A 72,089-nucleotide genomic window follows, 5' to 3' on the forward strand; every position below is an offset into this window, starting at 1 on the left:
AATGCACTTTGTTTTTATGAGAGAACATTTAATTTTAAAACCTTTCTGTAGGTCTGTACATTATTATTTAATGTACACATGAGTGGGGTCAAGTTAAACATTTTAGTTTGAATTTTATTTTATACTGTGCATTGTTGCAATGTGCTAAATAAATATTGGCATAATTTGTAATTGATTTATTCTTTGAAACTTTAATATTAATTTATGCAATTGCAATGCCTTGATTTTAGTAAAGTTAGTACACAGTCATAGTCACAGATGCAATGTTACTAATAATTGGCATAATTTCTTTCTGTGTTTCGGTTTTCGGTTTTCGGCCTTTGTTTCCTCTTTTTCGGTTTTCGGTTTCGGCCAAGAATTTTCATTTCGGTGCATCCCTAGTACAGACCATATTCATCTTGATTCTTTAGGGTTTCAATAAGAGGAAATATAAAATTAAATGAAATTAAATGAAAGACAAATCCATATTTCATCTCTGGAAGCAATCACCACTCAGAGACCAAATACAAACTTTAGAAAATATAAAGGAAGAAACAATCATTGGTCCTCTTGATATAAGCAAAATCATAATAATTCAATAGGAGGATGAATATTGCTTGAGGCTTTGATTATGAATTAAGTAGGATAAATATGTATACATACATAATTATATTGAAGCGGCGGTAGATTCCAGAATCTTTCAATAGTATATGCTTATTTACTATTTCACACCAGCATGCAGAAAGACCACAACTGACTCCCCCAAATGAAGACCCAGTCATTGATTCGTCCAATCTGTTGCTCATCTACTTGCCATTTACTCTGTTAACATCCATTTGTGTAGTAGTTTGTAGTTTCTGTTTGATTATTGATAACATTTTCTTAGTAGTTTAGTCATTTTCCTTAGTAGTATTTAGTGAGTGATATTTTACTCTTGTATATCCTTTTGTAAATAAATTAATTTTATTACAAACTGTGTCATTCATGTGTTGATAACGTCTCGGGTTACGACTGTCACCCCTGTTCCCCGAGAAGGGAACCAAACACTGCGTCATCGAGTGACGACACTCTGGGAACGCCCCCAGCGTAGCGCGTCTGAAGCATGAATGAAATCAAGCCAATCTGATTCGTGCTGCGTCATGACGTAGTAGATGACGGCATACCCGGAAGATACAAAGGGACGCTGATACATACACACAACAGCTTATTTGCGATGAAGCGAACGCTTTGCCCATGATAGGTGTGGCGAAGAGGCGCAGTATCTCGTTCCCTTCTCGGGGAACAGGGGTTACAGTCTTAACCAGAGACGTTCCCCTTCAATGGAACTCGCACTGCGTCGTCGAATGACGACACTCTGGGAACGTAAATACCCACTATGCCACACCGAAATCACACCCGTTCTAGTGTGAAGCTGGGAACCAGGCACACTTAGGATGCGAGCACTCTGGCACCAGGCGTCGCCGGGAGATGCAGACTGTAAAATCTTATGAAGGTGTGCGGGGTGGCCCACCCGGCCGCCTCGCAAACCTCTTGAAGCGAGATGCCAGAAAGGAGGGCCACCGAGGCGGCCATGCCCCTGGTGGAATGAGCCCTCACGGCCATAAGTGAAGGCAAGTTGCGCACCTTATAAGCTGCAGCTATAGCCTTGTCTGTGTAGATGCAGGCAGCCCTTTCTTGGGTGAGCCAAAGTACACCAACAACTGGTCTGACTTTCTCCACTGGGAAGACCTCTCCAGAAAAATTCTTAAGGCTCTTACAGGGCAGAGCAGGTGAAGTCTTCCCTCTTCCGCCGTCAGGTGGGGAGGAGGATGAAAGGCCTGAAGAACCAAAGACCGTGCCACATGAGATGGCACCCTGGGTACATAGCCCGGTCTAGGGTGTAAGATGGCCTTAACTCCACTGGGGGCAAACTCCAGGCAGGTTGGCGTAACAGCCAAGGCCTGGAGATCCCCCACTCTCTTGAGAGAGGTAATAGCAAGGAGAAAGGCCACCTTAAGGGTCAGGTTCTTTGCCTCAGCCGACTCCAGTGGCTCGAAAGGGGCCTCGGCCAACCCCTCGATTACCACCGCCAGGTCCCAGGTTGGGACTCTGGAGCGAGCCGCAGGCCTCATCCTCCGAGCCCCACGGAGGAACTGTACAACCAGATGGTGCTTCCCCAAGGGTCCGTCACCTACAGGTGCGTGGAAAGCCCCAATGGCAGCCACATACACCTTCAGGGTGGACGGGGTAGGACCGGCGGAGAAACGATCTTGGAGGAACTCCAGCACTGAAGCCACTGGGCAGTTAACTGGGCCTACCTCACGCTCTCTTCACCAAGTGGAGAACACATTCCACTTAAGGCTGGCTGTACAGTCTCCTGGTGGAAGGAGCCCTGGAGCTGAGTAGGGTCTCGACCACATCTGCCGACAGGCCAGCCTCTAGGTACCGAGCCCCCTCAGGGGCCAGACCCAGAGATTCCATAACTCCGGCCGGGGGTGAAATATTGTATATACTCCTCAGAGGGATCTAATGCGTACAGATGCAGCCTCAGCCACGTTTGCATCATGGCATCCAGCCCTAACGGAGCTGGATGCCTGAGAGAAAACCACAGTGGACAGTGGGACGTCTCTCGAGACGCAAATAGGTCCACTTCCACTGGGCAGAATCTCTCGCACATGGCCTTCACCACCTCTGGGTGGAGTCGCCACTCCCCGGGCTTCAGCCCCTGCCTCGACAGGATGTCTGCTCCCTGGTTTTGGTCCCCGGGGACGTACATCGCTCTGAGAGACGACAGTTTCCCCTGGGACCACAGGAGGATCTGGTGTGCCAGTCTGCAAAGAGGGCGTGACCTCAGACCCCCCTGACGATTCAGATACGCGACAACTGAAGTGTTGTGACATGGTGGCCGCGGAGGTCCGGGAGAAAGCTCCTCAGAGCCTTGTAGACCGCCAGCATTTCCAGGCAGTTGATGTGCCAGGAAGAATACCGGGTCTCCCACAGACCTCTCGCAAAGCGGCTATCCATGACCACGTCCCAACCAGTGAGGGAGGCATCCATTGAAACGGTTTTCCGGCAACATGATGCTCCCAGCACTGGTCCCCGGGACAGGAACCAAGGTCTCTCCCGAGGGAACGAAGGCATCTGCGCGTTACCCTGATCATACAGAATGGTTTTCCCCTCGAGGAAAACCCCCCTGTAGAGGTCTCCTGCAGCAGGCCAAGAGATATTCTGTTGGACGCAGCTGCCATAAGTCCCAGCAGTCCTAAACTGCTACACAGTGATGCTGCGGCCTAGCTTCATTTTGGAGACCATCGCCCGTATGGACTCGATACGCGCGGGGGACAATTGTGCCCACAACGTAGAGAATCCCATACAGCTTCCAGGAACACGGTTCTCTGAGAAGGCGTCAACAGGCTACTGCGTGTAGAGTCTCAACCCCAAGCACTGAGAGCAGCCAAGGACGACATCTCAATGCCGAACTGCTGCTACTCGCGAGGGAAAAAAGCCAGGCCGAATGGAGGAACACAATAATGATACGCTTCGCCCCCGAAAGCGAACCTCAGGAATTCCCCGTGACACAGAAGGATGGATACATAGAAGTATGCGTCCTCTTTAGATCCACCGTGACAGGCCAGTCCTCAGACTGGATCTGAATCACGACAAGGAAATGCTCAAGCATCTCGAATCTGAATCTCCTCAGAGAACGATCCAAGTACCTCCGATCTAAAGTTGGACGCAACTGGCCATCCTTCTTAGGAACTATGAAGTACCGGCTGTAGAACCCGGACTCCCTGACTGGCGGAGGAATACGTTCAAAAGCCTCCTTAACCAACAGGGAGTGTACTTCCTGTTCCATAACCCGCACCTGCTCTGGGCCGACCACAGTCCAGACCACCCCGTTGAACTTCGGGGGAGGGGAACTGAACTGTGGCCTGTAACCCAGTTCTACAGTACGCAGGGTCCATGCAGATATATTCGGAGGCATAACCATGCGCCGAGATAATCTGCTAAGGAAACCAGCCTCTCGAGGCCGGCCTTGGGTGTCAACCGAGCCTCCTCCCCGACCCCCTGAAACGGCTAATCGGCAGGGCGAAATCGAGGAAGATTTTCAGTGTGCGTACGCGTTTGCTGGACCGCCGCAGGTTGCGTCTACTCAGAGGAGGCGTTATGTCACAGTTATGTTCCGTTTGTTTTTGTTTTCATGGACTATCAGTTGTTTTCATTGGTCACGTCTTCCTTTGTTCTATTTTCCCGCCACAATCCGTCACCATGGACACTGATCACATTAATCACAGCTGTTCATCATTGTAGTTAATCATCTGTGTATTTAAGGTATTTTAAGGTCTGGTATTGTCTGTGCTATGTGCACACTGTTTCGCACATTGGCTAATTCTTTACATTTCAAAATGTAATACTTAGGTTAGGAGTTTGTTCAAATTCATAACCAGTGGAAAATGTATGCCTACTTAAGTACAGATACCCAAATAAAATATTACTCTGATAAAAGTAGTGTAATTATTTTTTTTTACAAAAGCACTTAATTTAGTAACAGCGTTAAAGGCTCCATGGGGTAAAAGGTGCTTTTGATTATATTTTTCTCTAAACCACTAGATGGCACAAACTTGCCGCAGCACTTTCCAAAACATCCAATTTTCAAGATGCACGTGTAAATTTGTCAGATTTTTGACACGATCGCAGGCAGCAGCGCAAAGTTGATTCTGCGCTAATCATGTTATAATATATTTTTTAAATGTTGTAGTTGCAAATGAGAATCAATAAAATTTATATTTTTGAATGATTTTCAAAAAAGCAACAGTTTTTCAATAACAGAAGAATATGTGAAATTATGGTTTTTGGGGTAAAAGGCACCTCTGCTGTAGGGGCAAAAGGCAGAATAATTAGCATGATGATAAATAGTTGGCTGATTTTTCCATTTGTTTACATGACCTGGTTAGATTCAGATTGTAAATATCATATATTAAGTTGTCTGTCCACCTTAGAGGTAATAGCCATATTTATAATGAAACATTCATATTAATATGATGATATTAATTATATCATATAATAAACTATAATTTATTGTTACTACTGTAACTCTATATTAAATTATTATGGGATCTCCTTCAATGCTTTCAACTTTTGCAACAAATGCTACAAACTTTGCTAAAATGATTGTTTTGAACAAGTATTAACTTAGACATTATTAAAAACTTGTATCAGTACTGTGTGCCTTTTGTCCAATGCTGGTTTTGCCCTGTGTGTCTGTGGGGTAAAGGCCCCCCTCGCCACCCCATACATTTATAAGATTTTTAAACAAAATGAACCACTTTTATTATTTTTAGCCCATTTGTACCCTAAATTATTTTTAATGTACTTAAGTATTAAAAATAAAGTAAAAATTAAAAAGTAAAGTAAAAAATACTAATTGATGATCCATGCTTATTATGTCTAGCCAGCACTAGTCAGACTAGTCATTAGTCAGCACTAATAAACGATTAGTACATAAATGTAATATGTATTGATCTACAAATAAGCAAACTGTTAATTTTATTTGCCAGGTTATTTGGAAAGAACCGTCTCGTTCAAAAATGGGACGTTGCTCTTGTGTAGAGGAGGTTGTGATTTCTTTCCAACTGTATACCTATATTTCTTTCATATAAGATCTCTGAAGCTAGCTTTAGCAAACACCATACAGAATAATTCTGCATGTATTTATTTTGCATAACTGTAGGCTGTTGACGATGGTACAGTATATAATTCAACTGGTGTTATATCACAGGTGTGTGTGCTTTTTATAAATAATACATCAATGAAGGGAAGTATCTAAGGACATTTGGGAAATACTGCAGTATATAGCTGATATGTTTGTAAGAGTGATGGCTGATGGCTGTGCTGATGGCTAACTGATGCTAACTGTTGCCATAGTTACCTGTAAATGTGGGCGGAAAAGGGGAATGCTGTTTCTAATCCAGAGATCCTCTTATTTACAGACAGGCCCAACCAGCACTTTTCAGATAATGGCTGCGTGACAAATATGCTACGATCGTTGAACTGTAAAATACAGTGTTGCACATGTGTAAATGTTACAGTGTTTATTTATAGAAGCAAAGATCTTATATAATGCAGTTCAAGTTACCCCATTGTCACCGTCCCACAGGTGGGACACCTGGAGCTCTTTTTATGCCTTTTTTTCGTATCATATATTTAAGTAATTATCATAAATTAGATATCATTTGAAAGCTTATAAACTCAAAATTCATCCTGTGAAAACCGTTTTGAAATCGGACATTGTGTTCCCATGGAAACGTTATTCAAAATTATTCTAGCGGGCTCCTCCCCTAGTGGGCGGTGTCATGTTTCATATTACAACAATTATTTTAACTACTTTATAATCAAAATCTTTTCCAATCTTGACAAAACACATATCGTCGGAAAGGTTTGAGTCTCAAGGGTCCATATTTGGTGACTGATTTGTGATGGAAGTGATATTTGGACAGAAATTTACAGGAAAATGCATAACAAAAAAACAATCAATGGAATTTGAATGACACCCGGTGGCTATTTTTGGTATAGTGCCTAAACAAAATCTCATGGGGACTTCAAGTTTTGTGATATCAACTTCAAATTTGGAACACAACTTCCTTGGTTAGATATATGGCTTTGATTTTATAGTAAATTTTATAGTAAATTTTTTTTTGTAAAATATATATAAATAATATATATATTTATTTCATATTTATTTCATATTTAATAAAATATATGAAATAAAAAATATTTAGTACAGTATTTTTCATTTACAGTAAATGTAAACTTCCATAACTTATTCATACTTTCATATTTTTAATTTCTTTGCATTAATCTGGAGTGTCTTCTTTAAAACGAGACCAAACTTTGGTCTATATTCCAAAGCATTCTTGAATTGCAGCCCTTAAAGTTTGGATAGTGCATTTTCATGTGTATTCTCAAAAAGGGGGGTGACAGTTAAAGGGTTAAAACAAAACTGAAGAATTTCATATTTTCATATTTCATATTCTGAATTTCATATCAGAATATTAGATCAAATGATTGTAGCTGTGCTATTTTTAGTAATTACATTCTTGTAAATGATTTTTGCCATACAAAATGCCACCATGGATTGGTGGGTAGTTGACAGGGTGTTGCTATGTGCTTGCTTAGGCGTTCTGTATACTTTTTAGCTTGTTGCTATGGTTGCTAACATAGATATTTATACATAGATTACTCATTAGCGACCATTTCTGTGGGCCTTTATACGTCCACCATATTGCAACAGTCAAGGTGAGCACTTGATAGCAAGTTGACTGTGTGTCTGCAATAGACTTCAGCAGATGATTTTCATACAGTTTTAGTTTATTATTAATGTTCAGAGAACCCTGCAGCCAAATTGCTACTACAGCTTCTAATGAAAGCTCATCTCACTTGTGAAATGTTATCCTATTTCTTAGGGATTTTTTAAATCTTGGCCATTTTTACAAACAGAGGCTTGTTGTGGTAAATGATGGCAGCATCTGAAATGTTGACCTTTCCAAGATGGTGGATGCGTTGACGTGTCTGGAAGAGTCAAATGAGGTATCCAATGGCTGCGTCCGAAATCAAGCAGCATACAGGCCCTGTTTACACCTGGTATTAAGATGCGTTTTGGTCGATCGGATCACAAGCGCATGACGCTAAATAGGCCAACAGGTGTAATATAAACAAAAATGTTTTGAGCTTGTCCACTTTCGACCACTTCCAGAGGTAGTCGAAAATGCATTTGACCGGATTGCTTTTGTAGTGTAAACGCTCATGTGGTCGAATGTGTTCGAACAGCCATAAAAGATCGTCTACTTTCCACCTATTGACCTAATGCGTAGATATTATGGGAAGTGCGCTAGCCAGATGGGATTTAAACTTTGTCAGCAGAAGACCCAAGTTTGGTTTGAAGATGAAAAACGAACCAAGCACAATATTCTCTCACCTGATTTCTAACACACACTCAGAGCGTTCAGTGTGGTCTTGCGGCTGTCAGAGCAGAAACAAAAGCTGATGCTCTTCATATGTCTTCATATGCTGCCCATATATGAATATCTAGTTGCTAATGTGTTTTGAGTGGTTGTTAGCTCTTAGCTGGTTTTTTAAAATGGTTAATTACATTTTTTAAATTAAATGTTTCCTAAGAAATGACCTCAGTAACATGAGAACTCAATCTCAAGTTCTTTGCAGAAAGCCTCTTTAACAGACACGGGAAAGTACCCTCAAAATATCGACATCTCTTATCCTGTCTTTCAGACATTAGCTTATCTTGTCATGTGCTCCTTCAGGTACTGCTCTGCAGGGGGCATCACGACTTCAGTGTAAATCTAACCTCTTATGTGTCCTTCTGGAGCTGAGCGCTTTTCATTTGTTAGAAGTCTGACTTGAAGACCCTGTGGTCCTTCCCCTCCTACACAAGACTCATGATTCATTCTCTGAGCCGACCATCACAAAATCCCTTCCGTTGGCACCTGGCTTGATTTTAATTCACAGGCGCTTACGATTTGGTGGGGTATTACATTTCCAACAGGATGAATTTGTAAAATTCCAGCTCAGTAAAACCAGGGCTGTCGTCAAGGGGACCTTGTGTGAACGTTCACAGCATGAAATTAAATTTTGTTTCGGAAATGCTGGGAAAAGTCAAGAATCAGGAATCATCTCACTTACAGGCTTTTTATACTTTTTATTTGCACATCACACTGTCTTTTAATAAACCATGCAGCACGTTCTTTACATACCAGTATTCTCTATCACCAATTCTAGTCATGTCTGGCGCAATTCTTTGGCCAGTGCATTGAGTGGTATATGTAATGGCATATTGACACGTCACATGCTTGCACCCTCATCTTTTATTTAGCTTCCCGCACTTGGTGGTGTGAAGGGAGAATTTATAGGCAGCTGCAAAGGTCCCAAACCTCCTATAAACCTGTCACACGTTGAGCTTTGATGCAGTCACACATTTCACTATGTCCCTTATTATTCCGACGTTCTCTTTCGGTCTCTGTTTTGAACACCCATTTTCATATAAATAGTTTTTTGGTCATAGACAGGCAAATGAAGGCACAAGGTCACAGAGAATTCTTGCTGATGATAGAGGAAGGAGATCTTTTTCGTGGCAGAAAGACTTCCAACATGCGTCAACTGATAGAGATTACACAGTATTTCCAAAGCATAATTATTCAATTGTTAGTGAGTCTTATTTTTATACTGTTCTAGTTGTCAAATAAAGTAAAAATCTCTGTTACAGGTATAGTTTTGTTATATTTCACCACAAAACCAGTCATAAGTCGCACGGGTATATTTGTGGCAATAGCCAACATTACATTGTATGGGTCAAAAGTATCCATTTTTCTTTTATGCCAAAAATCATTAGAATATTAAGTAAAGATCATGTTCCATGAAGATATTTTGTTAATTTCCTAAATATATCAAAAATGTATTATTATTATTAGTAGTAGTAATATGCTTTGCTAAGGACTTCATTTGGACAAATGAAGTGCTCAGTTGGGGACACTAAATTTTTCAACTAAACATCGAAATAAATCTAAATAATAAACTAAATTAACCATTTAAACTAAATTACTGATCAAATTATTGATCTAAAGCCCACACGGTCACTGTATGATACTTGAAATTTTTCCAGAATGGCTATACAGCTGAATAAAATTATGCTGCATTATTTTCCTGTTTAACACTGTAAAGCTGCTTTGAAACAATCTACATTGTTAAAAGTGCTATATAAATAAAGTTGACTTGACTTGACTTGACAACTTTAAAGGCGATTTTCTCAATATTTAATTTTTTTTGCACCCTCTATCCTTACAATCCATACATCAATAGAAAGCTTATTTATTCAGCTTTCAGATGATGTAAAAAAAAATCTCAATTAAAACATTTTTTACCCATATGACTAATGCACCTCTGTTTGTTTATATGTGTGACAATCAATACTTGAGTCTTCCTTCAAAATTGAAGTGGTAGGGGTTGGGTTGGGTGATCTCTTTTTGTACATATTTTTCTCCTGTTTCACGTGTAGTTAGGCAGTTAGGTAAGACCACTGTATTTTTATTTAATTTCTTTTGATAGGTTTATTCAGTTGCAATTGGGGTTTAGACAGTATCAATTTTTTTTTTGTTATTTTGGCTAATCCCAACCCGAAGTTTTGTTCCCACGACTTTTTGTACACAACACCATTTTTAACTAAAACCAGAAAACTTTTTATGCATTTTGGCTGTTCATTTATACAACAACTGCGTTTTGGGGGCCTAAAAATGCAAACTTTTTTTTTAAAAAAGTGTTAAAAAGTGCTAGTTTTTTAAAACAATTCCATTATTGTAGCAGTGTAAACTACAAAAACACAAATTTGTGAAACGGTGACATCATGCTAATGCGTATGTAACAGTACTGATTGAATCAGTCATCTGGCAGGATGGCCAAAGTCTGAACTCCTCACAGCCCTCGTGACTTTTCTAATCAAATCATACTTAAACAAAGGGCCTGTGTGTTGATGTAATTATCTACGCTGATTAGATCCGAGGCTCCATCGTATCGCCGCAAGAGATTGGAGCGTTGAACTCTTTGGGCGTCGGCTATCCCATCTATAAGAACTGGAACCGACCATCAACTCTTTGCATTTCGCCAGAGAAGAGAAGAACCCCTTGGCATTTCGCCATGGAGGGGAAGACCACCCCTGGTCTTCGTAACCCTGAGAGAAGGCATCCCCGCCACGGAGAGACAGACCGGCAGCCTCCTCAAACGACTTTCCTAAGCTTCAGAGAAATTCTCTCGGAACCCGAAGATCCGTACCAAACTTCCTGACGATTCGAACTCAGACACTTACACACGAGAAGACATAGTAATGCAAGTATTTTATTCCACAATCAAACGACGTGTAAAAGGTTGTCTGATTATTCCTGTTTAGGGAATGTTAGTTTCTTGAGGTCTCTTGTGAAAGGGCTGTGTAGTTGTCTCTCTCTCTCTCTCTCTCTCTCTCTCTCTCTCTCTCTCTCTCTCTCTCCCTCCCTCGTTAATTCTCTCTTTCCATCATTCTCTCCTCCTTTATATTATTCGTTAAGTTAAATTTTTCCTTGTTTGTACCATATTGTTTGTTTTCTCCTACATATATATGCATATTTCCCACGTGTGAATCGTAGCTTTGTAAACTGTAGTTGTTTTATTAAAACCCAATAATTGCATTGAATTGAATCCGTATTGGTTTGCTCACAAATATCGAAGTCAATGAGACGTAAGATTTTAGCTACCCATTTAAGCTTGATTTTCTTGTATTACTACTTCAGTAATACAAATTGTACAAACATAAGAAATATTATTTGTCCTGATCAAGCAGATTAATGTTTCTTAAAGTTTGTAAGATTGATAATTGATGAAGAAATCAATTTGGATAAAGGTTACTTTTACATGATTAAAGGTTCCGTTATAAGTTAATATTGTCTGTACAACAAGCAAATCATATTCATAGACTCTTGAATATTTACACCATTTGAATTAATTATTCCCCGAAACTCATTGTTGTTACACGTATTACGTGTTCAGTCTATAGGCGTGTAGTGTTTCTTTACAAAGTGACATTGCCACCTACTGGCCTGTACCTAATACAGTGTTTTTAGTTATTTTTCAATGATCCGCATGTCATTTTGAGGATAACATTTTCGCCTGTGCGAGATAAACGCAAAGGAAAAACAAGTTGTTGTTGTGTTGTTGTTCCCAGTCAAGGGGGTAAGTTTTTCTTTGAGCTCCAATTAAAATCTAACTTCATCATTGCTTTAAGTTGCTTTGCATATATTTTTTAATTATTTTAAATATAGGATATTATTAGTCAATTATTCAAGTATTTTCATTAGTTTTCTTAAAAGTATATTTTATGTTTCTGCCTCAGAGATGAATCTAATACTAAAGACCATCTTTTGCCACAAAAAGGTTAAATAAGTAAAATTTTTTATTGTGACTGTATCTTCAATTGCAACTCTTTCTCGTAATTGAGACTTTCAATTTCACAATGTGACTTAATGGCCCTGTCACAACTGGCACACTTCACATGAACTTTGTGGTGTTGTGAACTTACAATGGCTGTCACGCGTGCGCGTGTCCGTAGAGTGTCCCATTTGTCATTTTAGGTTTTAGAAGGGTGCTCCATCACACTGATGCAGGTTCCGCAGTGGACTTCCCTACAGTCAAAGCAGCGTTACGTCACGAAAGTCGAAAGTGCAGACTCGTAGGAAGATCGCAAGGGTTTAGAGTGCCATCTGGGACAGGGCCAATATATCACATTTGGTGCATTAAAATATCTCAATGTGACCTTAGAGATCACCTTTTCAAACTTTTTTTTTTAATTCTGAGGCAGAAACGGGCTTCCATAAATCACATTTAGTTTGTTTTTTTTCCTCTCCCATCAGAACAATAAAAAGCCACAAGCTGACACCCCTACAGAGTTGAGGAGTCATTTTTCCATTTCTTAAAGTACAGACTACACCTGTTGTAGCGCCACATGCCACGAGAAATGGAGAAACCAATGAGGTTTTCTACTATTTAAAATGCAAGCTGAGCTTGCATCATGATTTGAATGAATTACATTTTTGACAGAATTACATTTTCAATGAATAATGACTTACATTTTGGTCTGTTACGTTATTGTATGTCTGTAGATGAAATGAGTCATAGAGTCAACCTTTGTTGCTTTTTCGGTACTTAAAAAAAAAAAAAATTGGAGCTTGACAGCCTCAGCCTCCTGTTACTAAATGTAAATATGCTTGGACATACTGCATAATATCTATTTTTGTGTTCCACACAAGGAAGCAAATTATATGGGTTTGGAACAACATAAGGATCAGAAAGTTATGACAGTTTTCAAGTACATAGTCAAACACTAAACTACCTTCTAAATTAAACCTGCGGTGGTGCAAATCTTGCATTTCCACAGCAGTTTCCTAGCCTAATTGACACACAATAGCCCAAAGGATTAAGCTCATGCTCAAGTGTGAAAATCATCGCATTCATTAGGACGGTGTCACTTTAATTACCTGTGAGGTGAAACACTGAAAGTCACGGCTGTTAATCAATCACCCCACCATCTTTCAATATTTAGTAAATGTACTCTGCTTCCAGCCCAACATGAAAACATATTATGTTACACTGCATGAAAACACTGAAATCCGGCACTATCCGGGCATGGTATACTCCTGTGTAATTTGATGTTTACCGGATGTATGTGGGAAAAAGCGGATCAGAGTAACACGGAACAGTATATTTCCAGAAAAACCCGGAAACCTCACGTATGCGGACGTATACAGGAATCCGTGAAATTTCACGGACATATACAGCTGAAACACTGCTGGGTGTGCTAGGACTGAAGACTGTTAGGTGTGAAGAAGACCTTTCATATGTTAATGACTGACACTTGTGCTGGCTGTTCTCAGAAGGAGGGGGGCAGGGGAGCACTTCAGGATTGAGAATTATCTCTGGTCTACTGTAGGCTACAGCAAACAAGCTTTTTACACAGAAAAAATAATTCTTAAGGCCCTGAAACACTAAACTGAACTAGCAATGACTAAAGCCGACTGTGGGGTTGGTTCACGTTGCCTGGGTCTGGGCCAAACCATCAGAATGGTGTGTCAGGGCCTTAAAACCACTGCATGAAAAGAGTCTCTAAATCAAATATTTTGTATAAAAACAGTACAAAATAAAAACCCTGTCTGAACTAGTGTTAATTTCGTCAGACGAGACGAGACTAAATATGTTCGTTAACGACCTTTTTTTCCGTGACGAAGACGAGACGATGACGAGACTGCACCATTGTCCAAAAACACTGACTAAGACTAAATTAACATGCATTATTGTTGACGAAAAAGGACGAGACTAAAATGTTTTGCATAAAATAAAAACTAAGATAAAATCTCTCTTCATTTTCGTCTACAATCGTGTCTACTTTTTCATTATGAGATGAATATTCAGCTGTTCAAAATATTCCGAAAGAGTTCCCGCTGTTGCTGGAGTACAGGACTCCGCCTGTCATCTCGCGGCCGCGCGCGTGTGGTCACGTGGTTCCCGGAGCGCTCAATACCTCTAGCGCTGTGTCCGTATATTTGAATGGCTTAAGCCGCGTAAGTTACACAACAGCTTCACTTTACAGGTGTTTGCAGCAATTTTTGGTAAACAGTACAGCATAGTGTGCGTCAGCCACATTTACAGTATCATTTTATTATGGAGAGTGGTAGAGATCAACATTGTTAACATTAATATTAATGTTTTTCTTGTATTTAGCCCTCAGGTATTCCTTACTAATTAAGTCACACTTGTACTCATTGATGGTCAAATGTGATCATACACCTTAACTATTTTAAAAATAAATAGCCTATATTTTAATTCAATAATATTTATTGAATATTTTGAGGAGATCTTTTGGTACTAAATACTATTTGTGCAATGCTTATGGTCCATTAATGACCACTTAAAATATTTTTCTTCTAATATTTGTATTATTTATATTACAATTAGTGTATTAATTAAGGTTAAAATAGAGAATTCCACTGCAAAGAGGCAAATTAGAGCCATTTTGTGGCTGGAAAAATAAAAAAATTCACTTGTAATGCCATTCCCCACTGGTGCCCATATGGCTCTTTAATAAATATACATGAAGTCTAGTTGCTCAAAAGATCATAACTGATCATAACTGCTTACTTATTTGGGAAATTTTGAAATGTTAATAATAGTGAATAGTAAAGAATGCAAGCAAATATAATATAACCCCAAAAAAGTGTAAAAAACTTATTTTTCCTTATATGTACAGTAGGCAATATACATATGAATTCATACTGAATCAAGATCGAAATCAATATTTGTGCCCATCGTCTCATAAGCTAATGCTGATTTTAGGCATCTATGGCAGCTGTAAATCAACCAGTTAGCTATGGTGTTGTTGCACATTATGCAGGTTATATGTACTTTATGTAACTTATTTTGCCACAAAATATATTGAGTTTTCCTTTGACTAAAGCTAGACTAAAATGACAAGACTTTTGGTCGACTAAAACTTGACTAAGATACCTTGAGTTGTCGTTTGACTAAAACTAGACTAAAATGACGAGACTTTTAGTCGACTAAAACTTGACTAACAAAAAAAGATATGTGACTGACTAAATATGACTAAAACTAACAAGGAGATTTGGCACAAGACTAAGACTAAGACTAAATTAAAAATGGGTGACAAAATTAACACTAGTCTGAACATATACGTTCACAAAAAAATCTGAATATGTAATGAAATAAACAAAGAAATGTAATGGAATTAACAAAGGATAATTAACCAAACATTTTAGACTATCCCCAAACAATTTTTGCAAAGTTTTACAAATTGTAGGCAATAATAGAATTAAATAAAAAGGAGATGAAATGTGGAAAATGAAAAAGTTTGTTTTAAAAACACCAAAAACTGATATGCTCAAAATAAAAATATGGAATAAAAAAGAGCAGGGATTCACTTGCTCAAGAAACACAGAAACACAAGCAGATCTTTCAGCTCTGCAACTATTAACAAAAAGTGTCACTCCAAGATTCTTAACTTTAACACGCTGCAAAAGAGGGGCGTTTTGAGGTTTGAAATCCACCACTCACAATAGATGTAGGTGCAACCAATAAGGTTACCAATAAAAATAAGGCAACCAATAAAAATAATCCTAATTTTACAGAAAAAAACGTCAGTTCCCTTTCGTTCAGTCACTACGACGTACGTTAGTGACTAACGAATGGGGGTTTCGCTTAGAAGCCAATCATCTTCGAGTATTCAACAGCGCCCAATGGCAGTGCCGATGCCATGGGCATGCGGAATTTGCATGCGTAACTCCGCCCCACCTCGTGGGTATATAAGGAAGTACGCTGGCAACATCCCATTATGTTTCTGCTTTGGAGCCAAGAGGATCTCTTCACTCCTACAAGCCTGAATTCTGAAGTCTTCTCTTCAGTCTTCGAGACCAGCGGTTCTCCAGGGTGTTGGTGTTACGGCGCGTTCCAGCGATCTCATGCTGCCTGCCTGCTGATCTGTGCAGTGATCTGCAACAGCTGTGTGTGTGTTTCCCTGGGCGCTTCGGCACTCTGCAGAGCTTTCCTCTCACAAAAAGAGCTTGCGCGTGGCACGTCTTTTTCAAGACGGTTCGCCCGTGCACTTCCCCAATCTACCGTCTCCAAGTGAGGTGGTACTTTGGCTGGTGGCCAGGGTGACCTGAGTGCGGTGCCGTGGTATTAAGAACCCCGACGATCATTCCTCGGGCCACGCCCCCTCTCGCACATTGCTTAAACCCGCGAGTGTTGGACTGAAACAGCGGCCCGTCTCTGACGCCTCGTTCGTTTCGTCCACGCTCCAGATAGCAGTGAGATGTCGATCGACGCATCCCAAGGTGGGCTGGAGTCCTTTGGGGATGACGATTAGGATTTGTGCTCCGCCTCCGGGTGTGTCAGCGCTGCCTGATCCGACCTAAGGTTGACAGCCATGTTATCTCGGGCAGCCGCGAGTCTCGCGCTGGTGTGGAACTCCGCCCAGTCGCGAGTGCTCGTGGTTGCGCGATTGGTTTTTGGGGACGGCACCCGACAGCTGTTGGGCCCCGCCCCCAATGCCTTTCGCTCCCGAGGTGCATGAGGAGATCACGCGGTCCTGGAAGTCCCTGTGCTTCCCGCGATCGTTTGGTGGCCTCCTCCGCCTTCTCTGCCCTTGATGGGGCCGCGGCCTAGGGTACACTGGGGCCCCCTCACCCCCACTGTTGAACTCTCTGTTGCGCACTACGGTGTCCACAGAGGGCTTGACGTGGCGTGGTGTGGCTGTCCTAAGCACCCTCCCAAAGCCTGAGGGCTCGTCTACTTCGGTGGCGTGGTCCTGCAGAGCTACGGGCAGGCCGCCGCCCCGTTGCACATGCACAAGGGTGGAGCCAACCCAGGGCTCTTCATTGAGCTGCGTGCCGCGACTGATCCCGCCCCCGGGCGGTGAAGGTGGCCACACGCTCCCTGGGTCGGGAGATGTCCACAGCTGTGGTCCGGGAGAACACCTGGCCTTACCTGGTGATTTGGAGGACGTTGAGTGGGCCCGCCCCCTCAACTCACCCATATCCCAGGCTGGCCTCTTCGGCGGCGCGGCTGGGAACTGCGCCCAACAGTTCTCGGCCGCCCCAGAGCAGACTGAGGCTGTAACACGTACTGCCCCGGCGGCCAGCTGCTGCACCAGCCGCCGGCTCAGTCGCCTCAGTCCGCTCGCCGCCGAGGGCGCCCTCCCTCTTCCCGCCCGGCCCCAGCAGCAGCCTTAACCTGGGCCGCGCCGTGGAGGTGGTTGAGGATGTCGCCCAGTCCGCTCCCCAGACTGGTTAAACGCCACGCTGGAGGTGGACAACTCAGAGATGGGTTCCAGTTCTTCCCAGGGGATGGTAGCAGGGCCTCTCCTTCCCCCGGTGGAGGGCCGGGGGAAAATCCTTCCGCTTGGGAAGAACTCATGTTCCTGTCTCTGAGGACCCAGAGACCGGTGATGACAGTGCGCGCCACCCACGGGTCCCGCCACTCGCATCCCTCTCTGTCGCCAGCCTCCTGGCAGAGCAGACCCCAGTGGAACGCGCGTCCTTCCCTGGTCTCCTCTGTCAGGACGCAGCCGTTAACCGCACCCCCACACCGGGACGCCCAACAGCCTCCCTTGTCCGGGTCGGTAACGCTGCATCGCTGCACCACTCCGGGTACACCTGTAGTTCGATTGACCCCGCTGGTGCAGTTCCTGGGAGCCTGGCTTCAGATTCCAGGGCTGTCCCGCGAAGACAGTCAGGTGCGGCTACGCGATTCAGTTCGCGCAGGTTCCTCCCTGCTTCCGGGGAGTCCGTTCCACTATGATCGGGGCTAATGCCCCCGTCATGCGAGCGGAGGTTGCCACCCTACTGGCGAAGGGTGCGATCGAACCTGTCCCTCCAGCCGAGGTGAATTCCGGGTTTTACAGCCCGTACTTCATTGTACCCAAAAAGACCGGTGGGCTTGACTTATCCTGGACCTGCGCGTCTTGAACCGTTACCTCCACCGGTTTCCGTTCAAGATGTTGACAGCGAAACGCCTTTTCGAATGCGTTCGTCCAGACGATTGGTTGCAGCGATCGACCTGAAGGACGCCTACTTCCATGTCTCCTTTCTACCTCGACACAGACCGTTCCTACGGTTTGCTTTCGAGGGGCGGGCATATCAGTACGCAGTTCTACCATTCGGGCTATCTCTGTCCCCTCGCGTCTTTACGAAGATTGCCGAGGCAGCCCTTGCGCCCCTTCGGCAGCACGGGGTTCGCATCCTGAATTACCTCGACGACTGGCTCATACTGGGTCACTCTCGAGAGCAGGTTTGCGGACACAGAGATTTGGTGCTCCATCACCTAGCCCGTCTGGGCCTTCGGGTCAACTGGGAGAAGAGCAAACTTTGCCCCGCGCAGAGGATCTCTTTTCTCGGTATGGATCGACTCGGTCGCCATGTGCGCGCAGCTTTCGAGCGAGCGCGCGCAGTCTCTGCTGACTTCCCTTCGACAAGTCGAGGGCAAGAGTGCGGTTCCACTGAAACTGTTTCAGAGGCTCCTGGGGCATATGGCATCTGCAGCCGCGGTAACGCCGCTCGGATTGCTTCATATGAGACCGCTTCAGCACGGGCTACGCGATCGAGTCCCGAGATGGGCATGGCGGTCTGGCACGCTCCGGGTACAAGTGACTCGGGCCTGCTTACAGACTCTCTCCCCGTGGTCGAACCTCAGTTTTCTACGGACCGGAGTGTCCTTAGAACGAGTTTCCAGGCATCTTGTTGTATCAACAGATGCATCATCCACGGGCTGGGGTGCCATGTGCAATGGACAAGCAGCCACGGGCTCCTGGATAGGACCCCAGCGCCTTCTGCATGTCAATTGCCTCGAGTTGCTGGCAGTACGGTTCGCCCTGCACCGCTTCCGAGCGTTGCTGAAGGGTCAACATGTACTAGTCAGGACAGACGAAACGGCCGGGCGGTCTACGCTCCCGCCGTATGTCTCAACTCGCCCGCCATCTCGTTTTTTGGAGTCAGAAGCATCTGAGGTCCCTTCATGCTGTCCACATCCCGGGAGTCCTGAACCGTGCAGCCTACGAGCTCACGGCTTCAGCCACTTCCTGGAGAATGGAGACTCCATCCCCAGACGGTCCAGCTGATATGGGAACGGTTCGGCGACGCACAGGTAGTCCTGTTGCCTCCCAGGACTCTTCCCATTGCTCCCTGTATTATTCCCTGACCTATGGTCGGCACGGATGCACTGGCGCACAGCTGGTCGTCGGGGCTACGCAATTATGCGTTTCCCCCAGTGAGCCTTCTCGCACAGGTACTGTGCAAGATCAGGGAGGACAAGGAGCAGGTCATGTTGGTCGCCCCGTTGGCACGGCCGGACCTGGTTCTCAGAACTGCTACTCCTTGCGACAGCCCCTCCCTGGCCTATTCCTCTGAGACTCCTCACTCAGAGACGGGGCACCTTTTGGCACCCGCGTCCAGCGTTCTGGAAGCTCCACGTGTGGCTTCTGGACGGGACGCGGCTGGTTTGAGTAGCCCTCCACCTGCGGTGGTCGCTACCATCACTTCCGCTAGGGCAGAGTCTACACGACACCTCTATGCGTTGAAGTGGGACCTCTTCGTCACATGGTGCTCTTCCCGCCAGGAAGACCCCTGGAAATGCCCGATCGGGTCTGTGCTTCGTTTCTCCAGGAGGGGGTGGGACGAAGGCTGTCTCCTTCCACCCTTAAGTGTACGTGGCCGCAATATCTGCCAACCACAATCTCCTGGGAGACAAAAAGGTAAGTAGCAGCACGACCTGATCATCAGGTTCCTGAGGGGGGCGAGGAGACTGAATCCTCCTCGCTCTCCTCTCGTTCCCTCTTGGGACCTCTCAGTAGTCTTAAGTGCTCTGCAGAGGCCTCCCTTTGAGCCTTTGCGGTCGGCTGAGATTAAGTTCTTGTCTATGAAGACGGCTCTGCTGACCGCATTGGCCTCGCTTAGAGGGTCGGGGACCTGCAAGCATTTTCGGTTGACGAAGCGTGCCTTGAGTTCGGGCCGGCTAACTCTCACGTGATCCTGAGACTCCGGCCCGGATATGTGCCCAAGGTTCCCACCACTCCGTTCCGAGATCAGGTGGTGAACCTGCAAGCGCTGCCTTTGGAGGAGGCAGACCCAGCCTTGGCATTGCTCTGTCCAGTACGCGCTCTCCGCGCCTACGTAGACATGACGCAGTGTTTCAGGACCTCAGACCAGCTCTTTGTCTGTTATGGTGGAGAGCGGAAGGGAAGTGCTCTCTCAAAGCAGAGGTTGTCTCACTGGATAGTGGACACCATTGTTTTGGCTTACCAGCAGCAAGGCCGACCATGTCCCCTTGGTGTGAGGGCACACTCCACCCGGAGTGTGGCCTCCTCTTGGGCTCTAGCGCATGGCGCCTCGCTAACAGACATCTGCAGAGCTGCAGGCTGGGCGACACCCAACACATTCGCCAGATTCTACAATCTCCGAGTGGAGCCAGTGTCCGACTATGTACTCGCCCCTACGGGTGGCCGGTAATGGACCAGGCTCAGGTGTCTTCGCTTGCTCGCCATTCCACTCCCAGGACTGGATACGTGCGATATTTTCCTCAGGTGAGCTCCCCGAGAGCCCTGAGCTCCTCCAGCACTGCTTACGCCGACATCAGTTCAGTCTGCCCTTTCGAGCCCAGACCCTCATGTCCGGCCAGGTGCTCCGTGTGCATGGTTCCCCTCCGGCGACCCCCACACGAGTATTTCCACCGTAAGCCTCCTCAGCGAGCAGGTGTCTTTCCCTTGGCAAGTCCCTGCCGCCCCTAGGGTTAAAAATCCACCTTCGGCTGGTACCCTAGAGATCTTCCATATGCAGCCCTTAGCGGGTCATATGTGTATTCTCTAAGTCCTCCCCACGGGTAGGCATCTTGGCATTCCCTCACTGGGATATGCTTCCCAGTGTACCTTGGTAATCCTGTGATAAGTGAGAGTCCTTCGTCCGTACTAGTCTTACGACAGGGTACTCACACTTACGCAGGGCACTGGATGACAGCTGAGTGGCGTTGTTGTATAGGATCCCCCATTCGTTAGTCACTAACGTACGTCGTAGTGACTGAACGAAAGGGAACGTCTCGGTTACGTATGTAACCCTCGTTCCCTGAGGAGGGAACGGAGACGTACGTTTCCTTGCCACGTCAGCTGTGCTGCCTGGAACGCGGAGTTCAGTCTTGGCTCCTGCAGCAGTAACATAATGCGATGTTGCCAGCGTACTTCCTTATATACCCACGAGGTGGGGCGGAGTTACGCATGCAAATTCCGCATGCCCATGGCATCGGCACTGCCATTGGGCGCTGTTGAATACTCGAAGATGATTGGCTTCTAAGCGAAACCCCCATTCGTTAGTCACTAACGTACGTCTCCGTTCCCTCCTCAGGGAACGAGGGTTACATACGTAACCGAGACGTTTTTTACAGTATTTTCTTGTAATTTTGAATTATGTTTAAAACAATGTAAAATTACAAACAATATCTAAATAAACAACTTGACTGTTATTTTAGGGATTATATCATTAATGACAAATTACAGTAATTCTCATTTTTTTATACAGGAACATCACTGTATTATTTTTCTGTTTTCATAAATAACAAATTCATGCAAAATTACAAACAATATCTGTAAATTAACAACTGTAATACAATATTTAGCTCATTATATAAAAGGTTTATGTTTATGTCCATACTAACAATTTAACATTATTCTTTGTCATTTTAAAGTAAATCTTATTAGTTTTATATTTACACTGTAAGAATAAAAACCTAAAAAAAAAACAGCAGCTACAGCTGCAAAACAAAAACCGTAAAATAAGTCAAATATCTTAAGTCAAATAAAGTTAAAAAACTTCACAGAAATTTACATTAAACATTTTAGAGAAAACACTATTAGTTTACAGATTTTTCCTTATTTAAATTAAGATATTTTACTTTAATTTTCTGTTTTACAGTGAAGGTGTATTTTTACATTCAAACTGGTTTTACATTCAATTCTGGATACAAATATAACAAAATATATAGCAAACTAAATATCAAACAATAATTGTTTTTAAAGAGTACAAATCTGCACTGCTCTCCAGGTTGAAACTTTCAAGCCTCTGCCCACACCACAAAACACCATTTGACCAATTAATTAAATATAACAGCAAATAAAAATAAATATACACATTTTCTAACTGTTGTTTAAAACAAGTTTTTTTCTATATTTGCCAGGCTATTTGCTGTCTTTCCGTGTTCTTTTGAGCGTGATTGGTCAATCTGAACGTCATCCAGAAATCTGGCCAATGACAGTGCGCGCCTTCAGTTTGAATTATACACCCGTTGTCGTTGGAGTTGCTCGTGGCTCGCGGGGACGCGACGCGATCGCGGCTTCTAATCTTCAACAGGACTGCTTCTTCTGTCCATTAATGGCATTGCATGGATCATTTTAAACCTGTTAAAATCTTATTTTGGACGAACTTTGATTGTGGGATGTCGACTGAGAACGAAAAAACATGAATACGAACAGACTAAGGTTTCAATGGCGGACAGCAGACGGCAGAAGGTAACGTAAACCCCTTTATATTTTTTCTACTGCTTATCAAGATATAACGTTAGTGCATTAAAGTCATATGCTAATCGTGATTAACTTACATATTCTGTTTCTGTGTTTTGTTGTAATACTGTTAAGCTAGGGCTGGGTGTTATGGCGATCTGATGATACTGACTATTGTTAGTGATTTTGCTGTAAACGTTAACATTACCGTTTTATATTGCGGAATGGGAATATAGCGTATATAACGCAGCACTGACTGTACTAAAACTTTTTGACATTTTGACAAGGAAACATGCATGAATGTAGAATAATGAACGGGACATGCATGTATTAAAATAAGCCTCTCTCAGACAGCAGGCGATCCCGAAATCAATTATCTTTCTGTAAAATGCACACAATTATCTCAGAAACCTTGTCATGTGAGGTATTCACTTGATTTAAACAGTCAGTTATGTCTTAAGTAAGTTAAACAGTTCAAGTTAACGTGGGGAAACCCGGATGCGTGTCATTCTGTGCATCCATTCTTAAAGGGGCTGCAGCTTTGTCATAATTTTAATAAAACAAAAGAATAGAGAAGACCTTCTGCTTCTTTTAGAATCAACTGATATTAATTAATTGAATATCATACAGTGAAGACTTTTAAAGCAGTATTATTCTGTAGCATTTTAATAAAATATCCATCAAAATATATATATTGTGATATCGTTATTGTAAAATAAAATTTCTCATGTATGTATAATTATATGGTCATAATGCCCATCCCTACTGTCAGCTAGTTTTAAGATCAAGCTTGTCATAAAATGTAACAGAGCTTTGGAATGAGTAATCTGAGAACACTGTCACACTTGTTCAACAGAGAGGACAGGAATCCACCATACTTGGACTCTGAAGAATTATAGGCAAACCAGGATTTTGGATCTACTGTGAAGTTTTTGTATGGGCCTGGTGAGTATGTTTTGCAAGTCCATGTCCGTAAGTTGATAATTAATATTAATGTTTTATCAAACAAATTAATATTCATTTGTGTGTGTGCATGTTTCTTCCCCCCTCATGATCCAGAAGTTTTGGATCCATGATCCTGAAGAACTTTTACAGATGTTGACCCTGAATGTGTAAAAGGTAATCTTAAAAATGTTGTCATTATTTTAATATTCTCTGTTTTTTTCTGTAATGTAGACGCATGCGTTTTCTGTGAAGTTGCTTTGAAACAATATCAGGGTTTTTTCTACATTGAAAATTTTTTGCCGGCCGCCAAAACAAATTTTTGTCCCGCCAAAGCCTTATTTGTTGAGTTATTGTGATTTATGATTGATGTAGTAGATGACTGCTGCGCTTGCGTTAACTGAGTGACAGAGAGAACGACCGGTGAGCTCATCCCTCGCTCGCACTCTCTCTGTCTTCAAAATAAGCATTCTTAGCTTTCTAATGTTTCACATTTTACGTTAATCAAAATCAAAAGGTCGGAAGACCGAATCCATGTTGCACGTGGCGCTATCAGACGTCTTCCTTTAATTACCGCTGGGTGTGAAATGCGCTCAAAAAACATTGACTGATTCTCTGACCAGCTGACATAAAGCATACTTTAAATAAACAGGAAACAAATCCTATCCGGTTATGAAGTGTTTTCTGTGTGTTGACAAATCTTTCGCGATGTTCTAAAGATGGATTCACACACGCGTCTGCTAATGTCCGATTCGCGACCTAATGACTCCTCTGAACCGAATCATTTTAACGACTGGTTAGAACTGATCTGTCCAACACTGAACTAATGAATTAGTTTAATAATTTACTCAGAACAACACCTGAAATGAGAACACAAGTGTGCTTACCCACTTTAGCAAGAGTGGATAGTAAGAATTATTTTTAATTATCAACAGTCTTTCAGCTTATTTATGTGGACAATGTGTAGTAAAATAAATAGCCTAAAATCATTTAGTTTAGACTGGAGTGAGGTGAACCCAGAACAAATTTGTTGTTAGCTAGCTGATTGTATATGGCAGAAAATTGTATATGGCAGAAAATTAGGCTATTTCCCAGATAGCAATGAGTCGGCGGACCACCGGCGGTGATCCGGCGGCTGTAGAAGCGTCAGAATTGCGTAATCGCAAACACGTTTGACGGCGCACCGTCGGCGGCAGCCGCTTTTTAAAAGCGGCAGCCGGCTTCCTACCGCCTTCGTTCCGCCGCCGGCGGAGGCAAACGCTTTTTTCGACCGATCTGCCTCCGCTTATTGTGTAATAAATAATATATATATTTATTTATTTATTATTCATATATTTGTAACATGCAGTTTATGATGGATACTAATTGAACAAACCAGATAAATTCCCATTTGGCATTTTTATTCCACATTTCAAAGTACAGTAACTGTCAATGATACAAGATAATATAAATGAAATACAAATAACAGACAATAAATAAGCTTAAATAGGCCTATAAATAACAAAAAAAAAATTTTTTTACTAAAGAACCTGCATGTTTCCAATTAAATTTTGTTTTAAAAAAAAAAAAAAACAGCCTTACAAGCAAATTATAACACTTACAATATTTGTTAATAACAAAGAGGTCAGCTCTGGGATGAAAAGAATTACCATTAAACGTTATATCAAATAATGAGGATATTTGGTACCAAAGAATGTGCAGGATACCAAATAAATCGAGGTATAACATCACATTTAACAAGCCATTTCTAACAATAGGATAAATGGTAATAATTTAGAGTAAAGCTCTGGAGAAGAATAGAACAGTAGTAGAACAGACCATTATGACAAGCCTGACTATGGGTTCTCCGGTTTTCCCCGACCTCCAGAATGAGGCAGCGCAAATTGGCTTATCTTCAGTGATTTCTTGTGCGCCTATATAAAGGACAAACAACCTCGCCATCCCATATCCATCCAAGGAGCTGCCTTCAAGGCAGGGTCACAGGGAATAAAAAAAAAAGTAATTTCCACAGTGAACAGTGTGGATTGGGTGAGTGTAGCCTGAAACTTCTGGCTTCTTTAGGGGTCTTGATGTTACTGACTGCAGGATAAAGAAAGGGTTCCAGGTGTCAGTAGTCAGCCTAGGTGTAAGAGGTCGGCTGTGGGTCCCTCTCAGCTGTGCGGCGTCTTTTTCCGCCTTCACGATCAGATGTTCCTTTCAGGTAACGCATAACGTTAACCTGGACCGCCTCATCAGTGGCATCCTGGGTTGCCGGGTTCGTCCGGATGGCTCCTGTAGAAAATACAGATCTGTCATTCCATTTGAATGGCATAAGGCCACACACATCTACTTAAATATATAACAAATTTATATATTTTTATATATATATATATATATATATATATATATATATATATATATATATATATATATATATATATATATTACTTTGAACAATGGTCTTCAGGAACATGTCTCTAAAACATGCTTTATCCCCTACACCCGTCCAGGTTGTATTAATGGAAAGGTGATTAGAGAAGATACTCTGAAGCATTCGCCACACGGTTGTTTTTAGGTCCCTCCCACATTTGATTGCCAAAAACCGAAGCTGAAAATACAAAAAAGTGTTACAAATTACATATCTCTGAAGCTTCTCATACATAAATATAAAAATGTGACAGGCTGTGGATTCAGACTGTAGAATATGCAGTGTACAATCTTAAATTTTACTTTTTAGATTACCCTACAGCATTATAAACAAAATCAGCACACTTACTGGAGCTCTTTATCCTGCCTCAAACTGTTGTCAAGCAACGCCAAATGGGTTGTCGAGGGGGAGTAACAGACCCCCTGGCAGGGAGAACTCTCCAAAAGACACATTGGCACTGAAATGTTGCCGCATAGTGTCCATTTTGTTGTCCATGCTACGCACAACATCGCCAAACTCTCCAAGACGTCGCAGCATTAGTGTCTGATCTGCACCTACAGGGGTTCACAGAATAAAAGAATAAAGCAGTAAGTCCTGGTCCCTCAACTACTAAACTATGACATTTACAACTAGGTCTACTTCATGTACAGGTGGCCCCAGTGGGAATTAAACCAACAACCACAGGTGTTGTTTGCAAGTTGTACCTGATTGCCCAGTACGAGCAAACGTCATCAACATTGTTTCACTTGCTTCACCTGCTCTTGAAGTGAGCCGCTGCCATCCGAAGCTACAAAATGAAAGGCATTTGGTAATTTTGGACCTACATCACAGTCAAAGAAGTAAAATTTAAGAAAGAGTGCATGTTCTCACCTGCTCGTGCATTGCTTTCCCTCAGGGCTTGGTTCTCATTCTGGAAATCTACATTAAAAAAAATATACACTGTTAGACATTTCTGTAATTTGTACAGTTATTTACTATATATCACCCAGTATAATACTGTAAATTCTCTTTACAGTAAATAACTGTAATTCCCGTTGCATCATGGGTATTTTCTATGACGTCAAACACCAAATACAGTGATTTCCTGTATTTTTTAAAAATAAAGTATAATACTGTATTTACCACCTATTTGGCCTATTTGGCACAATTGGCCTATTTGGCACAATTGGGATCGACAGGATTTGCTTTAGATTTATATTAGGAACCATCAGTGCAGCGTTGACAGTTTCACCCGAGGAGAGAGCTCACGGTTCCAGAGAACATATGAGCTGTGTCCGGACACCCTGCGAAGATTTTTCATCCCCCGTGAGAACGGCAAACAAGCAAGGTAAGTGTGATTTGTACTATCCGCGGTTGTCTGCACCCCAATTTTAGCTTGTCAGCATTGGTGCTAAAAACTGAGGTAAATCTAACGTTTTATGAATTTATTGAATTAGATTAGGAACCGGTGCAGCGTTGTAAGTTTTGCCCGAGGAGAGAGCTCACAGTCCGGACCGGACAGTCCGGTCATTTGCTTAAACTTTGCTGCTAAAAACTGAGGCAAACCTAACGTTTTATTTAAAAAAAAAGAGTTTATTGAATTAGATTAGGAACCAGTGCAGCCAGCGTTGTGTGTAACGTTACTGCCCGAGGAGAGAGCTCACGGCCCGGACAACATACTTTACATAACGTTAGGTTATCATTTGCTTAAACTTTGCTGCTAAAAACTGAGGCAAACCTAACGTTTTATTAAAAAAAAAAGAGTTTATTGAATTAGATTAGGAACCAGTGCAGCCAGCGTTGTGTGTAACGTTACTGCCCGAGGAGAGAGCTCACGGCCCGGACAACATACTTTACATAACGTTAGGTTATCATTTGCTTAAACTTTGCTGTTAAAAACTGAGGCAAACCTAACGTTTTATTTAAAAAAAAATGAGTTTATTGAATTAGATTAGGAACCAGTGCAGCCAGCGTCGTGTGTAACGTTACTGCCCGAGGAGAGAGCTCACGGCCCGGACAACATACTTTACATAACGTTAGGTTATCATTTGCTTCAGCTTTGGTACTAAAACTGAGGTAACATAAACCTAACGTTTTATTTTTAAAAAGACTTAACGTTAGTGAGTTTATTGAATTAACTTTACCAATACAATGAAGATTTTGTTTATCGACCATATTAAGCGTACATTTAGGACGACGTTAGTTAGTAAATTAACGTTGGCCACTAGTTGCAAAAATAATGTCGTTAACAAACAAAGTTTACATTTGGATTGACATTATTTATTTTACATTTTAGATAAGAATACCAGGAGCCTGCCTGTGCTGTGCGACACTGGAACTCAACGGTAAGTAACGTTAGTCCTCTTTGTTTCTCCACATATTACTGATAATTCAAAGTTTTTCTTGTATGTTTTAGTCGGGTCTGTTTAACAGAATCACAAAATTATTTAGTTTTTACACCTCTTTTTAGCTGTAACTAGCCATGTACCATGTTTTTTTTCATAAATTATATTATACTAAAATAATCCAAAACTGTGTTTGTCCAGGACTGACAGATTATAATTTTATTTTCTGGAATTGAAGCAGTCCTGGACAATTTTTGGATGATTTTGGCAGATGAAATATAATTTATGAAAAAAACATGGCAAAACTTTAGAATAATGTTGCTCAAGTGCAAACCTGAATACATTTCTGAACACAAAAGAAGATGAAGAATGTTTGTAACCTAACAGATTGAGGCACCATTCACTTCTATAGTAATTTTTTCCTACCATGGAAGTGAATGGTGCCTCAAAATTGTCTGTTTACAAAAATTCTTTAAAAGGTTTAGAACAACAGGGCGAGTAAATGACAGAATTTACTTTTTTTTTTTTTTTTGGTGAACTATCCGTTTAATGACGGACCATTATTCTAAAGTGTTACCAAAAACATTGAAAGCAAAGGCATTAAGGGTGATGAAATTTAAAATATCTTTATTCTCTTAATTTTCTCTTGCTTTAAGTTTTTTTCGTGAGGAAAAACCCAGAGGAGGGAACAAGATGCACCACCAAAACCGGAGTGAGTCGGAAGACCGGGGAAGTTGTGAACAGGAAGACAACTGTAATCAACAACAGAGTGTCATCCTTCCTTCGCCACCTAATGGAGTTTGAATGGAAAAACTTGGACTAGGTGAGACACTTTTTTAATAGGATATGTAATGTACACAGACACTTACGCTGCATTCACACAGGGCGTCATGCCGGTTAGAAATTTTGTCTGACCTGAGACAGCGCCGACGGCACGTTACAGTGACGTATGGCATCAAAGCACCGCGAGAGCGATTCGAGAGCAGTCGGCTAATACAGCCGGTGCAGTTTCTCCAAACACATCACATGTGTTTCGTGTTTATTCTAAAACCTTCAGTTCCTCTAATGCGCACAAATCTCTTTTTTATAACAGTTAAATCTCTTTTCATGTAGTTGCGTTGTTATATTGTCATGTTTATCAAAATAAAACAGATGAAAAACGTAGACCCCCACTTCATTGATAGTTTAGGCTTGTATGTTAACTTTATTCTTGTACAAACACACGCTGTATTAAGTAGTGCATAAAGTATTACATGACAAAAAATGTCTCTGAAACATCTGTGCATTGACAAATATTGCATTTATTTCACTTCAGCTGATAAAGTATGCAAACACAGCGAGAGCGTCACTGCGGGAAGCAGAAAGTGTCAGACTTCACGTCTCCGTTTGCAGCTCCTCCTCGCCTGCACGCGGCTACTCTCGCCGATTGGTTGCATCCAGCCGCAGCTGATGTCCAACACACCTTTCAACTTCTGCCGCTTGCAACGTGAGTGAAGCGACGCGACGGAACCCACAATTCAGTTCAGCAACGCATGACGTCAACCATTCAAAGTAAATGAGAAGCGTCCCGTGTGAATGCAGCATTAAGTTTGAGGATACCTTACTAAAGCTAATGCAGTATACATGTAATCCATCCTGCAATAAAAGGTTACATTGTTGTTTTTGATTAAATAGTTTGTGAAATCATGTTGAGGTGATTCAGTAATATTACTTTTTTGGAGCATGTAGTTTGTGCTGCTGCTACTATTATGTACTAACAGTTTTCTTTAGTTTTTTACTCAATATAAATTTTGTTAAGCTAATAACAGAGACACCTCTCTAATATGCAATCAGGTTCAGCATCACTACAAAATACATTCTTCAAAATATTCATAACATTGAATCACCAGCTAAAACAAAAACTGAACATTTCATTTCACATCTTCATGAAAGCATTGCAGGACTGGATTAGACTAGACAGCATACGTTGAGCTAGGTGTACCTCAAAGTGTTAACTGTCTATAAAATAGTATTTTACCATTATGATGAATTGTAATGGGATTATTATTTTTTATTAAATTCCAACAGTGTAAAATGTTTGTGTATACTCAAATTGTATGACTAACTTCATATCATTCTTATCTAGAGGGACTTCTTGCCATAATGGAGCAGAATCCTGGTTCCTGTTTGAAATCATCCAATGTGGAAGATGACACAGATCGGTACAGACATGAAACTTGTGTTTGTGTTGTGTTGTGATAAATTGTTTCAGAATTAATTTGCTCTTTGTTTATATTTTATTCATGTATATGTGTATTTTGCACCAAAGTTACAGTATTCTTCAACCAACTATTTACAGTATTCTACCAACTATTTTCTGCAGAGTTTTTAAAATTGTAGCTCAAACAATAGTGTGTGGCGCTAGCAAAGTCATGGGTTCAATTCCCAGGGAAAGCAAGAACTGACAAAATGTAAAATGTGTATCTTGAATGCAATGCAAGTCGTCTGCCAAATGCATAAATGTAAATGTAAATAAAATGTAAAATAAGTGATATTGAATGCACTCTGATTACTTTTATACATAATTTTCTGAAAATAAGATTTGATTCGAGGATGTTTTAAAGTGAACTTTTTCCACACATTTACATGTTTAAGTTAAAGCACTTAAAATGTTTTAAATAAAGAATTTTATATTTCATAATAATTGTCTGTTTGGATTACTTCTGTAGGATAGATTAATGTAAGAATTAATGTAATTCAGTAAGTATTAATTATTGAATAGGATTAGGATTAATGCACTGTTAACCAAGGTTTACAGTAACAGTACTGTATTACAAAATTACAGTAACATGTAGTTACTGTAAACTGAAATGCGGTTATTGTACTGTAAATCTCAAATACAGTAACTTACTGGCAACAGTGTTGCCAGTAAGTTACTGTAAAATCTCTTATAAATGTCTAACAGTGTATATATATATATATAAATAAAACAACAACTAAAGGCACAATTTTCCATACTGTTTAAGTTTCCAACAGCTGCAATTTCCTGTTTGTCCATCTCAACTCCTTTCAATATTCTTCTCCTTATAGCCCAGTAACTAGACATTGTGACTAACAATTTATTTACCTTGAAAGCCGGAACGATTGTCCAACAGTAGGTCTCTTGGATGAAGATAACCAATTGTGCTCTGGTCAAGGTATCTGCAAGAAAATGTGAACAAAACCGCATTGTTAACGTTATATACAGAATATACAGTAGCTATGCTGTGGGGGGGAAAACTGGTCAGCCAAATGTGGAACAGTAAAATGTATTCATTCAGTGTAGTGATTCAAGGAAACTGCATTGTCCTCAAACATAAAAAGTACAGCAGTTCAGAGAAATAACTCATAAATCACCTTAAATGCTAGAAGAACAGTAGCAACACAGCACATGTTAGCTAACACTTGCTAAAACTGACCTAGCAGCATGCTTGTTTGGACTAACACAATCATTTAAATAACCTATATACATCATTCTGTTTTGTTAGAAAACACCAAAAGTTAAACTTAAGTCTTTCTAGATGTAAAGCTTTGGCTAATTTACCTACAGTAGCTAGATACATTTTAACATGTAGAACATGCTTGAACTCAGTGTGTAAAGAAGGAGAAATAGCACGTGTTAGCACTGTGTATTGTGCTCTAGACTAGCAGCGTGCGTGTCGTAGTGATGTTACGTATGACACTGAAGCGTCGATGCGCGTATCGCGCATGCGACACATTTTGTAGTGAAGCTCCGTATCGGGGTGTGTATTAATGAAATTTATTCATGGAAAGCCCCTTGAGATGCAGCATCTCGTTTTCAAGGGGGACCAAGAACATACAACAGATACAGTGCACTCAATACAATACAAAACAAACAAAACATTACAAGACAAATCTGCTCAAAGATCCCCCCTAACCCTCCCAGGACCATTTCAGAGTATACAAATGTTTACAAAGACAGTTGTTTATAGTTGTGTATTGGTTTCCTAGAGTCACGTGATCGATGACAAATGAAGCCTCACTTTCTGTCCAATCACGTGCGCGTTTCACTTTGCGTGTCAGAAGCTTCGAACCCCCAGATCTTACTTAACAAGTCCTTGTTGCCTCAGTCTGGTTGATGGTTTTGTGAGGAGAGTGCTGTACTTTGAAAGTTAAATAATATATTACATTTAGATAAACATGTATTTGTCACTATTTATTATTTTTTGTTTGTTGGAGTTGTGTCTTTGTATTTTGGTAAAATATTTGCCTTACTGTCATTCCTACTGTTACACAAGCATCACTGCCAAGTGTCATAAGCACTTTTAATTAAAGATGATCCTATCACACAATGTCCTTATTTTGTGTGTGTGTGTGTGTGTGTGTGTGTGTGTGTGTGTGTGTGTGTGTGTGTGTGTGTGTGTGTGTGTGTGTGTGTGTGTGTGTGTGTGTGTGTGTGTGTGTGTGTGTGTGTGTGTGTGTGTATGTGTGTGTGTGTGTGTGTGTGTGTATGTGTGTGGAGAGAGTAGGCCTACGTTACATCTTATTATCTTATTGAATCATATAAGCTCATATTACATTTTATTGACACACTTTAATGGGTAAATTAATTTATTTACTGGACACATTAAACACAAACATATAAAGCTTTTATTTGTACACATAGCATTGAAACGATGGAGTGTGTTGTGGTTGCTTCATCTGACAGAGCTTCTTCCACAGACTTCTGCCTGCTTTATTTTAAATAAGCACCAGATGGCGCTGTTCTTGACACTCTCGAAGCTTTGAATCTTTTCCCGAAACAGTCAGGGTAAAGCCTCACTGCTTCATGAGGCTTCATTTCCACATCCCTAGCGTGTCGGCACAAACAAATTAAAACAACCTACCGGTATATTCATCAAAAATGAACATAATATTGTGTTACACAAAAAGGAAACATGTACTTACTTAAACGCTCGTAGTCGAGGATATTTTCTGATCTTCTCTCTTCAAATACTAAAACCGTGTGATGAGTTGCCGGCCGCTGTTGGTAAATCTGTTTCATATGTTTTTCCGGTTTGTCTTCCGTCTTTTTTAGGTATACTGCACCTCTCGGCCGGTGGAGGTACTTCTCTGTTTGGTTTGGTTTTATTTTTATTTAAATTAGTACATTTATAGACAAGTACAATACAAAAAGTACAATGAGATAAAAATAATAAAGCATTGTGGTACAGTTCCGAATATGTAGAACAAAGAATAACAACAAATGTAACAATGTATATAAAATAAATAATAAAAATAAGAATTCTGAGATAGAAAATACTTTATAATATTAAGGCAGTCACATGAATTTGAAAAGCTCTCAGGTTTCTGTTTTTGTAAGCTTTTTGTTTTGCGACCTCATGTTTGAAAGGGTTTCAAAGTATATTGTAAAAATCAGCTTTATAAAAGGTAATATTAGAGGGCTTCTTTTGAGTTATTCTTGTCTTATGAATGTAGAATTTTTCCTAAATAATTAATAATATATTTTTGTTTTTCAGAAAAATATGGGTTTTGAAAACAAAGTAAAATGTCATGAAGTTCTAAGTTCTAATTTTTTGTCATGTCTATTTTAAAGTCAGTCCAAAAAGAAATAGAAAAAGGGCAATACAAAAATAAAAGTGTTCAATATCCTAAAATGAACTTTCAAACTTTCTTAACCCTCCTATTATGCTAAAAAAAAAAAAAAAAGTATTACATCCATTATGGGTCAAATTGACCAACACTGTTTAAACACACTCAACATGCAAATAATCAAGTGAAAATTTAAATGTAAATATAGCTGCAAGCAGCAATACCGGGGCCAAGCGCAAAGAAGAAGACAAGACATGCCAAAATGGCTGGCAGTGTCAGATCAACTGCAGCAATGAGCAATTAATCACGTTTTAAGATGATTTTAGGCAATAGGCTGAAAAATGCATTGTAGTTTGAGTGTGTCAAACCAACTGCAACAATGAACAATTATACAGTTTAAGAAGATTAGGCAAAATGGCTGAAATATCATATATAGAGTCACTAATAATATAATTTAATGGTTTATCACTTTTGACCAATAGGTGGCACAGTTACGAAATTGATGTGGTGTGGTCAGAATAAGGGAACAATGACACATGCAAAGTTTGATGCCAATATGTCAAAGCATTGCAGAGATACAACGTCAAGAGTCATTTTGGCATCATGCCTCAAATTCGTCGCATATACAAAAACGGTTTTGCCTATAAACGCAAAATCCATAATATTTTTTTGGCACAGCCTGAAGATGATACGATTACATTTTGGTGAAAATCGGACAAACGGCCTAGGAGAGTTTGAAGAAGTAGTTTTTTAACAAATAGCAAGATGGAGGACAGGAAGTTTGACCAAGTATGGCAAAATTTATATTTATGTTCTCAGCAGTAGCCAAGGAATGTATTATGACCAGTTTCATTATTATAGACAAATTTATTCAAAAGTTATTAGCCTTTTTGTATATCTTGTTATACATTTTGACCACAAGGTGGCGCTGCCCTGAAACCTTTTGAGTACCTTCAGGGCATGGTGCAGAACTCGAACACATAACGAGTTTCGTAATTATACTCCAAAGCGTTATTTAAACAAAGGCCTAGAATTAATTTTTTTCATAATCCTGTATTTCATGTTTTTTCTATTATTGTGCCACCAAGAGATATGATACCACCATTTTTTATGTGTCCTCGGAGTGAGCCCATACATATGTGTGTCGATTTTGGTGAAAATATCTCATTTTGTTTTTGAGTTATAGACATTTATATGAAAAAACACAAAAAATTACTGACACCTGACTTTGATTGGATTTTACTTCCCCTTAATGTCAATATTTTGACATTTGGGTATTAACACTTGGCTATCGACCTATGTTTCAGAACTTCTGATGCTGGTTTCGTCTTGGTCAGACTAGCATTCGAAGATATCCGCTAATGTTTTTTTAGCGCTAAGTTACCATGCTGCGAAATCTGGCAAGTCTGGTATCGTTGGACTTGGCAAGGATTCAGGAGACAAAAAAAAGTTACTCCTATGAAAACAAGTCAACCACACCCAAAGTTATAAGCATTTGGGAGGGGCAATCTCCACTAGGTGGTGCTGTTTCTAAACCTCTCAGGCTACCTCAGGGCATCGTGGTCATGACCCATACTGAGTTTTGTCAACCCTATGTCAACCTAAAATGTATTACTGAGACCACAAAATATGGCGGAAAATGAATACTTAAACAATAATACTTAAACAATAGGCTTAAACAATAATATTTTATACAGACTAAACATGCTCACACACACAAACACACATTTTGTTGTAGATACAGATATGTGAAATATATGGTGGGAACAAAATGTTTACTGCAAGTTTTTTTCAGGTTTCACATTACTCATCATGTGGCACAATTGTCAATACCAATACTTCAATAGAAAGGAAGTGATGCATTTTACAAAATGTGATTGTAAATGTTATAATAGTGATTTTATAATGTCTAAATATTAATTACAGATCAATATTAGGGAGTAGTATGAGCACAAATTGATGACAATAACTTAGTAGAAGCTGTATCGTTAGATTTTAGCTCAGCATTTTATGTAATGGATCATAAATTATTGCTGGATAAATTGATTGTTTAATATGTGACAATGACTACGTTTACATGGACAACAATACTCTGATATTAATCTGATTAAGACCATACTCTGATTAAGAATCTACCATGTAAACAGTGATTTCTAATTACCTTAATCTGGTTAAAGCCATACTTGAATTAAAGGTCCCATGGCATGGCATTTTTCTATTATTTTATAGTGTTTCCTGAGGTGTACTTATATTGTTAGTATGATTTTTACATCATAAAATGTCATAATTTAGAAATAAAAGGCATTTTTTCTATACTGCTGTTTGCCCTGTGGCTGAATGCCCTGCTTCAAGAGGCGTGTCTGCTGTGAGACTTCAGTAAAAACGGCCACTGTTGTGATTGGCTGACATCTTTGCGGAGGGAGGGGGCGTGGTTTAACGAGGCACGAGCAGGCACGAGTCTGCCAGAGACGGATGGACCTGTGTTCACTTCTCATCAGTTCTCTCAGCATGTCTCAGTTCAGGGTGAACTGTTGTAGGTACTAGCATATACTTCAGGTTATTCGTTTATTTCTAGTCGGAGGGATTGTCACTCATGTGGATCAGCGCTGACTCGAGACGCGAACCGTTTAGAACGATTCAGTCCGATTTGGTGAACTGGTTCGGTTCACTAAAAAGAACCGATTCAAAAGAATGATTCGTTTGCGAACCGGACATCACGGAGACGGAGCGATTGCTAACAAAGTTATTTATAGTAACTACTGAGTTATGAGAGCGCTGTCTGTCAGCGCGAGTTTATTGTGTTTGTATCTGAGAGTTCTGAATAAACAGTCCCAGTCACGCCGAGTCCGTCTTCATCATTATTCTACCAATTTTGTAACACATGCAATGTACCATTACAGCGAGATGAACGAGTTAGTAAGTGTTGAGTATAGCATTATTTCTAGATATGTTCCAATCATATGAAAAGCGTCAGTGACGCGCATTGAGTAACGTTACAGAGCGCAAACAAAGACACAGCAGCAGTAATCGAATGTAATCCAGTTTATTGTGGGGAAAGCTGGCTAGCCCGGATATGCTCACGCTTACCCCCCTTCTGCTTAATCTCACGCCGCATTTGGTGCCTCCGCTGTGGGCCAGATGCAGTACTGGGGGTCGGGGATGTTGAAGGCCGAGCTTCGGCGTGTGTGAGGTTTATCTCTACAGATGTGACTCTGCTGGTGTTGAGCAGAAAAGACTGTATGCACATTTAAGAACAGATAGACGCGACGAGGACGAACAAAAACACTGACTCACAAGATAGAAAACACCTTTCTGTCGGGAGAGAAGCCGCAGTGTGTGCACGAATAATAAATAATTAGCTACACATAAAAAATTAATGATCACAGATCAGAAGGAACTGAAGAAAGACTTCTGTTTTCATTTGTACATCCAAACACTGAGAAACTGCCAGCGTTCACTCGTTCACAAGTAATGATCTCTCGAGCACTTGCAAGGGCGTGCCAGATTCTCTGGGCGGAGGAAAGGGAGGTTACCGTTCCTGCTTGGACGTCAAACCAGGAGACTTCAGGATTGGCTTGTCTGGCCTGTCATTTTCTCAAAGGCAGAGAAAGACAGCCAGAACTCGGTTTTACACCGATCAACATTTCTATACACTTGGGGACAATATTCAGGCTAGGGGAACTCATATTAATGTTGAAATACCTCATAAAATGAAAATTTCATGCCATGGGACCTTTAAACAAAAATCGAATTAAGACATGTGGAGTATGCCTATTTTAGTCGCATTATCGAAGTGCATTGTAGACATGTATACACCTTAATCTAACTATTAACGTCGTCGTGTAGGAGTTTTCGCCGCATTTTGTGACAGGACACACACACACACACACACCAGGCAAGTGCAGAGCGGAGGAGGGCTTTGGAACGCGAGCCCCTGTCCTTTTTAAAAATGTATCAAAAGTGCCCCTCTCAACAATCATCAATAATATTGTGACAAATAAAACAGAATTTGAATTATAATTAATATAACAGCGCGTACAAAACAGTAACAAGGCACTCAAATGTCCCGTTTATCTTTTACGTATCTGTCAGTTTGAAATGTCGATGCCATGACGTGTTGCTATGGTTGGTGCGTGTCTTGCTTGACTGCTCATTCTGACACTGCCTCCTCTATATTTTTTTCTTTGTGTTGTAATATGTAAAAGTACATTGTAAAAGTAAAATACAATAAGTTTGTATCTGTAATCTCAGATTCATAATTGTCTGCTTACAACAGCGGTCGAGAACCTCTAGGCTCGCGAGCCATATGGCCATTCAGTGAACGCCTGTTGCTCGACGGCAGAAAAAAACAATCCAAACAATCACGATTTTGAAACCTCAATTTTCATCATTAATCAAAGCTATTAATCGAAATGTAGGCTGTCAAGAAAGAGGCAAGATGGGCAGTGTCTCTTAAAAAAAAACTGAAAGACACAACATATAATATTACAAAAATAAAACAACGTAGCCTATATATATATATATATATATATATATATATATATATATATATATATATATATATATATATTACATTAAAAAGTATAAAAATCACTAATTTTTATAAAGGAACACTGTCCGACAGCGACACCCGCAGGTAGCCTAAAGTTACAGTGGTTTGCCTGAGCCTAATGATTTTAACAGACCCATGAAAGTCGCACTATGATTGGCCGTCGGGTGGCATGGAGACGTAATGACGTGCCATTAATCGAGCTATGTTCTATATGTAAAACGGGAACATGAACGGAATATTCTAAAATCAACTCATGTAAACACCTTAATCAGATTATTGTCTTATTCAGATTAAGGGCAATAATTAGATTACTGCTGTCCATGTAAACATAGTCACTGTTTATGTTATTATGGAAGTTATTCAGATTTTAAAGAGCAATGTGGTGTTCCTCAAGGAAGTTGTTTAGGACTATTATTATCATCATCATTATTTTATCAATGATCTTCCTCCTGTTTTAAACTGTGCACAGACAGTCATGTATTTTGTTTTGAAAACCACTGCACAACAATGGACTATAATATCTGGAGGAATGAAAATATGGAATGATTTACTATCAGATATTATAAAATGAGTTTTACAAGGAAGGAACATTTAATGGAATTTGTTAATGGGATTTGTATGTTTAATTTTATTGTTGTTGATTTAATTAGGGCCCGAGCACCGATGGTTGTCTACATGCCAATATTTAGTCAGTTATAGTGCCACCTGTGGGCAACAGTAAACTGTGATTAACTCCTCATTAAGATTGAACCAGAATCATATTTGGTCAGTGTAATCTTAAGCCTTAGTGATGTAAAATTTCAAAGATCTTGAGTTTCGTTGAACTGAGTTTTGAGTTTGAGTTTCGTCTGTGGCATCCTGACAAAGTCTGATGTTTCTGCAAAATTTTAGTTAGTCATAGTGCCACCAGCTGGTCAAGTCAAGTCACCTTTATTTAAATAGCGCTTTCAACAAGTCCAATTGTTTCAAAGTAGCTTCACAGTGTTAACTATCTAACTATCTAACTATCCAGCTAATTTCAATTTTCATATAGTGTCAATGCGGGCAGAACGGTAATATATTTGAAATTTAGGTGTCCCCAACTGAGCAAGCCAAAGGCAACGGTGGCAAGGAACCAAAATTCCTTTCAAGGCCAGAATGGAGAAAAAGAAACCTTGGGAGAAACCAGTTTGGGTGCCAGTTGTCCTCTGGCCGACGAACAAACAGTGTATGATTATAATTCTGGCAACATTACAGTTCAGAAGTCATATTAGATAAATAGATATTCGTAAGATTATTCGATAGATTGGAGTCGTCGTGCTGGAGACGGGTTTAATGAGGGTGTCGTTTAGATGCAGCATTTACAGGGCAGAGTTTAGTTGACACGCTCTCTTCAGACATATCAGGGATGCATTGGTCATGTCCAGGTGCAGGTCCAGCATCTGATCTGAATAAAGCCCGGTAGCAGGAAGTGTGGCAAATACAAATGATTGATGTAGTCCTCCTATTTTTATATACTTAAATGCATATTGGCCACCGTGCTCTGTGTTCCTAAAGCCCCAAGGTGGTGGTGGCACAGGTGCGAGATCCCTTTCATTGCTCTTGCAGCTTTAATGTAGTTTTGTATTTTTTACTTTTTGGGACCTCATGAAGAGTCGTCACTGCCTAGGTACTGGCTAATGGGGATCCAAGTAAACAAATAAACTTAGATCATAGATGGGAAAGAGCATTCACAGCAAAACAGGCAATTTAACTAAGGAAAAATATGTTTTTTTGACAGTTATAACACATCTCTGCTTTTTTTTAGGTGTCCTCAAAGTGCCCAAAAATATATGTGTAAAATTTGTTGTAAATATCTCATTTTATTTTAAAGTTATAGCCACTTATATTTAGAGAGAATTGGCTGCATTGATTGGATTTTTTTTTTTGCCACTTCCTTCCAAAATGTTGGCTTTTGGTCATTATTGTTTAGCTATTGACCTATGTTATGTGTCTTGAAGACATTCGCAAAGGTTTTTTAGGTGCTAAAATACACCTTTTCACATACCATAAGGTGAAACCTGGCATGTTTGGTATCACTGGAATTAAGCAATGATTCAGGAGTCTAAGGAGGTGAATGCTCATTCAGGGCATTGTGCCAATGATGTATACAGAGTTTTTTGAGATATGCAAGTGTCCTCATAGACTATCATGGCAACCTGGATGAAGACAATGAATGCCCATTGTCATCTGACTAATGTTTGGGTGCCTATATTGCCATTTTCACGTGTTTTTCCCCTGTAATAGCGCCAACAAGTGGTTAATAGTTGCGATTTTTTTCATGTGATCCCAGACTGAGCTCAAATACATGTGACCTGAATTTGGTGAAAATATCTCATTCCGTTCACAAGTTATAGCCATTTTAGTAAAAGAGGTCCCGGTTACATCAAACATTTTGGCTCCCCTTAGCGACCATGAATCAAAATGTGTTTTTTTTTTTTATAATTATTGATAATCATTCTCCAGAGAACATTTCTGCAGTGATTTGGTTCTGATCAGGCAAAGAACCTGGGAGTAATTTGCAAAAGTATGTTTTACAAAAAACCTAAAATATCTCGAAATTGGCGCCTGAAGGGCGAGCAAATCCGAGGCATGCATTTTGTCCGCCTTGAGCCAAGGATTCCAGCGATATAAGGCACTCGAGGCTACGCCTTACGTTTGATGAGTTATGAGCCGTTTCGTACTTTTGATCGCCGTTTCGTACTTTTGATCGCTGTAGCACCCCCGTCAGGCCGATCGGGGCGTGCTTCGGTGACGTCAGTAGTCGTTGTGAGTACTACCATCCCTGCAAGTTTCAAGTCTCTACGACTTACGGTTTGGTCTGCCTGATCAGTTTTAGCTGGAGAATGATGCATCATGGGAAAATGAACAGTTACAATAGGGTTTCAGCCTGACACCTGACTTTGATTGGATTTTACTACCCCTTACTATCAATATTTTGACATTTGGGCTCTCGATTGTGCCTAACGACCTATGTTTCCGAACTTCTGACGCTGGTTTTGTCTCGATCGGACTAGCGGTTTCGAAGATATCGGCAAAAAAGTTTTAAGCGCTAAATTACAACGGTGCACAAACCATACGACGAAACCTGGCAAGTGTGGTATTGTTGGACTCGGCAACGATTCAGGAGTCTAATGAGATGAGTCTCGTGAAAATAAGTCAACCACACCCAAAGTTCTGAGCCTTTTTTAAAAAAAATCTCCACTAGGCGGCGCTGTTTCGAAACTTGTCAGGCTACTTTGGGGTATCGTGGTGATGACCCATACCAAGTTTTGCAACAATCCGTTCATGCGTTGATAAAATACAGCATTTTAGCACATAATTCAAGATGGCCGACAGCCAAAATGGCCGATATGGTAAAATTGGATATCCTTCGACTCGGCATGACGTCCCGAATCTAACGAGGCCCCTTTTATGATATTTGGACAAACGGTTCAGCAAAGAAAAGCTAAAATAGCCATTTTTCGTATCTCCAGACCAGTAGGTGGCACAGCGCCGAAACGCTGCATGTAGCCTCAAGTCATGCTTATGATGACATGTACCAAGTTTGGTTTGAACACGATAAAGCGTTGCGGAGATATTGCCTTAAGTGTGTTTTTGCAAACGTTATGTAAAATTTGTTCGCGCGTTTATCGAAAACGAATAGACGAATCAACTTGATTTGCAAGATTTTTTGTCAATATTGTCTGAAGATGATCTGGTTAAATTTTCGTGCAAATCGGATGAACCGTCTAGGACGAGTTCGCAAAAGTAGGTTTTTCGGTTAATTGAAAATGGCGGGGAAATATCCAAGACGGAAAATGACGTCATAGGGTGCAATCGAATTGGCACGAGCTCAGAAATTAGAGGAAAAAAGAATTTCGTTTCTAGCCCTTACGGTTCAAAAGTTATTAGCATAAACATGAGTACACATTTGGACAGGTGGTGGCGCTAGAGGGATTGAGATAGAGACACCAAAATTTCCATGGTGACATACCAGACCATCTTCTATTAGTGTGCCAAATTTCACAACTTTTTACCATACGGTTCTATGGGCTGCCATAGACTCCCATGGCGGAAGAAAAAAAGACGGGAACGGTTTCAATAGGTGCCTTCGCACCTTTGGTGCTTGGCCCCTAATAAAAAGGGCATAAAAAGGGTCTAAAAAGGCCTATAAAAAAAAGACTATAGGGTCTGAGCACTTTATTTTTGAGCTGCAGGTTGCAAAAACTTTATCAAGCCTGGTGACATGTGCATCGGAGAGGTCAAAGGTAAATTTTTGCATTTTCAGCTCATTTATCATGGAAAAGTGGTGTTTTTTTTTTAACCTTTTAAACTGGTATGCCTCTACTGATGGCCCGATCTCCGTCAAAGTTTGCACGCGTCTTTACAATAATGCGACGCACATGCTCAGCCGATTTGGTGAAGTTCTGCGCAGAGCAGGCAATTTTTAGTCATTTAAATGTCATTTCGCATAGGATAATATAGAGCATTTTTTTCACCTTTATAACAGTTAAAGCGCCACGGCGTCCATAAAAGTCTGCAAGCCTCTTTAGGGTCACGTGACGCATGCGCACGCGTGATTTCGTGAAGCTGTATGCAAATCAGGCAGGAAGAGGGCCGCTTTCAGGCATTTAATGGGATTTTCCATAGAAATACATCATTGTGACCCCTTTTTAACCGTTATAGCGCCACCAAGTGGCCAATCTCCACGTCCTTTTTCATGCGGCCACAGAACGAGCTCTTACATATGCGTGCTGAGATTGGTGAAAATACCTCGTTCCGTTCACGAGTTATAGCCAATTTAGTAAAAGTGGCTCCTCCCCCTTCCAACGTTTTGGCGGCCCTTAGGGACCGTGAACCCAAATTTCCACTTTTTTTTATAACCTTTGACAATCAGACTCCAGAGAATCTCGCTGCGCTGGTTTGGTTCCGGTCGGGCCAATAACCTAGGACTAGTTTGCAAAAGTAGGTTTCGCAAAAAATCCCAAATAGCCGAAATTTTTCCCACTCTGACGAGCAAATCCGAGGCATGCATTTTGTCCGCCTTGAGCCAAGGATTCCAGCGATATAAGGCACTCGAGGCTACGCCTTACGTTTGATGAGTTATGAGCCGTTTCGTACTTTTGATCGCCGTTTCGTACTTTTGATCGCTGTAGCACCCCCGTCAGGCCGATCGGGGCGTGCTTCGGTGACGTCAGTAGTCGTTGTGAGTACTACCATCCCTGCAAGTTTCAAGTCTCTACGACTTACGGTTTGGTCTGCCCGATCAGTTTTAGCTGGAGAATGATGCATCATGGGAAAATGAACAGTTACAATAGGGTTTCAGCCTGACACCTGACTTTGATTGGATTTTACTACCCCTTACTATCAATATTTTGACATTTGGGCTCTCGATTGTGCCTAACGACCTATGTTTCCGAACTTCTGACGCTGGTTTTGTCTCGATCGGACTAGCGGTTTCGAAGATATCGGCAAAAAAGTTTTAAGCGCTAAATTACAACGGTGCACAAACCATACGACGAAACCTGGCAAGTGTGGTATTGTTGGACTCGGCAACGATTCAGGAGTCTAATGAGATGAGTCTCGTGAAAATAAGTCAACCACACCCAAAGTTCTGAGCCTTTTTTAAAAAAAATCTCCACTAGGCGGCGCTGTTTCGAAACTTGTCAGGCTACTTTGGGGTATCGTGGTGATGACCCATACCAAGTTTTGCAACAATCCGTTCATGCGTTGATAAAATACAGCATTTTAGCACATAATTCAAGATGGCCGACAGCCAAAATGGCCGATATGGTAAAATTGGATATCCTTCGACTCGGCATGACGTCCCGAATCTAACGAGGCCCCTTTTATGATATTTGGACAAACGGTTCAGCAAAGAAAAGCTAAAATAGCCATTTTTCGTATCTCCAGACCAGTAGGTGGCACAGCGCCGAAACGCTGCATGTAGCCTCAAGTCATGCTTATGATGACATGTACCAAGTTTGGTTTGAACACGATAAAGCGTTGCGGAGATATTGCCTTAAGTGTGTTTTTGCAAACGTTATGTAAAATTTGTTCGCGCGTTTATCGAAAACGAATAGACGAATCAACTTGATTTGCAAGATTTTTTGTCAATATTGTCTGAAGATGATCTGGTTAAATTTTCGTGCAAATCGGATGAACCGTCTAGGACGAGTTCGCAAAAGTAGGTTTTTCGGTTAATTGAAAATGGCGGGGAAATATCCAAGACGGAAAATGACGTCATAGGGTGCAATCGAATTGGCACGAGCTCAGAAATTAGAGGAAAAAAGAATTTCGTTTCTAGCCCTTACGGTTCAAAAGTAATTAGCATAAACATGAGTACACATTTGGACAGGTGGTGGCGCTAGAGGGATTGAGATAGAGACACCAAAATTTCCATGGTGACATACCAGACCATCTTCTATTAGTGTGCCAAATTTCACAACTTTTTACCATACGGTTCTATGGGCTGCCATAGACTCCCATGGCGGAAGAAAAAAAGACGGGAACGGTTTCAATAGGTGCCTTCGCACCTTTGGTGCTTGGCCCCTAATAAAAAGGGCATAAAAAGGGTCTAAAAAGGCCTATAAAAAAAAGACTATAGGGTCTGAGCACTTTATTTTTGAGCTGCAGGTTGCAAAAACTTTATCAAGCCTGGTGACATGTGCATCGGAGAGGTCAAAGGTAAATTTTTGCATTTTCAGCTCATTTATCATGGAAAAGTGGTGTTTTTTTTTTAACCTTTTAAACTGGTATGCCTCTACTGATGGCCCGATCTCCGTCAAAGTTTGCACGCGTCTTTACAATAATGCGACGCACATGCTCAGCCGATTTGGTGAAGTTCTGCGCAGAGCAGGCAATTTTTAGTCATTTAAATGTCATTTCGCATAGGATAATATAGAGCATTTTTTTCACCTTTATAACAGTTAAAGCGCCACGGCGTCCATAAAAGTCTGCAAGCCTCTTTAGGGTCACGTGACGCATGCGCACGCGTGATTTCGTGAAGCTGTATGCAAATCAGGCAGGAAGAGGGCCGCTTTCAGGCATTTAATGGGATTTTCCATAGAAATACATCATTGTGACCCCTTTTTAACCGTTATAGCGCCACCAAGTGGCCAATCTCCACGTCCTTTTTCATGCGGCCACAGAACGAGCTCTTACATATGCGTGCTGAGATTGGTGAAAATACCTCGTTCCGTTCACGAGTTATAGCCAATTTAGTAAAAGTGGCTCCTCCCCCTTCCAACGTTTTGGCGGCCCTTAGGGACCGTGAACCCAAATTTCCACTTTTTTTTATAACCTTTGACAATCAGACTCCAGAGAATCTCGCTGCGCTGGTTTGGTTCCGGTCGGGCCAATAACCTAGGACTAGTTTGCAAAAGTAGGTTTCGCAAAAAATCCCAAATAGCCGAAATTTTTCCCACTCTGACGAGCAAATCCGAGGCATGCATTTTGTCCGCCTTGAGCCAAGGATTCCAGCGATATAAGGCACTCGAGGCTACGCCTTACGTTTGATGAGTTATGAGCCGTTTCGTACTTTTGATCGCCGTTTCGTACTTTTGATCGCTGTAGCACCCCCGTCAGGCCGATCGGGGCGTGCTTCGGTGACGTCAGTAGTCGTTGTGAGTACTACCATCCCTGCAAGTTTCAAGTCTCTACGACTTACGGTTTGGTCTGCCCGATCAGTTTTAGCTGGAGAATGATGCATCATGGGAAAATGAACAGTTACAATAGGGTTTCAGCCTGACACCTGACTTTGATTGGATTTTACTACCCCTTACTATCAATATTTTGACATTTGGGCTCTCGATTGTGCCTAACGACCTATGTTTCCGAACTTCTGACGCTGGTTTTGTCTCGATCGGACTAGCGGTTTCGAAGATATCGGCAAAAAAGTTTTAAGCGCTAAATTACAACGGTGCACAAACCATACGACGAAACCTGGCAAGTGTGGTATTGTTGGACTCGGCAACGATTCAGGAGTCTAATGAGATGAGTCTCGTGAAAATAAGTCAACCACACCCAAAGTTCTGAGCCTTTTTTAAAAAAAATCTCCACTAGGCGGCGCTGTTTCGAAACTTGTCAGGCTACTTTGGGGTATCGTGGTGATGACCCATACCAAGTTTTGCAACAATCCGTTCATGCGTTGATAAAATACAGCATTTTAGCACATAATTCAAGATGGCCGACAGCCAAAATGGCCGATATGGTAAAATTGGATATCCTTCGACTCGGCATGACGTCCCGAATCTAACGAGGCCCCTTTTATGATATTTGGACAAACGGTTCAGCAAAGAAAAGCTAAAATAGCCATTTTTCGTATCTCCAGACCAGTAGGTGGCACAGCGCCGAAACGCTGCATGTAGCCTCAAGTCATGCTTATGATGACATGTACCAAGTTTGGTTTGAACACGATAAAGCGTTGCGGAGATATTGCCTTAAGTGTGTTTTTGCAAACGTTATGTAAAATTTGTTCGCGCGTTTATCGAAAACGAATAGACGAATCAACTTGATTTGCAAGATTTTTTGTCAATATTGTCTGAAGATGATCTGGTTAAATTTTCGTGCAAATCGGATGAACCGTCTAGGACGAGTTCGCAAAAGTAGGTTTTTCGGTTAATTGAAAATGGCGGGGAAATATCCAAGACGGAAAATGACGTCATAGGGTGCAATCGAATTGGCACGAGCTCAGAAATTAGAGGAAAAAAGAATTTCGTTTCTAGCCCTTACGGTTCAAAAGTAATTAGCATAAACATGAGTACACATTTGGACAGGTGGTGGCGCTAGAGGGATTGAGATAGAGACACCAAAATTTCCATGGTGACATACCAGACCATCTTCTATTAGTGTGCCAAATTTCACAACTTTTTACCATACGGTTCTATGGGCTGCCATAGACTCCCATGGCGGAAGAAAAAAAGACGGGAACGGTTTCAATAGGTGCCTTCGCACCTTTGGTGCTTGGCCCCTAATAAAAAGGGCATAAAAAGGGTCTAAAAAGGCCTATAAAAAAAAGACTATAGGGTCTGAGCACTTTATTTTTGAGCTGCAGGTTGCAAAAACTTTATCAAGCCTGGTGACATGTGCATCGGAGAGGTCAAAGGTAAATTTTTGCATTTTCAGCTCATTTATCATGGAAAAGTGGTGTTTTTTTTTTAACCTTTTAAACTGGTATGCCTCTACTGATGGCCCGATCTCCGTCAAAGTTTGCACGCGTCTTTACAATAATGCGACGCACATGCTCAGCCGATTTGGTGAAGTTCTGCGCAGAGCAGGCAATTTTTAGTCATTTAAATGTCATTTCGCATAGGATAATATAGAGCATTTTTTTCACCTTTATAACAGTTAAAGCGCCACGGCGTCCATAAAAGTCTGCAAGCCTCTTTAGGGTCACGTGACGCATGCGCACGCGTGATTTCGTGAAGCTGTATGCAAATCAGGCAGGAAGAGGGCCGCTTTCAGGCATTTAATGGGATTTTCCATAGAAATACATCATTGTGACCCCTTTTTAACCGTTATAGCGCCACCAAGTGGCCAATCTCCACGTCCTTTTTCATGCGGCCACAGAACGAGCTCTTACATATGCGTGCTGAGATTGGTGAAAATACCTCGTTCCGTTCACGAGTTATAGCCAATTTAGTAAAAGTGGCTCCTCCCCCTTCCAACGTTTTGGCGGCCCTTAGGGACCGTGAACCCAAATTTCCACTTTTTTTTATAACCTTTGACAATCAGACTCCAGAGAATCTCGCTGCGCTGGTTTGGTTCCGGTCGGGCCAATAACCTAGGACTAGTTTGCAAAAGTAGGTTTCGCAAAAAATCCCAAATAGCCGAAATTTTTCCCACTCTGACGAGCAAATCCGAGGCATGCATTTTGTCCGCCTTGAGCCAAGGATTCCAGCGATATAAGGCACTCGAGGCTACGCCTTACGTTTGATGAGTTATGAGCCGTTTCGTACTTTTGATCGCCGTTTCGTACTTTTGATCGCTGTAGCACCCCCGTCAGGCCGATCGGGGCGTGCTTCGGTGACGTCAGTAGTCGTTGTGAGTACTACCATCCCTGCAAGTTTCAAGTCTCTACGACTTACGGTTTGGTCTGCCCGATCAGTTTTAGCTGGAGAATGATGCATCATGGGAAAATGAACAGTTACAATAGGGTTTCAGCCTGACACCTGACTTTGATTGGATTTTACTACCCCTTACTATCAATATTTTGACATTTGGGCTCTCGATTGTGCCTAACGACCTATGTTTCCGAACTTCTGACGCTGGTTTTGTCTCGATCGGACTAGCGGTTTCGAAGATATCGGCAAAAAAGTTTTAAGCGCTAAATTACAACGGTGCACAAACCATACGACGAAACCTGGCAAGTGTGGTATTGTTGGACTCGGCAACGATTCAGGAGTCTAATGAGATGAGTCTCGTGAAAATAAGTCAACCACACCCAAAGTTCTGAGCCTTTTTTAAAAAAAATCTCCACTAGGCGGCGCTGTTTCGAAACTTGTCAGGCTACTTTGGGGTATCGTGGTGATGACCCATACCAAGTTTTGCAACAATCCGTTCATGCGTTGATAAAATACAGCATTTTAGCACATAATTCAAGATGGCCGACAGCCAAAATGGCCGATATGGTAAAATTGGATATCCTTCGACTCGGCATGACGTCCCGAATCTAACGAGGCCCCTTTTATGATATTTGGACAAACGGTTCAGCAAAGAAAAGCTAAAATAGCCATTTTTCGTATCTCCAGACCAGTAGGTGGCACAGCGCCGAAACGCTGCATGTAGCCTCAAGTCATGCTTATGATGACATGTACCAAGTTTGGTTTGAACACGATAAAGCGTTGCGGAGATATTGCCTTAAGTGTGTTTTTGCAAACGTTATGTAAAATTTGTTCGCGCGTTTATCGAAAACGAATAGACGAATCAACTTGATTTGCAAGATTTTTTGTCAATATTGTCTGAAGATGATCTGGTTAAATTTTCGTGCAAATCGGATGAACCGTCTAGGACGAGTTCGCAAAAGTAGGTTTTTCGGTTAATTGAAAATGGCGGGGAAATATCCAAGACGGAAAATGACGTCATAGGGTGCAATCGAATTGGCACGAGCTCAGAAATTAGAGGAAAAAAGAATTTCGTTTCTAGCCCTTACGGTTCAAAAGTAATTAGCATAAACATGAGTACACATTTGGACAGGTGGTGGCGCTAGAGGGATTGAGATAGAGACACCAAAATTTCCATGGTGACATACCAGACCATCTTCTATTAGTGTGCCAAATTTCACAACTTTTTACCATACGGTTCTATGGGCTGCCATAGACTCCCATGGCGGAAGAAAAAAAGACGGGAACGGTTTCAATAGGTGCCTTCGCACCTTTGGTGCTTGGCCCCTAATAAAAAGGGCATAAAAAGGGTCTAAAAAGGCCTATAAAAAAAAGACTATAGGGTCTGAGCACTTTATTTTTGAGCTGCAGGTTGCAAAAACTTTATCAAGCCTGGTGACATGTGCATCGGAGAGGTCAAAGGTAAATTTTTGCATTTTCAGCTCATTTATCATGGAAAAGTGGTGTTTTTTTTTTAACCTTTTAAACTGGTATGCCTCTACTGATGGCCCGATCTCCGTCAAAGTTTGCACGCGTCTTTACAATAATGCGACGCACATGCTCAGCCGATTTGGTGAAGTTCTGCGCAGAGCAGGCAATTTTTAGTCATTTAAATGTCATTTCGCATAGGATAATATAGAGCATTTTTTTCACCTTTATAACAGTTAAAGCGCCACGGCGTCCATAAAAGTCTGCAAGCCTCTTTAGGGTCACGTGACGCATGCGCACGCGTGATTTCGTGAAGCTGTATGCAAATCAGGCAGGAAGAGGGCCGCTTTCAGGCATTTAATGGGATTTTCCATAGAAATACATCATTGTGACCCCTTTTTAACCGTTATAGCGCCACCAAGTGGCCAATCTCCACGTCCTTTTTCATGCGGCCACAGAACGAGCTCTTACATATGCGTGCTGAGATTGGTGAAAATACCTCGTTCCGTTCACGAGTTATAGCCAATTTAGTAAAAGTGGCTCCTCCCCCTTCCAACGTTTTGGCGGCCCTTAGGGACCGTGAACCCAAATTTCCACTTTTTTTTATAACCTTTGACAATCAGACTCCAGAGAATCTCGCTGCGCTGGTTTGGTTCCGGTCGGGCCAATAACCTAGGACTAGTTTGCAAAAGTAGGTTTCGCAAAAAATCCCAAATAGCCGAAATTTTTCCCACTCTGACGAGCAAATCCGAGGCATGCATTTTGTCCGCCTTGAGCCAAGGATTCCAGCGATATAAGGCACTCGAGGCTACGCCTTACGTTTGATGAGTTATGAGCCGTTTCGTACTTTTGATCGCCGTTTCGTACTTTTGATCGCTGTAGCACCCCCGTCAGGCCGATCGGGGCGTGCTTCGGTGACGTCAGTAGTCGTTGTGAGTACTACCATCCCTGCAAGTTTCAAGTCTCTACGACTTACGGTTTGGTCTGCCCGATCAGTTTTAGCTGGAGAATGATGCATCATGGGAAAATGAACAGTTACAATAGGGTTTCAGCCTGACACCTGACTTTGATTGGATTTTACTACCCCTTACTATCAATATTTTGACATTTGGGCTCTCGATTGTGCCTAACGACCTATGTTTCCGAACTTCTGACGCTGGTTTTGTCTCGATCGGACTAGCGGTTTCGAAGATATCGGCAAAAAAGTTTTAAGCGCTAAATTACAACGGTGCACAAACCATACGACGAAACCTGGCAAGTGTGGTATTGTTGGACTCGGCAACGATTCAGGAGTCTAATGAGATGAGTCTCGTGAAAATAAGTCAACCACACCCAAAGTTCTGAGCCTTTTTTAAAAAAAATCTCCACTAGGCGGCGCTGTTTCGAAACTTGTCAGGCTACTTTGGGGTATCGTGGTGATGACCCATACCAAGTTTTGCAACAATCCGTTCATGCGTTGATAAAATACAGCATTTTAGCACATAATTCAAGATGGCCGACAGCCAAAATGGCCGATATGGTAAAATTGGATATCCTTCGACTCGGCATGACGTCCCGAATCTAACGAGGCCCCTTTTATGATATTTGGACAAACGGTTCAGCAAAGAAAAGCTAAAATAGCCATTTTTCGTATCTCCAGACCAGTAGGTGGCACAGCGCCGAAACGCTGCATGTAGCCTCAAGTCATGCTTATGATGACATGTACCAAGTTTGGTTTGAACACGATAAAGCGTTGCGGAGATATTGCCTTAAGTGTGTTTTTGCAAACGTTATGTAAAATTTGTTCGCGCGTTTATCGAAAACGAATAGACGAATCAACTTGATTTGCAAGATTTTTTGTCAATATTGTCTGAAGATGATCTGGTTAAATTTTCGTGCAAATCGGATGAACCGTCTAGGACGAGTTCGCAAAAGTAGGTTTTTCGGTTAATTGAAAATGGCGGGGAAATATCCAAGACGGAAAATGACGTCATAGGGTGCAATCGAATTGGCACGAGCTCAGAAATTAGAGGAAAAAAGAATTTCGTTTCTAGCCCTTACGGTTCAAAAGTAATTAGCATAAACATGAGTACACATTTGGACAGGTGGTGGCGCTAGAGGGATTGAGATAGAGACACCAAAATTTCCATGGTGACATACCAGACCATCTTCTATTAGTGTGCCAAATTTCACAACTTTTTACCATACGGTTCTATGGGCTGCCATAGACTCCCATGGCGGAAGAAAAAAAGACGGGAACGGTTTCAATAGGTGCCTTCGCACCTTTGGTGCTTGGCCCCTAATAAAAAGGGCATAAAAAGGGTCTAAAAAGGCCTATAAAAAAAAGACTATAGGGTCTGAGCACTTTATTTTTGAGCTGCAGGTTGCAAAAACTTTATCAAGCCTGGTGACATGTGCATCGGAGAGGTCAAAGGTAAATTTTTGCATTTTCAGCTCATTTATCATGGAAAAGTGGTGTTTTTTTTTTAACCTTTTAAACTGGTATGCCTCTACTGATGGCCCGATCTCCGTCAAAGTTTGCACGCGTCTTTACAATAATGCGACGCACATGCTCAGCCGATTTGGTGAAGTTCTGCGCAGAGCAGGCAATTTTTAGTCATTTAAATGTCATTTCGCATAGGATAATATAGAGCATTTTTTTCACCTTTATAACAGTTAAAGCGCCACGGCGTCCATAAAAGTCTGCAAGCCTCTTTAGGGTCACGTGACGCATGCGCACGCGTGATTTCGTGAAGCTGTATGCAAATCAGGCAGGAAGAGGGCCGCTTTCAGGCATTTAATGGGATTTTCCATAGAAATACATCATTGTGACCCCTTTTTAACCGTTATAGCGCCACCAAGTGGCCAATCTCCACGTCCTTTTTCATGCGGCCACAGAACGAGCTCTTACATATGCGTGCTGAGATTGGTGAAAATACCTCGTTCCGTTCACGAGTTATAGCCAATTTAGTAAAAGTGGCTCCTCCCCCTTCCAACGTTTTGGCGGCCCTTAGGGACCGTGAACCCAAATTTCCACTTTTTTTTATAACCTTTGACAATCAGACTCCAGAGAATCTCGCTGCGCTGGTTTGGTTCCGGTCGGGCCAATAACCTAGGACTAGTTTGCAAAAGTAGGTTTCGCAAAAAATCCCAAATAGCCGAAATTTTTCCCACTCTGACGAGCAAATCCGAGGCATGCATTTTGTCCGCCTTGAGCCAAGGATTCCAGCGATATAAGGCACTCGAGGCTACGCCTTACGTTTGATGAGTTATGAGCCGTTTCGTACTTTTGATCGCCGTTTCGTACTTTTGATCGCTGTAGCACCCCCGTCAGGCCGATCGGGGCGTGCTTCGGTGACGTCAGTAGTCGTTGTGAGTACTACCATCCCTGCAAGTTTCAAGTCTCTACGACTTACGGTTTGGTCTGCCCGATCAGTTTTAGCTGGAGAATGATGCATCATGGGAAAATGAACAGTTACAATAGGGTTTCAGCCTGACACCTGACTTTGATTGGATTTTACTACCCCTTACTATCAATATTTTGACATTTGGGCTCTCGATTGTGCCTAACGACCTATGTTTCCGAACTTCTGACGCTGGTTTTGTCTCGATCGGACTAGCGGTTTCGAAGATATCGGCAAAAAAGTTTTAAGCGCTAAATTACAACGGTGCACAAACCATACGACGAAACCTGGCAAGTGTGGTATTGTTGGACTCGGCAACGATTCAGGAGTCTAATGAGATGAGTCTCGTGAAAATAAGTCAACCACACCCAAAGTTCTGAGCCTTTTTTAAAAAAAATCTCCACTAGGCGGCGCTGTTTCGAAACTTGTCAGGCTACTTTGGGGTATCGTGGTGATGACCCATACCAAGTTTTGCAACAATCCGTTCATGCGTTGATAAAATACAGCATTTTAGCACATAATTCAAGATGGCCGACAGCCAAAATGGCCGATATGGTAAAATTGGATATCCTTCGACTCGGCATGACGTCCCGAATCTAACGAGGCCCCTTTTATGATATTTGGACAAACGGTTCAGCAAAGAAAAGCTAAAATAGCCATTTTTCGTATCTCCAGACCAGTAGGTGGCACAGCGCCGAAACGCTGCATGTAGCCTCAAGTCATGCTTATGATGACATGTACCAAGTTTGGTTTGAACACGATAAAGCGTTGCGGAGATATTGCCTTAAGTGTGTTTTTGCAAACGTTATGTAAAATTTGTTCGCGCGTTTATCGAAAACGAATAGACGAATCAACTTGATTTGCAAGATTTTTTGTCAATATTGTCTGAAGATGATCTGGTTAAATTTTCGTGCAAATCGGATGAACCGTCTAGGACGAGTTCGCAAAAGTAGGTTTTTCGGTTAATTGAAAATGGCGGGGAAATATCCAAGACGGAAAATGACGTCATAGGGTGCAATCGAATTGGCACGAGCTCAGAAATTAGAGGAAAAAAGAATTTCGTTTCTAGCCCTTACGGTTCAAAAGTAATTAGCATAAACATGAGTACACATTTGGACAGGTGGTGGCGCTAGAGGGATTGAGATAGAGACACCAAAATTTCCATGGTGACATACCAGACCATCTTCTATTAGTGTGCCAAATTTCACAACTTTTTACCATACGGTTCTATGGGCTGCCATAGACTCCCATGGCGGAAGAAAAAAAGACGGGAACGGTTTCAATAGGTGCCTTCGCACCTTTGGTGCTTGGCCCCTAATAAAAAGGGCATAAAAAGGGTCTAAAAAGGCCTATAAAAAAAAGACTATAGGGTCTGAGCACTTTATTTTTGAGCTGCAGGTTGCAAAAACTTTATCAAGCCTGGTGACATGTGCATCGGAGAGGTCAAAGGTAAATTTTTGCATTTTCAGCTCATTTATCATGGAAAAGTGGTGTTTTTTTTTTAACCTTTTAAACTGGTATGCCTCTACTGATGGCCCGATCTCCGTCAAAGTTTGCACGCGTCTTTACAATAATGCGACGCACATGCTCAGCCGATTTGGTGAAGTTCTGCGCAGAGCAGGCAATTTTTAGTCATTTAAATGTCATTTCGCATAGGATAATATAGAGCATTTTTTTCACCTTTATAACAGTTAAAGCGCCACGGCGTCCATAAAAGTCTGCAAGCCTCTTTAGGGTCACGTGACGCATGCGCACGCGTGATTTCGTGAAGCTGTATGCAAATCAGGCAGGAAGAGGGCCGCTTTCAGGCATTTAATGGGATTTTCCATAGAAATACATCATTGTGACCCCTTTTTAACCGTTATAGCGCCACCAAGTGGCCAATCTCCACGTCCTTTTTCATGCGGCCACAGAACGAGCTCTTACATATGCGTGCTGAGATTGGTGAAAATACCTCGTTCCGTTCACGAGTTATAGCCAATTTAGTAAAAGTGGCTCCTCCCCCTTCCAACGTTTTGGCGGCCCTTAGGGACCGTGAACCCAAATTTCCACTTTTTTTTATAACCTTTGACAATCAGACTCCAGAGAATCTCGCTGCGCTGGTTTGGTTCCGGTCGGGCCAATAACCTAGGACTAGTTTGCAAAAGTAGGTTTCGCAAAAAATCCCAAATAGCCGAAATTTTTCCCACTCTGACGAGCAAATCCGAGGCATGCATTTTGTCCGCCTTGAGCCAAGGATTCCAGCGATATAAGGCACTCGAGGCTACGCCTTACGTTTGATGAGTTATGAGCCGTTTCGTACTTTTGATCGCCGTTTCGTACTTTTGATCGCTGTAGCACCCCCGTCAGGCCGATCGGGGCGTGCTTCGGTGACGTCAGTAGTCGTTGTGAGTACTACCATCCCTGCAAGTTTCAAGTCTCTACGACTTACGGTTTGGTCTGCCCGATCAGTTTTAGCTGGAGAATGATGCATCATGGGAAAATGAACAGTTACAATAGGGTTTCAGCCTGACACCTGACTTTGATTGGATTTTACTACCCCTTACTATCAATATTTTGACATTTGGGCTCTCGATTGTGCCTAACGACCTATGTTTCCGAACTTCTGACGCTGGTTTTGTCTCGATCGGACTAGCGGTTTCGAAGATATCGGCAAAAAAGTTTTAAGCGCTAAATTACAACGGTGCACAAACCATACGACGAAACCTGGCAAGTGTGGTATTGTTGGACTCGGCAACGATTCAGGAGTCTAATGAGATGAGTCTCGTGAAAATAAGTCAACCACACCCAAAGTTCTGAGCCTTTTTTAAAAAAAATCTCCACTAGGCGGCGCTGTTTCGAAACTTGTCAGGCTACTTTGGGGTATCGTGGTGATGACCCATACCAAGTTTTGCAACAATCCGTTCATGCGTTGATAAAATACAGCATTTTAGCACATAATTCAAGATGGCCGACAGCCAAAATGGCCGATATGGTAAAATTGGATATCCTTCGACTCGGCATGATGTCCCGAATCTAACGAGGCCCCTTTTATGATATTTGGACAAACGGTTCAGCAAAGAAAAGCTAAAATAGCCATTTTTCGTATCTCCAGACCAGTAGGTGGCACAGCGCCGAAACGCTGCATGTAGCCTCAAGTCATGCTTATGATGACATGTACCAAGTTTGGTTTGAACACGATAAAGCGTTGCGGAGATATTGCCTTAAGTGTGTTTTTGCAAACGTTATGTAAAATTTGTTCGCGCGTTTATCGAAAACGAATAGACGAATCAACTTGATTTGCAAGATTTTTTGTCAATATTGTCTGAAGATGATCTGGTTAAATTTTCGTGCAAATCGGATGAACCGTCTAGGACGAGTTCGCAAAAGTAGGTTTTTCGGTTAATTGAAAATGGCGGGGAAATATCCAAGACGGAAAATGACGTCATAGGGTGCAATCGAATTGGCACGAGCTCAGAAATTAGAGGAAAAAAGAATTTCGTTTCTAGCCCTTACGGTTCAAAAGTAATTAGCATAAACATGAGTACACATTTGGACAGGTGGTGGCGCTAGAGGGATTGAGATAGAGACACCAAAATTTCCATGGTGACATACCAGACCATCTTCTATTAGTGTGCCAAATTTCACAACTTTTTACCATACGGTTCTATGGGCTGCCATAGACTCCCATGGCGGAAGAAAAAAAGACGGGAACGGTTTCAATAGGTGCCTTCGCACCTTTGGTGCTTGGCCCCTAATAAAAAGGGCATAAAAAGGGTCTAAAAAGGCCTATAAAAAAAAGACTATAGGGTCTGAGCACTTTATTTTTGAGCTGCAGGTTGCAAAAACTTTATCAAGCCTGGTGACATGTGCATCGGAGAGGTCAAAGGTAAATTTTTGCATTTTCAGCTCATTTATCATGGAAAAGTGGTGTTTTTTTTTTAACCTTTTAAACTGGTATGCCTCTACTGATGGCCCGATCTCCGTCAAAGTTTGCACGCGTCTTTACAATAATGCGACGCACATGCTCAGCCGATTTGGTGAAGTTCTGCGCAGAGCAGGCAATTTTTAGTCATTTAAATGTCATTTCGCATAGGATAATATAGAGCATTTTTTTCACCTTTATAACAGTTAAAGCGCCACGGCGTCCATAAAAGTCTGCAAGCCTCTTTAGGGTCACGTGACGCATGCGCACGCGTGATTTCGTGAAGCTGTATGCAAATCAGGCAGGAAGAGGGCCGCTTTCAGGCATTTAATGGGATTTTCCATAGAAATACATCATTGTGACCCCTTTTTAACCGTTATAGCGCCACCAAGTGGCCAATCTCCACGTCCTTTTTCATGCGGCCACAGAACGAGCTCTTACATATGCGTGCTGAGATTGGTGAAAATACCTCGTTCCGTTCACGAGTTATAGCCAATTTAGTAAAAGTGGCTCCTCCCCCTTCCAACGTTTTGGCGGCCCTTAGGGACCGTGAACCCAAATTTCCACTTTTTTTTATAACCTTTGACAATCAGACTCCAGAGAATCTCGCTGCGCTGGTTTGGTTCCGGTCGGGCCAATAACCTAGGACTAGTTTGCAAAAGTAGGTTTCGCAAAAAATCCCAAATAGCCGAAATTTTTCCCACTCTGACGAGCAAATCCGAGGCATGCATTTTGTCCGCCTTGAGCCAAGGATTCCAGCGATATAAGGCACTCGAGGCTACGCCTTACGTTTGATGAGTTATGAGCCGTTTCGTACTTTTGATCGCCGTTTCGTACTTTTGATCGCTGTAGCACCCCCGTCAGGCCGATCGGGGCGTGCTTCGGTGACGTCAGTAGTCGTTGTGAGTACTACCATCCCTGCAAGTTTCAAGTCTCTACGACTTACGGTTTGGTCTGCCCGATCAGTTTTAGCTGGAGAATGATGCATCATGGGAAAATGAACAGTTACAATAGGGTTTCAGCCTGACACCTGACTTTGATTGGATTTTACTACCCCTTACTATCAATATTTTGACATTTGGGCTCTCGATTGTGCCTAACGACCTATGTTTCCGAACTTCTGACGCTGGTTTTGTCTCGATCGGACTAGCGGTTTCGAAGATATCGGCAAAAAAGTTTTAAGCGCTAAATTACAACGGTGCACAAACCATACGACGAAACCTGGCAAGTGTGGTATTGTTGGACTCGGCAACGATTCAGGAGTCTAATGAGATGAGTCTCGTGAAAATAAGTCAACCACACCCAAAGTTCTGAGCCTTTTTTAAAAAAAATCTCCACTAGGCGGCGCTGTTTCGAAACTTGTCAGGCTACTTTGGGGTATCGTGGTGATGACCCATACCAAGTTTTGCAACAATCCGTTCATGCGTTGATAAAATACAGCATTTTAGCACATAATTCAAGATGGCCGACAGCCAAAATGGCCGATATGGTAAAATTGGATATCCTTCGACTCGGCATGATGTCCCGAATCTAACGAGGCCCCTTTTATGATATTTGGACAAACGGTTCAGCAAAGAAAAGCTAAAATAGCCATTTTTCGTATCTCCAGACCAGTAGGTGGCACAGCGCCGAAACGCTGCATGTAGCCTCAAGTCATGCTTATGATGACATGTACCAAGTTTGGTTTGAACACGATAAAGCGTTGCGGAGATATTGCCTTAAGTGTGTTTTTGCAAACGTTATGTAAAATTTGTTCGCGCGTTTATCGAAAACGAATAGACGAATCAACTTGATTTGCAAGATTTTTTGTCAATATTGTCTGAAGATGATCTGGTTAAATTTTCGTGCAAATCGGATGAACCGTCTAGGACGAGTTCGCAAAAGTAGGTTTTTCGGTTAATTGAAAATGGCGGGGAAATATCCAAGACGGAAAATGACGTCATAGGGAGAATCGAATTGGCACGAGCTCAGAAATTAGAGGAAAAAAGAATTTCGTTTCTAGCCCTTACGGTTCAAAAGTTATTAGCATAAACATGAGTACACATTTGGACAGGTGGTGGCGCTAGAGGGATTGAGATAGAGACACCAAAATTTCCATGGTGACATACCAGACCATCTTCTATTAGTGTGCCAAATTTCACAACTTTTTACCATACGGTTCTATGGGCTGCCATAGACTCCCATGGCGGAAGAAAAAAAGACGGGAACGGTTTCAATAGGTGCCTTCGCACCTTTGGTGCTTGGCCCCTAATAAAAAGGGCATAAAAAGGGTCTAAAAAGGCCTATAAAAAAAAGACTATTGGGTCTGAGCACTTTATTTTTGAGCTGCAGGTTGCAAAAACTTTATCAAGCCTGGTGACATGTGCATCGGAGAGGTCAAAGGTAAATTTTTGCATTTTCAGCTCATTTATCATGGAAAAGTGGTGTTTTTTTTTTAACCTTTTAAACTGGTATGCCTCTACTGATGGCCCGATCTCCGTCAAAGTTTGCACGCGTCTTTACAATAATGCGACGCACATGCTCAGCCGATTTGGTGAAGTTCTGCGCAGAGCAGGCAATTTTTAGTCATTTAAATGTCATTTCGCATAGGATAATATAGAGCATTTTTTTCACCTTTATAACAGTTAAAGCGCCACGGCGTCCATAAAAGTCTGCAAGCCTCTTTAGGGTCACGTGACGCATGCGCACGCGTGATTTCGTGAAGCTGTATGCAAATCAGGCAGGAAGAGGGCCGCTTTCAGGCATTTAATGGGATTTTCCATAGAAATACATCATTGTGACCCCTTTTTAACCGTTATAGCGCCACCAAGTGGCCAATCTCCACGTCCTTTTTCATGCGGCCACAGAACGAGCTCTTACATATGCGTGCTGAGATTGGTGAAAATACCTCGTTCCGTTCACGAGTTATAGCCAATTTAGTAAAAGTGGCTCCTCCCCCTTCCAACGTTTTGGCGGCCCTTAGGGACCGTGAACCCAAATTTCCACTTTTTTTTATAACCTTTGACAATCAGACTCCAGAGAATCTCGCTGCGCTGGTTTGGTTCCGGTCGGGCCAATAACCTAGGACTAGTTTGCAAAAGTAGGTTTCGCAAAAAATCCCAAATAGCCGAAATTTTTCCCACTCTGACGAGCAAATCCGAGGCATGCATTTTGTCCGCCTTGAGCCAAGGATTCCAGCGATATAAGGCACTCGAGGCTACGCCTTACGTTTGATGAGTTATGAGCCGTTTCGTACTTTTGATCGCCGTTTCGTACTTTTGATCGCTGTAGCACCCCCGTCAGGCCGATCGGGGCGTGCTTCGGTGACGTCAGTAGTCGTTGTGAGTACTACCATCCCTGCAAGTTTCAAGTCTCTACGACTTACGGTTTGGTCTGCCCGATCAGTTTTAGCTGGAGAATGATGCATCATGGGAAAATGAACAGTTACAATAGGGTTTCAGCCTGACACCTGACTTTGATTGGATTTTACTACCCCTTACTATCAATATTTTGACATTTGGGCTCTCGATTGTGCCTAACGACCTATGTTTCCGAACTTCTGACGCTGGTTTTGTCTCGATCGGACTAGCGGTTTCGAAGATATCGGCAAAAAAGTTTTAAGCGCTAAATTACAACGGTGCACAAACCATACGACGAAACCTGGCAAGTGTGGTATTGTTGGACTCGGCAACGATTCAGGAGTCTAATGAGATGAGTCTCGTGAAAATAAGTCAACCACACCCAAAGTTCTGAGCCTTTTTTAAAAAAAATCTCCACTAGGCGGCGCTGTTTCGAAACTTGTCAGGCTACTTTGGGGTATCGTGGTGATGACCCATACCAAGTTTTGCAACAATCCGTTCATGCGTTGATAAAATACAGCATTTTAGCACATAATTCAAGATGGCCGACAGCCAAAATGGCCGATATGGTAAAATTGGATATCCTTCGACTCGGCATGACGTCCCGAATCTAACGAGGCCCCTTTTATGATATTTGGACAAACGGTTCAGCAAAGAAAAGCTAAAATAGCCATTTTTCGTATCTCCAGACCAGTAGGTGGCACAGCGCCGAAACGCTGCATGTAGCCTCAAGTCATGCTTATGATGACATGTACCAAGTTTGGTTTGAACACGATAAAGCGTTGCGGAGATATTGCCTTAAGTGTGTTTTTGCAAACGTTATGTAAAATTTGTTCGCGCGTTTATCGAAAACGAATAGACGAATCAACTTGATTTGCAAGATTTTTTGTCAATATTGTCTGAAGATGATCTGGTTAAATTTTCGTGCAAATCGGATGAACCGTCTAGGACGAGTTCGCAAAAGTAGGTTTTTCGGTTAATTGAAAATGGCGGGGAAATATCCAAGACGGAAAATGACGTCATAGGGTGCAATCGAATTGGCACGAGCTCAGAAATTAGAGGAAAAAAGAATTTCGTTTCTAGCCCTTACGGTTCAAAAGTTATTAGCATAAACATGAGTACACATTTGGACAGGTGGTGGCGCTAGAGGGATTGAGATAGAGACACCAAAATTTCCATGGTGACATACCAGACCATCTTCTATTAGTGTGCCAAATTTCACAACTTTTTACCATACGGTTCTATGGGCTGCCATAGACTCCCATGGCGGAAGAAAAAAAGACGGGAACGGTTTCAATAGGTGCCTTCGCACCTTTGGTGCTTGGCCCCTAATAAAAAGGGCATAAAAAGGGTCTAAAAAGGCCTATAAAAAAAAGACTATAGGGTCTGAGCACTTTATTTTTGAGCTGCAGGTTGCAAAAACTTTATCAAGCCTGGTGACATGTGCATCGGAGAGGTCAAAGGTAAATTTTTGCATTTTCAGCTCATTTATCATGGAAAAGTGGTTTTTTTTTTTTAACCTTTTAAACTGGTATGCCTCTACTGATGGCCCGATCTCCGTCAAAGTTTGCACGCGTCTTTACAATAATGCGACGCACATGCTCAGCCGATTTGGTGAAGTTCTGCGCAGAGCAGGCAATTTTTAGTCATTTAAATGTCATTTCGCATAGGATAATATAGAGCATTTTTTTCACCTTTATAACAGTTAAAGCGCCACGGCGTCCATAAAAGTCTGCAAGCCTCTTTAGGGTCACGTGACGCATGCGCACGCGTGATTTCGTGAAGCTGTATGCAAATCAGGCAGGAAGAGGGCCGCTTTCAGGCATTTAATGGGATTTTCCATAGAAATACATCATTGTGACCCCTTTTTAACCGTTATAGCGCCACCAAGTGGCCAATCTCCACGTCCTTTTTCATGCGGCCACAGAACAAGCTCTTACATATGCGTGCTGAGATTGGTGAAAATACCTCGTTCCGTTCACGAGTTATAGCCAATTTAGTAAAAGTGGCTCCTCCCCCTTCCAACGTTTTGGCGGCCCTTAGGGACCGTGAACCCAAATTTCCACTTTTTTTTATAACCTTTGAAAATCAGACTCCAGAGAATCTCGCTGCGCTGGTTTGGTTCCGGTCGGGCCAATAACCTAGGACTAGTTTGCAAAAGTAGGTTTCGCAAAAAATCCCAAATAGCCGAAATTTTTCCCACTCTGACGAGCAAATCCGAGGCATGCATTTTGTCCGCCTTGAGCCAAGGATTCCAGCGATATAAGGCACTCGAGGCTACGCCTTACGTTTGATGAGTTATGAGCCGTTTCGTACTTTTGATCGCCGTTTCGTACTTTTGATCGCTGTAGCACCCCCGTCAGGCCGATCGGGGCGTGCTTCGGTGACGTCAGTAGTCGTTGTGAGTACTACCATCCCTGCAAGTTTCAAGTCTCTACGACTTACGGTTTGGTCTGCCCGATCAGTTTTAGCTGGAGAATGATGCATCATGGGAAAATGAACAGTTACAATAGGGTTTCAGCCTGACACCTGACTTTGATTGGATTTTACTACCCCTTACTATCAATATTTTGACATTTGGGCTCTCGATTGTGCCTAACGACCTATGTTTCCGAACTTCTGACGCTGGTTTTGTCTCGATCGGACTAGCGGTTTCGAAGATATCGGCAAAAAAGTTTTAAGCGCTAAATTACAACGGTGCACAAACCATACGACGAAACCTGGCAAGTGTGGTATTGTTGGACTCGGCAACGATTCAGGAGTCTAATGAGATGAGTCTCGTGAAAATAAGTCAACCACACCCAAAGTTCTGAGCCTTTTTTAAAAAAAATCTCCACTAGGCGGCGCTGTTTCGAAACTTGTCAGGCTACTTTGGGGTATCGTGGTGATGACCCATACCAAGTTTTGCAACAATCCGTTCATGCGTTGATAAAATACAGCATTTTAGCACATAATTCAAGATGGCCGACAGCCAAAATGGCCGATATGGTAAAATTGGATATCCTTCGACTCGGCATGACGTCCCGAATCTAACGAGGCCCCTTTTATGATATTTGGACAAACGGTTCAGCAAAGAAAAGCTAAAATAGCCATTTTTCGTATCTCCAGACCAGTAGGTGGCACAGCGCCGAAACGCTGCATGTAGCCTCAAGTCATGCTTATGATGACATGTACCAAGTTTGGTTTGAACACGATAAAGCGTTGCGGAGATATTGCCTTAAGTGTGTTTTTGCAAACGTTATGTAAAATTTGTTCGCGCGTTTATCGAAAACGAATAGACGAATCAACTTGATTTGCAAGATTTTTTGTCAATATTGTCTGAAGATGATCTGGTTAAATTTTCGTGCAAATCGGATGAACCGTCTAGGACGAGTTCGCAAAAGTAGGTTTTTCGGTTAATTGAAAATGGCGGGGAAATATCCAAGACGGAAAATGACGTCATAGGGTGCAATCGAATTGGCACGAGCTCAGAAATTAGAGGAAAAAAGAATTTCGTTTCTAGCCCTTACGGTTCAAAAGTAATTAGCATAAACATGAGTACACATTTGGACAGGTGGTGGCGCTAGAGGGATTGAGATAGAGACACCAAAATTTCCATGGTGACATACCAGACCATCTTCTATTAGTGTGCCAAATTTCACAACTTTTTACCATACGGTTCTATGGGCTGCCATAGACTCCCATGGCGGAAGAAAAAAAGACGGGAACGGTTTCAATAGGTGCCTTCGCACCTTTGGTGCTTGGCCCCTAATAAAAAGGGCATAAAAAGGGTCTAAAAAGGCCTATAAAAAAAAGACTATAGGGTCTGAGCACTTTATTTTTGAGCTGCAGGTTGCAAAAACTTTATCAAGCCTGGTGACATGTGCATCGGAGAGGTCAAAGGTAAATTTTTGCATTTTCAGCTCATTTATCATGGAAAAGTGGTGTTTTTTTTTTAACCTTTTAAACTGGTATGCCTCTACTGATGGCCCGATCTCCGTCAAAGTTTGCACGCGTCTTTACAATAATGCGACGCACATGCTCAGCCGATTTGGTGAAGTTCTGCGCAGAGCAGGCAATTTTTAGTCATTTAAATGTCATTTCGCATAGGATAATATAGAGCATTTTTTTCACCTTTATAACAGTTAAAGCGCCACGGCGTCCATAAAAGTCTGCAAGCCTCTTTAGGGTCACGTGACGCATGCGCACGCGTGATTTCGTGAAGCTGTATGCAAATCAGGCAGGAAGAGGGCCGCTTTCAGGCATTTAATGGGATTTTCCATAGAAATACATCATTGTGACCCCTTTTTAACCGTTATAGCGCCACCAAGTGGCCAATCTCCACGTCCTTTTTCATGCGGCCACAGAACGAGCTCTTACATATGCGTGCTGAGATTGGTGAAAATACCTCGTTCCGTTCACGAGTTATAGCCAATTTAGTAAAAGTGGCTCCTCCCCCTTCCAACGTTTTGGCGGCCCTTAGGGACCGTGAACCCAAATTTCCACTTTTTTTTATAACCTTTGACAATCAGACTCCAGAGAATCTCGCTGCGCTGGTTTGGTTCCGGTCGGGCCAATAACCTAGGACTAGTTTGCAAAAGTAGGTTTCGCAAAAAATCCCAAATAGCCGAAATTTTTCCCACTCTGACGAGCAAATCCGAGGCATGCATTTTGTCCGCCTTGAGCCAAGGATTCCAGCGATATAAGGCACTCGAGGCTACGCCTTACGTTTGATGAGTTATGAGCCGTTTCGTACTTTTGATCGCCGTTTCGTACTTTTGATCGCTGTAGCACCCCCGTCAGGCCGATCGGGGCGTGCTTCGGTGACGTCAGTAGTCGTTGTGAGTACTACCATCCCTGCAAGTTTCAAGTCTCTACGACTTACGGTTTGGTCTGCCCGATCAGTTTTAGCTGGAGAATGATGCATCATGGGAAAATGAACAGTTACAATAGGGTTTCAGCCTGACACCTGACTTTGATTGGATTTTACTACCCCTTACTATCAATATTTTGACATTTGGGCTCTCGATTGTGCCTAACGACCTATGTTTCCGAACTTCTGACGCTGGTTTTGTCTCGATCGGACTAGCGGTTTCGAAGATATCGGCAAAAAAGTTTTAAGCGCTAAATTACAACGGTGCACAAACCATACGACGAAACCTGGCAAGTGTGGTATTGTTGGACTCGGCAACGATTCAGGAGTCTAATGAGATGAGTCTCGTGAAAATAAGTCAACCACACCCAAAGTTCTGAGCCTTTTTTTAAAAAAATCTCCACTAGGCGGCGCTGTTTCGAAACTTGTCAGGCTACTTTGGGGTATCGTGGTGATGACCCATACCAAGTTTTGCAACAATCCGTTCATGCGTTGATAAAATACAGCATTTTAGCACATAATTCAAGATGGCCGACAGCCAAAATGGCCGATATGGTAAAATTGGATATCTTTCGACTCGGCATGACGTCCCGAATCTAACGAGGCCCCTTTTATGATATTTGGACAAACGGTTCAGCAAAGAAAAGCTAAAATAGCCATTTTTCGTATCTCCAGACCAGTAGGTGGCACAGCGCCGAAACGCTGCATGTAGCCTCAAGTCATGCTTATGATGACATGTACCAAGTTTGGTTTGAACACGATAAAGCGTTGCGGAGATATTGCCTTAAGTGTGTTTTTGCAAACGTTATGTAAAATTTGTTCGCGCGTTTATCGAAAACGAATAGACGAATCAACTTGATTTGCAAGATTTTTTGTCAATATTGTCTGAAGATGATCTGGTTAAATTTTCGTGCAAATCGGATGAACCGTCTAGGACGAGTTCGCAAAAGTAGGTTTTTCGGTTAATTGAAAATGGCGGGGAAATATCCAAGACGGAAAATGACGTCATAGGGTGCAATCGAATTGGCACGAGCTCAGAAATTAGAGGAAAAAAGAATTTCGTTTCTAGCCCTTACGGTTCAAAAGTAATTAGCATAAACATGAGTACACATTTGGACAGGTGGTGGCGCTAGAGGGATTGAGATAGAGACACCAAAATTTCCATGGTGACATACCAGACCATCTTCTATTAGTGTGCCAAATTTCACAACTTTTTACCATACGGTTCTATGGGCTGCCATAGACTCCCATGGCGGAAGAAAAAAAGACGGGAACGGTTTCAATAGGTGCCTTCGCACCTTTGGTGCTTGGCCCCTAATAAAAAGGGCATAAAAAGGGTCTAAAAAGGCCTATAAAAAAAAGACTATAGGGTCTGAGCACTTTATTTTTGAGCTGCAGGTTGCAAAAACTTTATCAAGCCTGGTGACATGTGCATCGGAGAGGTCAAAGGTAAATTTTTGCATTTTCAGCTCATTTATCATGGAAAAGTGGTGTTTTTTTTTTAACCTTTTAAACTGGTATGCCTCTACTGATGGCCCGATCTCCGTCAAAGTTTGCACGCGTCTTTACAATAATGCGACGCACATGCTCAGCCGATTTGGTGAAGTTCTGCGCAGAGCAGGCAATTTTTAGTCATTTAAATGTCATTTCGCATAGGATAATATAGAGCATTTTTTTCACCTTTATAACAGTTAAAGCGCCACGGCGTCCATAAAAGTCTGCAAGCCTCTTTAGGGTCACGTGACGCATGCGCACGCGTGATTTCGTGAAGCTGTATGCAAATCAGGCAGGAAGAGGGCCGCTTTCAGGCATTTAATGGGATTTTCCATAGAAATACATCATTGTGACCCCTTTTTAACCGTTATAGCGCCACCAAGTGGCCAATCTCCACGTCCTTTTTCATGCGGCCACAGAACGAGCTCTTACATATGCGTGCTGAGATTGGTGAAAATACCTCGTTCCGTTCACGAGTTATAGCCAATTTAGTAAAAGTGGCTCCTCCCCCTTCCAACGTTTTGGCGGCCCTTAGGGACCGTGAACCCAAATTTCCACTTTTTTTTATAACCTTTGACAATCAGACTCCAGAGAATCTCGCTGCGCTGGTTTGGTTCCGGTCGGGCCAATAACCTAGGACTAGTTTGCAAAAGTAGGTTTCGCAAAAAATCCCAAATAGCCGAAATTTTTCCCACTCTGACGAGCAAATCCGAGGCATGCATTTTGTCCGCCTTGAGCCAAGGATTCCAGCGATATAAGGCACTCGAGGCTACGCCTTACGTTTGATGAGTTATGAGCCGTTTCGTACTTTTGATCGCCGTTTCGTACTTTTGATCGCTGTAGCACCCCCGTCAGGCCGATCGGGGCGTGCTTCGGTGACGTCAGTAGTCGTTGTGAGTACTACCATCCCTGCAAGTTTCAAGTCTCTACGACTTACGGTTTGGTCTGCCCGATCAGTTTTAGCTGGAGAATGATGCATCATGGGAAAATGAACAGTTACAATAGGGTTTCAGCCTGACACCTGACTTTGATTGGATTTTACTACCCCTTACTATCAATATTTTGACATTTGGGCTCTCGATTGTGCCTAACGACCTATGTTTCCGAACTTCTGACGCTGGTTTTGTCTCGATCGGACTAGCGGTTTCGAAGATATCGGCAAAAAAGTTTTAAGCGCTAAATTACAACGGTGCACAAACCATACGACGAAACCTGGCAAGTGTGGTATTGTTGGACTCGGCAACGATTCAGGAGTCTAATGAGATGAGTCTCGTGAAAATAAGTCAACCACACCCAAAGTTCTGAGCCTTTTTTAAAAAAAATCTCCACTAGGCGGCGCTGTTTCGAAACTTGTCAGGCTACTTTGGGGTATCGTGGTGATGACCCATACCAAGTTTTGCAACAATCCGTTCATGCGTTGATAAAATACAGCATTTTAGCACATAATTCAAGATGGCCGACAGCCAAAATGGCCGATATGGTAAAATTGGATATCCTTCGACTCGGCATGACGTCCCGAATCTAACGAGGCCCCTTTTATGATATTTGGACAAACGGTTCAGCAAAGAAAAGCTAAAATAGCCATTTTTCGTATCTCCAGACCAGTAGGTGGCACAGCGCCGAAACGCTGCATGTAGCCTCAAGTCATGCTTATGATGACATGTACCAAGTTTGGTTTGAACACGATAAAGCGTTGCGGAGATATTGCCTTAAGTGTGTTTTTGCAAACGTTATGTAAAATTTGTTCGCGCGTTTATCGAAAACGAATAGACGAATCAACTTGATTTGCAAGATTTTTTGTCAATATTGTCTGAAGATGATCTGGTTAAATTTTCGTGCAAATCGGATGAACCGTCTAGGACGAGTTCGCAAAAGTAGGTTTTTCGGTTAATTGAAAATGGCGGGGAAATATCCAAGACGGAAAATGACGTCATAGGGTGCAATCGAATTGGCACGAGCTCAGAAATTAGAGGAAAAAAGAATTTCGTTTCTAGCCCTTACGGTTCAAAAGTAATTAGCATAAACATGAGTACACATTTGGACAGGTGGTGGCGCTAGAGGGATTGAGATAGAGACACCAAAATTTCCATGGTGACATACCAGACCATCTTCTATTAGTGTGCCAAATTTCACAACTTTTTACCATACGGTTCTATGGGCTGCCATAGACTCCCATGGCGGAAGAAAAAAAGACGGGAACGGTTTCAATAGGTGCCTTCGCACCTTTGGTGCTTGGCCCCTAATAAAAAGGGCATAAAAAGGGTCTAAAAAGGCCTATAAAAAAAAGACTATAGGGTCTGAGCACTTTATTTTTGAGCTGCAGGTTGCAAAAACTTTATCAAGCCTGGTGACATGTGCATCGGAGAGGTCAAAGGTAAATTTTTGCATTTTCAGCTCATTTATCATGGAAAAGTGGTGTTTTTTTTTTAACCTTTTAAACTGGTATGCCTCTACTGATGGCCCGATCTCCGTCAAAGTTTGCACGCGTCTTTACAATAATGCGACGCACATGCTCAGCCGATTTGGTGAAGTTCTGCGCAGAGCAGGCAATTTTTAGTCATTTAAATGTCATTTCGCATAGGATAATATAGAGCATTTTTTTCACCTTTATAACAGTTAAAGCGCCACGGCGTCCATAAAAGTCTGCAAGCCTCTTTAGGGTCACGTGACGCATGCGCACGCGTGATTTCGTGAAGCTGTATGCAAATCAGGCAGGAAGAGGGCCGCTTTCAGGCATTTAATGGGATTTTCCATAGAAATACATCATTGTGACCCCTTTTTAACCGTTATAGCGCCACCAAGTGGCCAATCTCCACGTCCTTTTTCATGCGGCCACAGAACGAGCTCTTACATATGCGTGCTGAGATTGGTGAAAATACCTCGTTCCGTTCACGAGTTATAGCCAATTTAGTAAAAGTGGCTCCTCCCCCTTCCAACGTTTTGGCGGCCCTTAGGGACCGTGAACCCAAATTTCCACTTTTTTTTATAACCTTTGACAATCAGACTCCAGAGAATCTCGCTGCGCTGGTTTGGTTCCGGTCGGGCCAATAACCTAGGACTAGTTTGCAAAAGTAGGTTTCGCAAAAAATCCCAAATAGCCGAAATTTTTCCCACTCTGACGAGCAAATCCGAGGCATGCATTTTGTCCGCCTTGAGCCAAGGATTCCAGCGATATAAGGCACTCGAGGCTACGCCTTACGTTTGATGAGTTATGAGCCGTTTCGTACTTTTGATCGCCGTTTCGTACTTTTGATCGCTGTAGCACCCCCGTCAGGCCGATCGGGGCGTGCTTCGGTGACGTCAGTAGTCGTTGTGAGTACTACCATCCCTGCAAGTTTCAAGTCTCTACGACTTACGGTTTGGTCTGCCCGATCAGTTTTAGCTGGAGAATGATGCATCATGGGAAAATGAACAGTTACAATAGGGTTTCAGCCTGACACCTGACTTTGATTGGATTTTACTACCCCTTACTATCAATATTTTGACATTTGGGCTCTCGATTGTGCCTAACGACCTATGTTTCCGAACTTCTGACGCTGGTTTTGTCTCGATCGGACTAGCGGTTTCGAAGATATCGGCAAAAAAGTTTTAAGCGCTAAATTACAACGGTGCACAAACCATACGACGAAACCTGGCAAGTGTGGTATTGTTGGACTCGGCAACGATTCAGGAGTCTAATGAGATGAGTCTCGTGAAAATAAGTCAACCACACCCAAAGTTCTGAGCCTTTTTTAAAAAAAATCTCCACTAGGCGGCGCTGTTTCGAAACTTGTCAGGCTACTTTGGGGTATCGTGGTGATGACCCATACCAAGTTTTGCAACAATCCGTTCATGCGTTGATAAAATACAGCATTTTAGCACATAATTCAAGATGGCCGACAGCCAAAATGGCCGATATGGTAAAATTGGATATCCTTCGACTCGGCATGACGTCCCGAATCTAACGAGGCCCCTTTTATGATATTTGGACAAACGGTTCAGCAAAGAAAAGCTAAAATAGCCATTTTTCGTATCTCCAGACCAGTAGGTGGCACAGCGCCGAAACGCTGCATGTAGCCTCAAGTCATGCTTATGATGACATGTACCAAGTTTGGTTTGAACACGATAAAGCGTTGCGGAGATATTGCCTTAAGTGTGTTTTTGCAAACGTTATGTAAAATTTGTTCGCGCGTTTATCGAAAACGAATAGACGAATCAACTTGATTTGCAAGATTTTTTGTCAATATTGTCTGAAGATGATCTGGTTAAATTTTCGTGCAAATCGGATGAACCGTCTAGGACGAGTTCGCAAAAGTAGGTTTTTCGGTTAATTGAAAATGGCGCGGAAATATCCAAGACGGAAAATGACGTCATAGGGTGCAATCGAATTGGCACGAGCTCAGAAATTAGAGGAAAAAAGAATTTCGTTTCTAGCCCTTACGGTTCAAAAGTAATTAGCATAAACATGAGTACACATTTGGACAGGTGGTGGCGCTAGAGGGATTGAGATAGAGACACCAAAATTTCCATGGTGACATACCAGACCATCTTCTATTAGTGTGCCAAATTTCACAACTTTTTACCATACGGTTCTATGGGCTGCCATAGACTCCCATGGCGGAAGAAAAAAAGACGGGAACGGTTTCAATAGGTGCCTTCGCACCTTTGGTGCTTGGCCCCTAATAAAAAGGGCATAAAAAGGGTCTAAAAAGGCCTATAAAAAAAAGACTATAGGGTCTGAGCACTTTATTTTTGAGCTGCAGGTTGCAAAAACTTTATCAAGCCTGGTGACATGTGCATCGGAGAGGTCAAAGGTAAATTTTTGCATTTTCAGCTCATTTATCATGGAAAAGTGGTGTTTTTTTTTTAACCTTTTAAACTGGTATGCCTCTACTGATGGCCCGATCTCCGTCAAAGTTTGCACGCGTCTTTACAATAATGCGACGCACATGCTCAGCCGATTTGGTGAAGTTCTGCGCAGAGCAGGCAATTTTTAGTCATTTAAATGTCATTTCGCATAGGATAATATAGAGCATTTTTTTCACCTTTATAACAGTTAAAGCGCCACGGCGTCCATAAAAGTCTGCAAGCCTCTTTAGGGTCACGTGACGCATGCGCACGCGTGATTTCGTGAAGCTGTATGCAAATCAGGCAGGAAGAGGGCCGCTTTCAGGCATTTAATGGGATTTTCCATAGAAATACATCATTGTGACCC

General features: G+C 42.0%; 1 long non-coding RNA gene across 2 annotated transcripts; it reads right to left on the minus strand.

Moving 5' to 3' along the window:
* Positions 1 to 24,920: 24,920 nt before the first annotated feature.
* Positions 24,921 to 33,363, minus strand: LOC307120463. Of its 2 annotated transcripts, XR_013815799.1 has the most exons (7): positions 33,197 to 33,363; positions 31,377 to 31,450; positions 26,817 to 26,864; positions 26,651 to 26,733; positions 26,295 to 26,500; positions 25,967 to 26,126; positions 24,921 to 25,810 (listed from the first exon to the last, which is right to left on the minus strand). It is a non-coding gene; the product is annotated as an uncharacterized lncRNA (long non-coding RNA). The 2 variants fall into 2 exon arrangements; XR_013815800.1 differs by lacking the exon at positions 33,197 to 33,363 and having other exon boundaries at positions 31,377 to 31,836.
* Positions 33,364 to 72,089: the final 38,726 nt, after the last annotated feature.

Source organism: Gobio gobio, assembly GCF_949357685.1.
Source record: "Gobio gobio genome assembly, chromosome: 24".
Lineage (NCBI taxonomy): Eukaryota > Metazoa > Chordata > Actinopteri > Cypriniformes > Gobionidae > Gobio > Gobio gobio.